Below are 72,089 nucleotides of genomic sequence, written 5' to 3' on the forward strand. Positions count from 1 at the left end.
CTGGGTAGTGTGTAGAAGAAGACTTACTAGATCCTGAGATTCTTGATCTACTAGGATAAAAATGTGAGTCACGAGATGCATAATGTGGATATGCTGGATGAGATCCATATGATTGTGATGATGAACCATCTAAACCGAAGTCGCCAAAACTACGAACCACGCCATATGAATCTTCAGTAGAATCACTAGGGTCACCACGAGCACTCCTTCTCCTGGGTTGTGATGATTGGTTCCCTGGAAGAATACCCAAGTCATAATTTTCAGGTATGTCATGTAGTCCATAAGGATCAGAAGGATGTATATCCCTTGCAAATGATGTCCCTGTGTCATATCCATAATTATATTCTACACCGCCGTCTCCACCACCACCACTGCCACCCCCCCAACCCCAGGTCCAGCACCACTATTACCGTCATCATCACTTGGTGGGCTCAAACCAAGATTGTCATCACTTTGTGCACGTTCAGGGCTTGAACTTGAATCATCATGCTCATTTATTGGTAGTTGATCACCTCCTTCTATAGTACCACCAACTTCTTCATTTAACTAATTTGAATTGTCCTGACCGTCAAGTAGTGGTGTCTCTCTCTCCTCTAACCATTGACTTAAAGGATCATCTTCTTCGAAAATGTAGTCCAAATTGATAGGATTGAAACCCTCTTCAATTTCTCGTTGGCTTCTTCTCATTGTACGTCTTAACTTTAACCTCATGTTGTAATATACGAAAACAAGTTTTTGTAGTCTCATGTACTTTAATCTATTTCTTGTTTTCGTATGGATGAGGCTAAAGGTGCTCCAATTACGCTCACAGTTCGAAACTGATGTGGTCTGGTTAAGAACTCTGATTGCTATTCTTTGGAGCTCAGGAGCACACAAGCCATAATGAATCCACCATTCAGCTGCATGAATAATTAAAAAGAGTTTTATGTTAGTATAGCGTATATTTCAAAAGTCAAATTTGAACATAAAGAGAGAAAATAGAGTCATTCTCCATTATTTAGCTATATAGCCATATTTACCAGGATTTGTTTGTTTCACTGCCCTTTGAGCCAACGGGGTTCCAAAAGTCTCCTGCCTATCTCGATATAGCAACAACTAAAAAAAGATGATTGTGAAATATAATTAATTAATTAGATGTATTAATAATTATTCTTGAAAGTATTACAGAATACTAGAACAATTCATTATTCAATTTAATGGAACCAATACTTACTTGATTAATAGCCCGAATTTGAGTATCTATATCGGGTACCAACTTGGTTATCACTTTTTTAACTCCATCCATGACTTCTCTAGCAACTTTAGGAGAGGGTGGGGCACCATAAAGAAATTGTGGGTTCAAAAAATACCCTACAATTAAATTTAGAAACGTATTAATCAATAGTTTTGTAATGCAACTATGCATAATTTAAAAGTTAAAATAATAAGAAATTGTATTTGATTTACACTTACCAACAGCGTGCAAATCTTGGTGCAACTAAAAACTCCACCGGTTGTCAATAATTTTCCAATAGTCTTTGTAAAACCGGCAATCTTTTTGAATGGCCAACTTTGCCCTATCAATTGCCTCGTATATGAAGCCCATGGTTGGTTTTTTATCACCATCAACCAATTTAAGAACTTTCACTAAGGGTTCTTGCACTTTAATTATATCAGAGGCCTTTTGCCTAAACTCTTTGCCTAGGATAATTTTCTTTGAATCATATGTTGTGCCTGATTTTGCCATCCCAAACCTTGAGTTTTTCCAAGCATCAGATGTAAATATTTTCCTTAGTGCTTGTTTATGCCTGACAATAGTCTCCAAAGCAATGAAATTTGTGGCAAATCGAGTGATGGTAGGGTGAAGTAACTCTCTATTATTTGTGAATTTCTTCATGAAATTCATTGTCCATGTGTGGTTATAAATAAATGAGGTTATTGTTCTTGCATCTTCTAAGACCTTCTTCACGTTACTTTTCTTACCAATATCTTCAAGAATAAGGTCTATGCAATGAGCTGCATATGCTGTCCAATAGAGATTGGGCCTCTTCTGCATTAATAATTTTCCTCCTGCCTTTATTGCAGCTTCATTATCAGTCACTACTTGGACAACATTCTCCTCTCCAATTTCTTCATGCACCTCATCCATTAATCTAAAAAGAAATTATAGATTCAATAATTGCTACTATTTAATTAAAAACATGCATGTTCATAATACTATTTACATATACAATTAAAATTAGAAAATTACCTGAAATAATATTCAACTGTTCTGCTTGGTACATCAGAGGCATCAACTGATTTATGAAACACGGTGCCTCTATCACAATAAACTAAAAAGTTTATAATGTGTTTTCTAGTTGGTCCTGACCAACCATCACACATAAGGGTTACACCTCTTTCCTTCCAAATTCCAGCAAAAGAAGCTATATAATTTTTCATTTCTTGATACTCTTGCTCAAAATAAATTTCAGATGTCTCATAGGATGATGGACCCTTCACCCCCTTTCCAACCTCTGCAGCAATATCAAGCATAGGCTGCATAAATGGAGAGTCAGCTATATTCGCTGGAATCCGATTATAAATTAGGAATTTTCCAACTGCTTTTCCTAATTTACTTCTTAAACCTTTCAGTAACTTTGTGTTGATTTTTGGTTGTTTCGCACTCTTACTTCTTTCTAAAATAGGATCCATTGCCTTTAGTCTAGCTTCAGGGACATCAGGATTGATCTATTGTCATCCACTACCTTCAGCTTCTCGACCACTATAAGATCAAACTCCTGCTCTATTGAAACCACTGGTAGCACCACTGCCAGAGCCACCTCGCTCTTCATAAATATTACCCCCTCTAGATGTTCTTGCTCGAAATCTTTGTCTCTCTTCCCATTGTTGCTGTGATCGTATGCTTTCTTGTCGAGCAAATCTCATACTTTCTTCTTTCAAGTCTTCTTCATCGCTCAAATTCTCAAAATCTCCTCTAATTTGGGCTTCTGCTTCTTCTTGCCTTTTTTGTTTATCTTTTTTCTTCTCAGCATACTGTTGTAGATGTTTCATCATTTGTTCTCTAACTTGTGTGGTCACATTTGAGCATCCAGCTACTTGACCTTTTTTATGTGCCAAGTGTTGTTTCAAACATGTAATGCCTCCTTTAATTACCTATCCCACATAACTTACACATCATAACATGTCTATTTCCGTCCACCGCAGTACCAAAATGCCATCCAATATCCTCACTAGGTAAGTTCTCATTTCCTCTATCACGTGACATATTGATAGACTTAATTTGATGATCTCTACACAAAACATAGAGAAAATACAAAGTTACAACATTTCTAAAAAAAATGACAAGAATAATATTATAATTAGTAATTTAGTAAATATTAAATAATAAGTACTAAATAGTCCTTCTAATTTTAAATACTTATTACGTAAAATAAAATATAATATTTGATTAAAAATAATAAGTAATGTTTAATTTATTTTGATATTTAAATAAGCAAAATTATAAAATATTAGATATTTTATTACAAAAAAATATATTCCTTTATCTTTAAAAAGATATTTTCATTATTTTTTATAATTTTATTTTATTTATAACTATAAGAAATTAACATTGTAATTTTAAAGGTGGAAAAAACTTGCTCTACTTTTATATACATCACAACATCACTAATAGAAATCCATACAGTACAAATTGACTATTTAATTTTTTAAGCATTTTCTCAGTTTATGGATTAAAATAAAATTTTTCTACAAATTCCAGTAGTAAACTAGTAATTAGTAAAAATCTGAATTATTAATATATTAACTATTAGGTTAAAATTTTTTTTATTAAGTTATCAATTTTTACTTTATTTGATAACTAAAAACAAAAAATAGATCATGTAACGATTTATTTTTCCTAATTTTAAATTTAAGGTCAAAATGATGTTTTAAAACTTAAAAAATATTTATAAATAGGAAATATGTGATGAAACTAAATTTTTCTAATTACCTTTCAAAAAATATAAGACAATTAAAATATTTATAAATTAAGAAAATTTTATTTTACATAATTATTACTGTTTTCTAATTTTTTACTCTATTAAATTACTCTTTTTTTAATTCAATTTAACAAACATAATTTACATCAAATTATAATTAAAATATATATATAATAAAAAGTTTAAGATGTGGGAGATTTATGATCTTTGAAAAGAAAAAAAAAAACAAGAGCTGCATCTATGGGCAAGGCATAAGACAAGAAAAGAGTATTTTTTGTACTAATGTTGTATCTTGGAAGTCTGTAACCACAATACTATTACTAACGGTGTCAGCTTTCAAAAAATGTTAATGCAATACTCTATAAATGAAATTGATATTGTATATGAATATAATAATTTACAAGAAAAAAAATGCTGTTAGGGGAAATAATTATGCAAAATGTTGTTTTACTCACAAATATAAAATAGCATAGAAATAGAACATGAGAAATTGTCCACTCCATATTTTTGGAATGCCATGTCATAGTCATTTATTTTAAAATAATATATATTTTATATGCAATCAAACCAAAAGGAAAGAAAGAATACGTAAAGAATGAATAAAAGTATGTTAATCAAAACTGAATATGACATGTTTAAATTGTTTAGGAACCAATTTGCATATTAAATGAATATGAAATTTTAAAGCTTTTTACTCTATTAAATTTCTCTTTTTTTTTTAATTTAATTTAACAAACATAACTTACAATAAATTATAATTAAAAAAAAAAACATATAAAATGTTTAAGATATGGTTGTGGGTGTTGAGTGTTACTGAAATAAAGCTTATCTCATACGCGAGATGAGCAGAGGCCAGAGAGGCAGAGAGTCTGAGACTCTGAGTGAGACCGAGAGAGGGGAGGCGACTCAGAGGATGGAGGAGCCTCGAAGCCTCAAAGCTTCGTGCGACGACTAGCGGAGGGCTGGCTGGTGGCGGCGAGGGCGACGACTGGCAGAGGGTTGGCTGGTGGCGGCGAGTGCGACGACTGGCGGATGAAGCTACCTTCGGCCACTCTCAAGCTTCGAAGAACTTAGTTAGGTTCAGGATTTAGGGAACGAAGGCTGCGAAGATGAGTAGATCAGCTCAGGCTTCGAAGGAGTGAAGGCGTGAAGCCTTCTTATAGCTTCGGCGGCTCAGCCAACAAAACTGCAAGTAAGTTTTTTTGCTCTTTGAATGTTAGATTTAGGTAGATTGAATGTTAGATGGGTGCTTGGTACTCGGGAAAGGGGGAAAGGAACGCTGCGCAGCAGAAAGAGATTCTGCAAGTTGTCGGCATGTAACGGTCCGTAACGGACTGTTACGGAGTGTAACGTAGGGGTAACGGCTGTTAAGGACCGTTACGGAGACGTAACGGCCGTTATGGCTGTGAATTTTTTTCCGAAGAACATTATCGGCTCGTATCAGTTTCGGAGCCCTTGATTTACGTTACGTATCGGCTGTTACGCTACGTAATGGCCGTTATTTAAAACCACGCTATAAACCAAGAACGCTGTAACAACCTAAAAAAAAAAAGTAATTAATTAAAAAATTATTATTAATTAATTAATTATTATTAATAAAATTAATCAAATAAGAAATTTAAGGATTTTGGGTATATATATATATATATATAAATATATAAAAGTATATATATAAGTATATATATATAAGTATATAATAAAGTAAAGTAAAGTAAAGTAAAGTAAAGGATTAAGGAAAGAAAAAAAAAAACTTAATGGCTAAGTGTTCTGGAGCAACCAGAGAAGGAAAGAAAGAAAAAAAAAGGGGGGGAGAGTCACGTATAGACAAAAAGAGAAAAAAGAAAGAAAAAAAAAAAAATTCTCTCAGCTCACGTTCTCCACTCCTCTTCTTTCTACGATTTCGCGGCAGATTCTCACCTAATTGAAAATTCGAAAATACCACTGAACTTCATTCTCCGCCACCGACATATCTACCGAAGTAGATTTATCGTAGGAGTAACGTGGGCATATCTCCTGGAGTAAGCTAAATTCTCATTCTTATCTCAAATTTTCTTAAATTTTAAGCCAAATGGGCAATTGGACACCACCACGAGAATCTAGGGATGATTCTCTACAAATCTAGCGGAGCGAATTTCTCGTGGGATCGTTGTGGAAATAGCCCCAAAACTAGGATAAATGGGTTATTTAGAAATTAATTGATATTTAATTATTGTAAAGTAGGAAATGTTAAAATAATATTTTATTGGGATTGATATGATTGAATCAGGGTTCGGGTGAGTGCCGCGGGTATAAGTTTGGGAGCCCTACAGGCGTGATACAGGGAATCAGGTAAGGGGGAATAAAATTATATCAGTATTTTATTAAAGTGAACCAGTTATTTACGAGCATACGAAATTTATTATTTATCTATATGATTTTCAGAATAGTCTGATTATTGGGAAAATGATGATTTTGGTTTAAGTTTATATTTGGGATAATTGTTTATGATATTAAAGTCATGTGACATGGGAGTAATTTTTCCTAATAAATTGAATATGAATTACTGTGGTATTTGGGTTTGCATGTGGGGGTGTTTGGAATGATTATGGCATGATGAATGAATTGTTATGTTTGACTCCTGTGTGGAAATGTGTTGATCTGTTTGGATACTGTGTGAGAAATGTATTGATCTATTAGATTCTTGTATGGAAATGTATTGATGCGTCTGTGTGAACTAACTGGTGTGGTTATTCGTATGCATCTCAATATAACGTTGGCATGAGGAGGTTGTTATATTGCCTAGATTTAAATCATGATGTAACGTTGGCAGGTCGAGGAGCTCGTCGTATTGTCATTTATATGGGGTAGGACATTGGCAGGTCGAGGAGCTTATTCTACTGATGTACGACGGGTAGGTCTTGGGGATTGGATACTGGTGAATAGTGGTTCCTGTATGGGCCACGTTATATCCTGTGTGGATAATGGCGTCTGTGTGGGCCATGTTATGTACCCTGTGTGGGTAGTGGTGCCTGTGTGGGCCACGTGTAGATAAGAAGTACGTAGGTGCCTGTGTGGGCCACGTACTGACATATATGCAGTTGCTCTGTGTGGGCCACGTACTAAGGACATTGGAAGATGAAGTATGAGATGCATGATTCCTGTGTGGATGTGTTGTGCGCATGTAAATTTAATTATAGCATAAAAATAATGGTATAGCATATTGTGAATGCATCTGTGTGCATGCGACGAGGTAAACATACCACCGGGGGCTTGCTGAGAAAGGCGAGTGCTCTACTAGGTAGTTTCTTGGTATCAGTGCAAAGGGATGCTACTTGTATGGGCGGGTAGACATCCTGATCCTCGGAAACCTTTGCCTTTAAAATAATAAAGATGTGTGTACTGGCGGCGAGGTAATTTTTCACCTGAGGGCTTACTGAGTAAGGTGAGTGCTCTAGTAGGTAGTTTTTTTTTAGTACCAGAGCAGAGGGAAGCTACTTGTATGAGCGGGTAATCTTTCCTATCCTTGGGGATTTTCACCTGCATAAAAATTATGTACTTGTGCATATTGGATGTGTGTATGACATTAGATGTCGGAAACGTTATTAATGGTACATTTTTTCAGTTGTTATTGATATTATGTGAGAAGCAGTTTATTTTGGTATGTAAATATTAAAAATCATTTGTCACACATTGTTATAATTTATTCCACCCTTACTGGGAAGTGTCTCACCCTAGTGGTTTAACAACTTTTTAGGTGCTTCTGGAGATCGGGTTTAAAGGCCTAGGCTGGGACTGTTTTTGTTGGTTTCTTTTTGGGGTATTGTGAGATACTAATATATGTATAGATATATTTGTATGAGATTATGTTTTAAATACTGGTTGTGGATATAGATATCTGGATGTTGTAGTGTTTGTTTTTGGGTTGCTATATAGAACTCTGGTATTTATTTGAGGTTATTTATTTATGTTCTGCTGTGTGCATGTTAATTATGGTATCAGATGCAGGTGATTAGAACACGTGGCACCCGGGCCCAACTTGGCGGGTTTCGGGGTGTCACAAACGCTTTATAAAGGCATGTGACAAGTTGGATGAATCAATTGGTTAAAATTTAGAAAAAATTTAATGCAAGGTGTTAAAATGTTACCCGTATAACAGATAATTTATAACAATAGAGGTAGAAAAGAAAAGAAAAAAAATTTTATATGTTTTTTACCACAAAATAATTGATGTGCCATGAAGGAGTTATAATGATATGTAAGACGAGTTGATAATGCATAAGCAATGAATATAATGTAACATTTGTGAGATACTAATTGTATGTGTTCTCCAATTTAAAATAATTGTACCAAACTAGACACATTTTTTGTACTTTGGGAGGCGCATAGTTTTTGAAACATAATTTTTGAAAAACAACACCTTCTATTTACAAATGCATATATAAATGTATAGACATATATGCATATATACTCATAAGGAGGTAAGGCTCATCTTAGTGGTATAGGTGTTATGCTCAAAATTAAGGGTCATATTGGTTCAAGTGAAAGAAAAAACCTTCCACATGTGGAGATAAGACCATGTACATTTCTTTCCAAGATTCTTAATATGGCATGGGAGCCAAAGCATTAGGTGTCACAAATATGTTGTGCATGTGTGCATGTGGAGGTAAGACTATATATATCATGACACATGACATGGGACTTGGAGCCTTGTGCGATATGTAGAAAATAATATATATATATATATATATATATATAAACACACACACAGACACACACACAAGCTAGGGTTTCAGTTTTCCGAGAACCATTCGCTCGTCACTTTTTATTTAGAGAAAGAAAGAGAGAAAGTGAAGAAGGGGAAGCCGATCATTGAATGTTGGACTTCTTACCAAAGCAGTACAGACCCACATAGCATCTTTTTTATGTTTGATCTTTCACCAACTTCTTTTCTTAAGACTTTTTGGGTAAAACTTCTAAGCTTGAGATTGGAAAAGTAATGTTAGGGTTTTCATAATGCTCAGATCCCTAATTTTATTTCCATGTCTCATGTCCCATCGAAGCATTAAGGCTTTTTTTCATTGATTAAGATGTTAAATGGTGCTCGTATGATGTTTAAATACTTTGTTAATTAATTTGTGATCTATGGGTATATTTCTTTAGATTTCGCAATCTTCCTAATGTACTAGTGTAGATTTTTTTTTGAGTTAGTGATTTGATATCATCATATATGTTGTAATTTTATTTATTTAACTTTTAATTATTGACATATTTACTCTTGTTGTTATATAACATTCATATATTTGTTTCTTTTTATTTTTTAGACATGGATTGTCAATATGCTTATGTTCATGTTGCATCCATTCTTTGTGATCTTGTCGTTCTTTGTATATGTTTGATGCTCTATTATCTGTTTTGAAACAACCATTTGCTCACTTCAAGGTACAATACACATCTTCTGAAAGAAAAAAAAAATGTTACAGACATCACCATTATTGAAGGTATCCTTTTCATGAATCAATCTGTATGAACGTTGATATGTAATTGACTTTTAATTAATTTTAGAACATATTATGAATTTGGTATAATCTTTAGAAAGTTATTTTACTTTGCAAGCTGATGCATATGAACTCTACTCTTAATAACCTAGTATTCTACCTAAAATAAAAGATCTAAAATGACATTGTCTTGATGGCTAAAGGAAGAGTGACGATGTAGGGAAGTGTCTGTGGTTGTAGGATACTTACAAACAATTATTTGTACTTAGAAACTTGTTGATTTGTGTTATTTCTATTTTTGTATTTAGTTTGAGTTTTATTTGATTTGTTTCTTAGTTGGACATATGGAGTAAACTCGTACAACACCACTCATTTTTGGAAACAAATACCATGTGCAATGAAGATTTAGGTGGTAGCTTTTCTTTAAAAATTTAAAAAAATCAAAAATTAAATTATATTTGTTCTATCTAAATGATAATATCATTCTACTTCTATTTAAATTGTGTAATGCGATCTACTTGATATGGTTTAGTGGACAACGAGAGCATTTTTCTTCTTCTTAGCAATCAGGTTAGTGAACTATGAATAGGTGTGTAGTTCTAGAATAAGAGTACTTTTATAGTAAGATTTAGGCACAACAATATTTTGCTACCCACCATTGTCTTACAAAAGAAGGTGAAGACCTAGTGTGATATGTACAAGGAAAAATTGTAATTTAAATTTTCTTAAGTTATTTTGATATCCTTTAAAGAAAGAATGACAATATTAAAGTCATTATGATTTATGTTCCTTTTGTTTTGTGATCTAAACATTTTGGTGAGTTTACTACACATAAATGTATAACTAGCTATTGTCATTGTGTTGTTTTTAATAATTTATCAGTCAACTTAGAAGTGCATTGCTCAAAGCTCGAGCTCATTAGCCTTGGCTAGCACAATCTTTCTTGATTTAATGCAAGATTTTATCTTACTTGTATTCTTTTTAGAGGAAAATATTAAATATCATGAATGCATGTATCTCTAGTTTTATCCTTGACAAATGCAGGAGTGGACCCCACACCTTTGTCAAGGAGACAACTTGGAATAAACTCTTGAGATTTAAAAAAATAAAATAAAAAATAGCTACCAAGCCCTTATTTGTTTTAAGAATCCATTCCTACTTAATTATTACCTTATTATCCTATGCAAAGTTAACTCCATTAGTCTTAGCTAGTGCAATTGTTGGTCTAGTTCTTTGTTACTCGTGCATAAAATGCGTTGAATACTTGTTACCAAATGGTGCTAGATCTAGCTTCTTCCAAAACAATGGTTTTTAATGAGACTCTGTAGTTTTCTTTATACACATCTATCTCAATTTCTTTATTTGACTTATGTTTATCTCTTGAACAATTTTCTTTGTTACTAGTATAGAAATTGTTTGCCACCAAATCTCTACTTGCTATATATAATAATTCATATCATTTTTTTGCCTTTTTTTGCCTTCTTACTATTACTATATGTTTCAATTTCCCAATCGATGTCCTCTCTACCATAGTTATATATGAACAAAGTCACTACAACTACCTATTCCCAAATGATCTATTTTTCTTCTACCATCAATTATTTGTTATTTGATTTAGTGTGTGTTGTCACACTTTAGCCTTATAAGTCAATGACTTAAAAGTAGGCATATGTATTGTTTTAAATTTAAGGATATATCATATAGACCAAAAAGAAACATAATGGTTCAATTTGAGTAATCAATGGTTCATTTGTTCGTTAACTCAATAGTATCATAACATTGACAAACTATTTTTCACATTGATCAAATTACTATTGTTGACCTTTTGTATGAAATCAATTTAGATTCATAAGAAAGCTAATGTCATTTTTTTATTGTAGAGAAAGTTCAAGAAAGCTGCATTAAAATTAATATTTTGTGCAAAATGAGCCAACAGAATGAAGGATCATCCTCACTCTCTCCTGTAATAGAACTCCACGGGAAACGCAAACGCGGGCGTCCATGTAAGGATGGCAATCCCACTCAACTGTACTCTCAAGAAATGCCTAAATCAGATGGCTCCGGGAATAGTCAACAAGTTAATGAAGTAGCTCAGAGTTCTACTAATGAAGATGGCATGGTTGGACAATTTGTTTATGGTGTTGTTGAGGGCACATTTGATGCTGGATACTTACTCTCTGTCAGGGTTGGTAACACTGATACTCTTTTGAGGGGTCTAGTATTCCAAGAGGGACATTTTACTCCTGTATTTGAGGCAAATGATGTTGCTCCACATGCAAAGATGTATAAAAGAAAAAATGTACCTATCCCAATTCTTATCAACCCACAAACTCATGTTAACAGCTCAACCCCCTTAGTAGAACCAAACAGTAAACAACCCATCCACTTTCCTGAACATCCACCTATGATTCTAGGCCAAGTTAAACCCTATGAGCCATCATCATCCCTTGGTGCTAAGGTTTGTTCATCTGGAAACTTGCAAAAGAAGAACAATTTAGGTATTTCCTTGGGTGAGCTTCCATCTGCACAAACTCTTCCAGTTAAGCCACTTCCATCTAGGTTCTCCTCTCAGTTAGAGCATAATAGTTTTTCTGGAAAACAACTCAAGGTGTATGAGGAATTTAAAGCTTCATCTTTCCAGGAAGCACCTATGCTTGATATGGAAGCAACTAAGGATTTCAAAATTTTGGCTCCAGAATCTGCAACAATTATTGATGTTTTTCCAGGCAGTGAAGTTAATAATCGGGAGCCTCAAATTCAACATGAGTTTGTTGGTTCAGAACTTAATCCAAGCCATTTGGTTCAAGTTGAAAAGGTGAAGAGCCCAAATCTTGAACTCCATCTTACTTCTGTAGTTGTAGCTGAAACTAAAGCATTATCATCTCCAGAGCAAGTGACGATCTCCATTGAAAAACAGGATTCTCCAAAGAAAAGTATTCCAGGGGATACGAGAGTAGATCCTACAAACAAGGCTTCAAGTGGAGATGAAACTTCTGACAATGGCAAGCAAGTAAAGGATGCTGTTGAGGCATTTTGAGGAAAAATAAATTTGTTGCTCAGACATTTTGAGTAAAACTATTTTGATTTGTTGCTCAAGAATTTTGATTTATGCTCCATGAAGATCAACAAATACACAAGTGAAAGATCTAATCCTAGAAAATTCTCAAATCCACATCAATTCAGCTTTCCCATAAAGATTTTCAAAATATCAATATTGAAAATATTTATGTTCCATCTAAATGATATGTTTTTGTGAACAATGCAGTGATTTTTTTTTTTTCCTTCTTAAAAATAAAGTTAGTGAATTGTGAATTAGTGTATAGTTCCATAATGCAACTACTATCATAGATGGATTTAGGCATAACAATTTTTTGGTACCTACCACAGTTTAAAAGAAGATGGACATCTAATGTGATATGTACAATGTAAAATATCGTAGTTTTAGGTTTTTAATAAATTATTTTGATATCCATTATAGAAATAATGACAATATAAAGCCGTTATGGTTCATGTTTCTATTATTTTGTGTTGTAAATGTTCAATATTCTCGACATCATTGGTGTAATTATTCCACATAAATATTTAACTAGCTAATGTCCTTGTGTTTTTACAATCCTTCTATCAACTCAAAAGTGTATTCTCTAATTCCACGGCTTACAAGTTTTAATATTCAATGTAACATTTAATGTTACTTGTATTATTTTTATGGAATATATTAAATATCAAGACTGTGTGTATCTTGAGTTGTATCCTTGAAAAATAAAAAAGTAGACCCCACATTATAGATCGATCCCATTATGCAACATATTTAGACTTCTTTATTTATAAGTTGAAACTTAAAAAACATTTTTGAAAGACTTAAAAACCTAACACTCCAACAAAACTCACAAAAGCAAGGAATGAATGAAAAATAAGAGACGAATATGAGTAAGAAGAATATATAAATGTCTCGCATTACTTGTATGATTACAAATGAAATTTTTACCCTTAACTATACTATTTCACCTTGCTAACCAATGGTGAAGATTAATTTGATTGTATGATCTTCATTAAGCATTTAAAATGTTTTATAAAAATATTTATTACCTTCTTAACTCTTTGTTATAATCTTAATTTCTCTAAGTTGGCTATATAAACTATAATACTTAATGTGATAATTACATATTTTAGAAATTTTTTCAAAAAAAAAAAATTATAGATTAATTCACTTAACATTCATTTAGGGTCTACTTGAATTGCTAATTCAAAGGTTTGGATTTAAATTTGGAGGTCCAATTCCAAATTCATTATTTGGAAGCACAACTTGAATTTGGATCATGACCCAAATCCACAAAATTAAATCCAAGCCCTGGGCTGGATTTTAGAAATCCAAATTTGATTTCTTCCGTGCTGCATAATCAGATATACCCGAGCCACAACATCCTCCTCCTCAACGATCTGAGATAGGTCTCTCCTCTAGGGATGACCATAATTCGGTTTTAACTAAATTAATCGATCAAGTTCGATCGGTTCGGTTTAGGTAATTTATAGTTTGGTTCGGTTCGATTTTAGAATGAGGTAATTTTGAGTATTTGGTTTTCGATTTTCAGTTTGGTTATGAGTAATTTGTATTTTGATTAATCGAATTACTTGAATTTTTAATTAATTAATAATTAAATATAAATTATTAAATTATATGATTTATGATTTTAATTTTTAGGCTAGGTTGGGCGCTAGGTTACATTCGTCCTAAATCCCAATTTCCCTATTTGCCTCTTCCAGTCTTCCCTCTTTCTTCTTCGGCTCTTCCCTTCCCAAGTTCGCAGTTCGCAACTTCTCCGGCAGCTGGCACTCCCTCACAGCGTCACTCCCAGTCCCAGTTCCCTTCAGCTTCAGCTTCACCTTCCCTTCCCAGTTCCCTTCCCACTTCGCGGTTCGCACAGAGTCGGCGACGGCGAGTTCAAACCTCCTGTTCCAGATCGGTAGATCCAGTCTTCCCCTTCGGACTTCGGTTTCCACCTTCCCAACTTCGCAGCTCGCACTCTCGCAGACTCGCAGTTCTCCTTCGGACATTCCGTCCTTCAGGTTTTTCGTTTTTCCGTTGTGTTAAAAACCTAAAAGTCTTTGCATTTTGATGTTTATTGAAATTTTACAATACCTTAAGATGAGCACAATGTGTTTGATTAAATGTATGAGAGAATATTTCCTCCAAATTATTATATTTATGTTAATCATTCTCCCTCTTTAAAATGGGCTTCTTTGTGTTCTTTGTTCATATTTGTTTGAATGTTCATTGAATTTGAGTTTTGTTCCATTTTAATTTTTATATTTGTGTTTTCTTACTTTTGTTGCACCCAAAGTCCAGTGCCCTGTTCTCTTCTTCTTCGGTACTTCCCTGCTCTTACCAATAACCCAGATGAAAATTTTTCTCATAATTAATTTTATGTTTTTATTCGGTTAAATTCGGTTAAGTGAATTACCTGACAATTCGGTTGGATCGGGTATGGTTCGGTTAAATGGACCAATTTGGTTGGTTCGGGTATGGGATGGAGTTAACCAAAATAATTCCGTTTGTTCGGTTAATTGACCTATTGCACACCCCTAGTCACCTCCTGGACCCTTGCCCTCTTCCTTCTCCTTGACCTGCCACCACCATGTGAAGACTCTTCCTTGTCTTTGCCGAGTTTGGTTATCAGTAATCTGCAAACATTTATCTTCTTCTTCTTCTTCTTCACCCTCTTCCGCCGTCTTTCTTTTTGCAGAAGTCCTCCAAAGTTTTTGCATCTTCACTGAACAGGTATGGAAAGACGTCCTCCCTGTCTCTCAGATATTCATATTTATCTCTCTCTCTCACTCACTCACTCTCTCTCTCTCTCTCTCTCTCTCTCGGACTTCCCTCTTGATTTGGATGATTTTAAGACCTAATTTATTTTCTTGAGTTTATTCATCTATGATTCGTTGTCTTCTGCGAATGGTGGTTCTTGGGCTGATTTAATTTAATTCATCTTTGATTCTGATGTTTTCCTTACAACTATTTGTCGAGGCAAGTGAACACTAATGTTTTCCTACATTCCAAATGAATTGTGAATATATATATATATTTCAATTTCTCCATGCTTACGAGGTAACATACCCTTTTATTTTTGTTTTGGTGATTGTTTTGCTATCTTCTAGTTAGGCTTCAAAATTCTTGATTGGATAGGAAGCTTCTATGTGTTTGTAGAGAATGTGTTTGTGAAAATGTTGACTTGACCAGATTGGGGTTTAAGAAGCTTCTGTATGTTTGTAGAGAATTTGGTAATATGCTTCTTTGAACAAATTGGGTATTTTGTATATAAAGAGAGTAGTTAAGTCAGATATCATTGTGGTTTTCTTTTCTGCTGAGTGTAAAATATATCCTTTCCTATAGTAGAGTTGGATTCCACAGGCCAATCCAAGGCTTTTCAACTCTTCCTGGCAGCATTCAAGGAGCAGCAAACCGCTGTTACCTAGTCTAGCTCAATCTTGTTTAGCTTCCATATCCCAAGATACGCCATACTCATAATATTATTGCTTTTAATAATTACATTTTGATTTTTGGCTGTTGGATATAATGAATACGAATGGTGGGTTTTATAAGATAATTGGATGATATGATTTTCTTTTTTCATATCAATTGTTTTATAAAAGTCTTTTCGCATTTAAATTTTAAAGATACTGAAAATTGCACCTGTCATTCTGTTCCTTTTTTTTTTCAAAAAAATTTTCAGATTCCCATCAAAGATTAAATTTATGCTTTGGCTGAGTATGAGGCATTCTTTCTCTCTCGCGTTGTATTGCCTTTTAAATGTATAATTATGCATAACTAGGACGCATTTACTAGTTTTTTGGGTGCTGTTTTTTGCTTCTATTTGATGCTGTTTTTTGCTATTATTGTAAAAAAAATTAATTTACTAAAATAGGAATCTTCAACTATCATGAAAATTGCATAATCATCTTTTATGCAGGAATAAATGTTTCATAAAACATACCGGAATCAGTCATAATGAAATCTCCTTCTTGAAGAAAGTTTGTAGAAATTATTTCTCCCACTTAACTCCTTTTCTTTGCTTCACCAGAACTTATGGGCAAATCTGATAAAAAGAAAGATGTGGGTAGAGAGAGGACAATCCTTACGTACAAAATTAAACAGTTATCCTACTCCTCATAAAGGTAGGTAGATAGGAAAATAACTTTTCCTATTATTTCTCACTAATTAAGTAACCGTGCATCTCTTTTCCAAAGTCAATGACCACCTGATTTAGCCGTGGAATGAATGAGCATGTTCTTGAAATGACCAATCCAGCTGCCAGACTCAAATCTATGGGTATGAATGTTGATGAAAGTTTCCTTTTTCAGTTCATTTTGAATTCCTTGCCTACTTAGTATGGGCCATTTTAGATTCACTATAACACTACTAAGGAAAAGTGGGATGTGAATGAATTGACGAGCATGTTAATTCAAGAAGAGGCAAGGCTTAGGCAACAAGGACAACATTCAGTTAATGTTATGAGTCATAGAGTTGGAAGCAAAGGAAAGAAACCGAAAAAGAGTTTCAAGAAAGATCCATTGAAGGTTGCGGGACCTTCTCATGTCAATGGGGCTTGCAAAAGGGAACATAATGGACCGAAATGCTATTTCTGTCATGGCTATGGGCATTTATAGAAAAATTGCCCGAAACGTAGAGCTTAGTTCGAGAAGAAGGGTAAGCTATTAGCTTATGTATGTTTTGAATCAAATATGACACAAGTTCCTTCAAATTTGATCGCATGGACCTTTCATGCAATCCCTGAGGTATGTTTGTAGATCTTTATGTTTTTTGTTCTATAACATCTATAGAGATATAAGCTAATAGCTTACCCTTCTTCTCAAACCAAGCTATACGTTTTGGGCAATTTTTTTGTTAATGCCCATAGCCATGACAGAAATAGCATTTCGGTCCATTATGTTCCCTCTTGCGAGCCCCATTGACATAAGAAGGTCCCGCAACCTTCAATGGATCTTTCTTGAAATTCTTCTTTGGTTTATTTCCTTTGCTTCCAACTCCATAACTCGTATCATTAACTGAATGTTGTCCTTGTTGCCTAAGCCTTGCCTCTTCTTGAATTAACATACTCGTCAATTCACATTCCATTTTTCCTTAATAGTGTTATAGTGAATCTAAAATGGCCCATATTGAGTAGGTAAGGAATTCAGAATGAATTGAACATGAAAACTTTCATCAACATTCATACCCTGAGATTTGAGTCTGACAGTTAGATTGGTCATTTCAAGGACAAGCTCATTCATTCCATGGCTACCATCAAATTTCATGGTGGTAAGTTCAGCCATTAATCTCCCTCCAAGGGACTTGTCTGCTGAATGAAACCGATCTTCCACAGTCTTGAAATATTCCTTTGCATTTTCAATTTGAGGAAGCGTTGACTTAATATTGTTCGCAATACACATTCACATAAACATGATGCTTAATCTGTTTGATCTTTCCCATGACTTAGACAAAACTTGCTGCTCCGAACTACTTGTTTTTGTAATAGCAGTCGTTTATCGATTCGCAATGCTAAGTCAAGGTCCAGAACACCAAGGTGAAACTGGATCTGTTCTTTCTAGTCAGAGAAATTTGTTCCATTAAAGATCGGAACAAAAGAAGCTAGCGAATGAAGCGCAACAAGAATTGACATTGGAATAAAATCATCACAACATTAATGCTTTGAGAAAATCACTTCCATTAGTAATATTGCGTTCAATCTTTGGATTAACTAATGCAATATACTAATATTCAAATTTAATGGTGATTTTCACTCACTTAGGCATAATTGATAACCCTTCAAAGTTTGATTGGTTTGTCACCTTTGGGCATCCATTCCAATCTCACTATCATTCTATCAGTTATCCTAATTAATTTAATGACTACTTGAAAGTTGGTGCACCTTTGGGTCAAACCATAATAATCATTCCATAATAATTTTGCAAAGTCATAATTCAATTCAATATTTTGAACTTTTCCTAGCAAGATCACTTTGGTGACAACATGCTAACCAAAAATCTGTCTACGTTCAAAATAGATAAATAATATCCCAAAATAAAAATTTTATCATGAAAGAGAGTAGCTTAATTGGTAAGCATGCATTGTTTTGAACACTATGTTCTGAGTTCAAAACCCTATATTAGCATTCTCTTTTAATTTTCTCAATTGCATGTGAAATCCGGCCCATAACAGTTCAGCCCATGCATGCATAAATGCAATTATTAATTCAATACAAGTGACCCCATAACATAGCCACCATTACTAATTTACTGTCATAAAACATGTAAGTGGCCCATACGAAATCAAACAATAAAAAATGGTCTGCATGCATTAAACCATATGGCCCAACAAATGCTCACCAAAAAATAATCATTTAAACAAAATAGTGAGCCCAATAAAACAAAGAAGATGGCCAGTGAATGCCAAGACTCAAAACAATTAATGGAACATTTATGCCAATAAATCGACTGTTTGAATTGTGAGTCAATGAAACCATTATGCAGCCAACAAATTCGGAATCAACTCATATGAAATCAAACCGACACATGTTAATAATTATCCACACGGAATCATGATATTCCAATAATGTAAAATCCCAGATTCCCAATAAATCCGGCCACTACAAGATTTCATTAAATCCAGAAAACATCATAGGAATTTTCAGAATCAGTGAATAGTGAGTTCTGAACATTATGAACACAAAACATTGCACATAAAACAATAGCGAGATCAAAAAATATTAATGAAATCGATCTCTATATTAAAAGGAAAATCATGATAGTTTCAACCATGCTTTGATACCACATGTAAAAAATTTAATTTATTGAAATAGGAATCTTCAACTATCATGAAAATCACATAATCATTTTTTATGCGGAAATAAATGTTTCATAAAACATAACAGAATCAGCCATAATAAAATCTCCTTCTTGAAGAAAGCTTGTAGAAATTATTTCTCTTACTTAACCCCTTTTCTTTGCTTCACCAGAACCTATGGGAAAATCTGATAAAAAGAAAGATGTGAGTAGTGAGAGGACAATTCCTACGTACAAAATCAAATAGTTATCCTACTCCCTGTAAAAGTAGGTAGATAGGAAAATAACTTCCCCTATTATTTCTCACTAATTAAGTAATCGTGCATCTCTTTTCCAAAGCCAATAACCACCTGATTTCATTAAGTCCAAATAATGTCCATATTGCCCTTTAATGTGGGACATATTTTAACAATTATTTGTTATGCTGCTGTTTGGTGCTGTATGCAGGTGTTTTTGCTGCTATTTGGTAGCATTTTTGCAATTGTTTGCTGCTGTTTTATGCTTGTGCTGTTTATAAAATTGTAGGAATTGGCTGCAACTAATGAAAATGTTATGCTGATAAGGAGCAACGTGTCCCTCTATTTGGCACCCTTTCTTGATAAAGATCAAAGTTCCTGCTTAAGCCACCTTTTAATGGCACCAGAGCTTCAATAGAGGAAATTTGGTATATCATTGTCATAGAAGTAAGAACAGCTTCCATTTCATTTTCATTGAATAGAAGTATGCAGTGTTGAATATATCCTTTTACCTTAAACCCCATGTCGATTTCTTTTTCTTTGGCAAAAAAAAATTTATTGTGGATAGTAAATTTAAAAGTTGGAGGTAGTAAGTTCTTATGGCAATGCATGTGTCAGATTTTCCTTTATCTGTTTTTTTTTTTTACGTAAATTACTGCGTTGTGTTTTAATTATTGCCCAAGAAAATGTCATGCATTTCCTTTATCTATGACTGAACTTACACTACTGACTGCAGTGGGCATGTGGTCTTCTTTTGGATGTTGATTCCTATATATTCTCTTCTCTTTTTCCTGATGGGTTGAAGTTAGCTTTATAATGACATAGGTAGTGGCTGTTTATTTTTATTAATTAATTAAAGTTAAAATTAATATGCAGTGTAGAAGTGGTTCTTTGGCCTAATGATTCAGCTTCTCTCTTTCGCGTTGTGAGGTTTTATCCCCGTAGCTCTGGTGTTCTGCCTTTCTCTTAGTGATGCAAACACAGGTTGTGTTGCAGCTTTTATTTCTTTGCTCTGGAAAGTGAAAACAGTGGGTACCTAGCCAAGTTTTTTCATCTTTAGAATGGAGTTTCATGGGTTGCCCTGTTCTGTTTTAGTTAACACAATCTACTACCGCAACACATTCTGAGTCCATGAAAGGATTACACATTCTTTGTCACAAATTAATGAAGTTGAGCATCTTTTTCTGGATTGGTTTATAGTCAGTAAGATCCTGTTTTGATTAAAAATTTTATTTCAGAAATGAAAATTTTTCATTTCTTTTCATAAAATGATTCTTAAGTTGGAGTTATTAAAAATTTAAATATTTTTATTTTTAGATAAAGGTCTAATGTAATTTTTCCTCTCTCATTTGGCATTTTAATTGGTCTTTTTATAATCTTGTTAATAAATTAGTTATCTATATTATCCATCATCTTTACAAACCTCAATAGAAATTTACATTTTTAAAATTTGTCGAATACAATTTCAGCTCTTTCATCTTATTAAAAATTTCAAAGACCTCCCCAAGGTTTTGAAACTTTCACAGACCAATCATGTTGTTTTATGAAAAATGAAAACTATCTTTCCTTGGTAACACAAACCCTTAGTTTTTGGTTATAATTTTTTATGATTTTTTTTGCTCTTTATAATTTTCAGCATTTTATTAATGGTAAGAATATTTATGTGTACATTATTACATGAGATGATTAGAAATTAAATTAAAAATGCCCAAATTCATATCCAATACTTAAGGTGATCCAAACAATGATTGATTTGGAATTCCATTTCCATCTTACAATTTAGCCAACCCATGAATTTGGAATTCTATGGAATTTAAATATAAATCCATGTATTTATAATTCCAATCTAATTCCAAATCTATGCATCCAAAGTCCAAACACTATCTTAATGTCCACATAACAATTACGTAATGCCACATTACCCATAAGTTGGCGAATGTGACAATATGACATGAACAATTTGTTCTATGGATGTTATTTTTATTTGACACGCTATTAGATTTTTGAATTAGGAGACTCTCTTTTGTTGTTTATTTTTATTTTTATTACATGTTTGTAATTAGGACTAAGTGTTAGGGTCTTAGAGTTCTACGATCCTAATACATGGTTTTGGTGTATGATTATTAACTTGGAGATATGGTTGTTTAACTTGGATGCGACCATGTTGTTGTCACGAAAATGGTTTTGGTATGTCTTAGTGACATTGTGGTTGGTTCGAATAGTTCTAATTGTGCTATTCCCGAATCTAAGATGTATGATCATTAGACCCCTTGTAGCTCTACTTGTATATGACTGAGAATACTTTGGAGTATGATTCTTAGTGGTGTTGGAAATATAATAAAAGGAAAAATATTTACTAATAAAATTAATATTAAATAAAAATACATATATTTATCAGAAGCTAAGGTGTGGAAGGATCACTATAATTAAAGCTGATTTTGTGCCTATGGGAAACATTTCTCCGTGCATATAGCCATTTCGTGCACGACCTCTAAGATTACTCAGCTGGCTTAGTTTTCTGTGCACTCACAAACACTAAAGCTATAGGAGATGTAGTTTTATTTAGTTACCCAACAAAATATAAATCTTAGGAAAGATTAGAAGATAAAGTCACTTCAAAGAAAAAAAATTGTATCTTAAAATGAAATTGGATCACAGTTTATATAGGCAAAATTAAGTGATAACTTCTAGCATCATAAATACGAAACTGTAAAAGTAGTAGTTAATATTCTAAAAATGTTAACGCTAATTTATTAAATTTAACGTATATTTAATTAAAATAAAATGGATTACTATTAAATTGATATTTTTTTAATTTGAAACATCCAACATTAATACGGTAATACCTATAGGGTACACCAAGTGAATGCCCTACCTCCCCAAGTATCTTGATGATTACTAAGTGAGCAACCATGAGGAGTGCCTAGGGGCATGCTCTAAACAATATTCAAGGATTGTCTTGGATTTTCGTGTGAGATTGGGAGCCCTATGGACGATCCATTTGGGAATGGGATCACATGAATGCTTTCGGTCTGGAGGTTGAATGTATGTCTTTCTTAGCCGTCTGCTATACAATTGGGAGATATCATCTGACACCCCAATTCTGCTTAGGGGATGATAAGTTATCCTTAGTACTAGTGGAATGTGAGTTATTTCCCTTACGATTCGAGTTTGGGTTCCTTAATGATGACCTTAATTGGTTCAAGGGCTATTGAGCCATGAGACTTGACCATTAAGTTAGACACTTGAGTGTTTCCTTGAATAAGGATGTGTATGGCTGGATGGGACTTGGTGTAATCTTGCCATTGCACGGGCGTGACTCCTTTACACTTTTGGAGGATGTTGGTAAGGTTGACTCCTTTTGGCCATCGAGAACTCCATCTCTGTGACACTAAACATTATTCAGTAAGAAATCGAGTTAATTGATTGAATCAACAAAGTTCGATTAAATCAATTTGGTGAATATGTCAAATTTAGTCAGTTCGGTTTTGGTTTCTTTAAAACTTCAGTTTTTTGTGATTGGTTCGATGCAAGAGAAGCGGATTACCTGAATTAATCAACAGAAATTATATATAATATTATAATATATATAATATTTAGTAATTATTTATGCCTTTGACCCTGTACAGGTGGCCGACTCCGTTCATCACCTTCCCCCCATCCCAAAAAGAAAACTCCAAGCCTAATCGCAGATCACCTTCATCAGCATCACCTTCACTTGCACTGCCTGCTTGCCTGCCTTGCCGTGCCATCTCAGATTCTCTTGATTCACGATCCTCCTGGATCCTTCTATCCTTCATTGCCAATTCGCGGCGTTCGCCATCCTTGCGATCCTCCATTCGCTATCCTCGAGTGACCCATTCCTATGAGTAGTGATCCTCCAGTCCACGAATTGACTGATCCTCCTTCCTCCACCACCCCCATCGCCGATTATCCATCCCAAGATTTGAAGCCTGAAGGTAAGGTTTTCTTGTCTTCTTACTTCTACTCTTGCTACTTTTATTCCCAAAGTTTTCTTCTTTTTTATTTAATTCTTCTGCATTGTTAGTTTCTATCAAGTGTGTTCCATTCGCAGAATTGCAAGTTTCTGTTGAGATTCTGAAGCCCCTCTTCTATGTCCTATTCGCAAATTTCTGAATAATTCTGATAGCAAGTCTCCATGTTCTTCACGAACGGCTATTAGCAAGTGTGGACATTTATTTTTTGAATATAATTATAAGTGGCAGCAGGAATCCAGGAATTTTGCAGCAGATGCAGCATGATAAGTGCAGCATAATTTCAGTTAATCGAATTAACCGAAATAAAATTTGGTCAGATGAGGATTTTGTTAAGCCCTTGAATTCGGTTTGGTTTGGTTCGGTTGGTGTCTTTGGTTAACTGAAATTTTTCAATGAATTTGGTTATTTCACCAAATTGATTGTACGACTGATTGCACGGTCCTATTCCTTATGGATGTTATCTATATTTCACTTGCATACCAAACATGACACTAGTGAGGAATAAATGAGATATCAGTGGGTATGGACACGAAGACAAGTACATTTGTTTTTTCATGTTAAATTGACTTTGGATTCAAGCTTTTGGAAATGCGCGCATCATTGAAGAGAAGATTCACATTGCAATGAGTGAGATAATTTTACTTTGATTTGTCCTTTTGGATAAGATAATTTACTCTAGAATTTTTTTGTTAGGATATAATATATTCGTGGGCATCAAAAGAGCACTCCATTCCATCATTATTATAATTGAGCACTCCATTCGATCATTATTATAATTATTCATATCAACATGGGAATGGGAACAAAAATACTATGCCAGTGTCATTCTACGTTTGTTACCAAACACTGGATTGGAAATTCTCATCCCATTCGTGCATCCCCCCTCCTTTCCTGCTGTTTATTTCTCTGTTCATAATGAGGCATCTGCCTGCTCTTTTTTTCCCCCTGTGGGCACTGGGCAGTTGCATTCTCTTTTCGATATAACATAAGTGTGAAACTATTGATTGCATATTGTTGTACATTTGCAATATTATTCAGCGTTGAATATGCCTTGAATTTGGGAATTTAAATTGATTTGAAGGCCTTGCTAATATTAACTTGTGTACTAGTGCTGAACTATACTATGCATTTATGTTCTGGCGTTGAGTATTTTGGTGTTTTTAAACCTAAATGAGTGTTAATGTATTTAGGGAATTTTGTACACAAATTTAATAAATGTGTGTCTTGCCTTCATGATGTGTGCGCCTTCACCTCGTGTCGAGGCTTTAGGTATTATTCTTTGCACCTCAGTGCGCCTTGCACCTTTAACAACAATGATCGGAAACAAAATTATCAATTGGCAGCCTCATAGAACTGTGAAGCATTATGAAGCAGGGTTTATAATTTACATTGCTACCCAACTTTTGTTTCTGCTCTTTGTTCTTCATTTGTTTTCTAGTTCCTGCCCTATATTTCATTATAATTCTGCACCTATTTAACATCTTTGAGAAAATTCCAAACACCAAATTTCTAGACATACAGTAACTGGATTAATATTCATTTGTTGTTTTTGGCTTGTATGTAACAGACTTCAAAGATTTGGGGACAAATTTGCAAGATGGACATAATTTCTCAATTACAGGAACAAATAAATACAATTGCAGCTCTTGCCTTCAACACCTTTGGTACACTGCAAAGGGATGCTCCTCCTGTCCGACTTTCACCAAATTATCCAGAACCACCTCCTAATCCTACAGGTGATTCAGTGAATACTGCAGAGCAAACGAAGACCATGAGTGCTGCTCTGGTCAAGGCTGCTAAGCAGGTGTGGAAAACTTTGTTACACAGATTAACATGCATACACAGGTCGTGACCATTATTCAAACAAGACTTGTTTGAGAATATTATGTGTTCGGAAAATATCCTTTTTTTCTGAACACAAGCAAACGAAGACCATGAGTGCTGCTCTGGTCAAGGCTGCTAGGCAGGTGTGGAAAACTTTGTCACACAGATTAGCATGCATACACAGGTTGATACCATTATTCAAATAAGACTTGTTTGAGAATATTATGTGTTCGGAAAATATCCCTTTTTTCTGAACACAGCCATATTCCCCACACAAAGAATGCAACTGGTGTTGAGAGAATTCATGAGACAGATTTTTTCTCCTGGAGTTCACTTTGATGTGGAGACATGATTATTGAGTGCTGGTTTTAAACTGAATAATTTTTTTTGTGGGTTAACAAGCAATTGATGAAACACGCAAAGGGTTTTGGATGTAAAATTGACTAAAATTTGAAACATTTCTCCATAGTGTGTACTCGTTTGAGCGAGAAAAGGTGTGAAATTGTTTGCAATGACAGTGTAAAATCAATAACTAGTAGATTCTACAATTTTTGCAGCCTTTTGAACTATTAATAAAGTATGCTTCAAAAGAATTAGGTGATATTTTGAATATTTGTCAGGAAAGTAACAAATGATTGCATTTGGAAGAAATTTGGAGATGAACTAGGCAGGCCCATGTGGGCAGGGTGGTTTATTCAACTAGATTTGGTCACGTGGATACAAATACCAGTGAATGCAACAGAATGTTGGAGTAAGTTTGTAACGAAATTGGTTAATCTATTTTGATTTAAGAAAAAAATGAAATTGATTAAGATATTTTGATTTGGGAATAAATTTTTTCTATAAAAATTGGAGAACATTTATTTTTCTAAGACTGTACTTTAAGTGTGTTCTTCACCTGAAGCATTGTATGTTTGCCTAGAAAACTAAACAAAGTCTCACCTCAAATTTCTTGAAATTTTAAGTAACTAGTAGACTGGGTCGAACCTTCTTCAATTTGAAAAGGTTTTAGTTGTTTGTTTCAGCAGTTATTCTAGACATAATTAGGTATTGCTTATAGGATCATATTTACTTTTAAATATATGATATGTGTTTCATGCAATTGTTACTTAATTAGGGATCATTATTTCATATTTTGTTGAAAGGGATTTGGCATTCTGCATGCCACTCTTGATGGAATCATGTTGAAATGGGAACTAGTTAGTGTAGATTACTTGCACTCGGCACACAGCATGAAGCAAGATTAGGTATTTTATATAACATGAATTAGTAGCAACTAGCAAATCAATATTTCTCAAAATGCTACTTCCCCTTCTGTGATGTATTTTGATTGCTTCAAGCTTTTGTACATTCAATCTCTCTAGTAAAATTTATCATTTTTCTTCCCAAACTGGGTATTATTCCTATGATGGACGTTTTCTGAGCCTGCCCTGTTTTGCAAAATTGAAAGCTGTGATGCAAGTGCAACTCACAAGATTTCCAAATGATCAAATGACCTTGGTGGGTAATGAGGATATCTGCAAGAGAGTTATTGATGTTCTGTAGTTACATGCTATTGTAAAGTGGAGTTTTCTATATGAAAAACTAGTCTTAAGTCATCTCAACTCTTGTATATCCCTTAAATGTGTAGCAGCAACTGAGACAATTGAAATGCAGCACACTGAAATGCCGCCACTCTCAATAGCCTTCAAGCAAATATTTGAATTTAGAAAAGTATGTCGTCATAAGTATGCAAATGCATCTTTGACTGTAAATATGTATAGCCCTCCCTGGTTCAAATTTGAATTTAAAACTCTGAAGCTGTTCCTGAAGCCAACCTAATTTTGGTTCTAGCCTACTTTTGTGTAATCATTCTTTTTACTGCATATTTTTGATTACCCAAGGACTATTATTTTTACTTCTTTCAATTGTCAAAACATGCTGTCGAAATAATTCCATCTGGTCTGTGTCAGTTTGACGTGTTGGTTGCGGCACTTCCACTGTCTGAGGGAGGCGAAGAAGCTCAACTGAAAAGGATCGCTGAACTACAGGTAAGAAATTTACTGGGATACAGCTTCCCCATCCACCATTGTTTTTATACTTCCATCTTTCTTCTGCACAATTTTATCCAGGCTGAAAATGATGCTGTGGGCCAAGAGCTGCAGAAGCAATTGGAAGCTGCAGGTTGGCCATTATTCGATGTTTTCCTCTTTTGTCTATTTTTTCATTTTTTTGGCCAGGCCTCTAATATTTCTACTTGTTGAAAGTGCTAATTTACCAGTAGGTTAGCACTTTTGAGGCCATCTCCTTCCTTTGAAGAGCAAAAATTTAGTAACTCTATTGCTTTCAATAGGTCTAAAGGATGGACAATTATTTCCACTATTTAAAATTTAAGAAGTAAACATTAGAACCCTGCTACAGCTTTTCAAATTCCTATGTTTGGAAATTAATCTGATTAGATTTCTAAGTGGCATGTGGACCTCATACGAGGACTGTGAAAATAACCCCAGCCTATGAGGATTAACATGTAGAGGTTTCTGAGTTATGCCTCATTGATATTCTTGAGAGGGAACTGAAGAATTCGAAGTCTTCCATTGAGTACAATGTGATGGGCCTTAGAAAGGATTTTTTTTCGAATTAGCTATCATAATTTGTTTTGGTTTTTGAGCATTTTCCTTTTTATTTGTGAGGACTCATTTTCCTTTCTTAAATTGCACCCCCCTCTCTCTCTCTCTCTCAATATATGCTACAAGAAAAGAAAGATGAGGCCAATGAGTGCCACCCTCGTTTTCCTTCCTTTCTCGACTCCCACCATTTCACATTAAGCGCATCGTGTTAACTATATGAGCAATGAGCATCTGGGCCCTTATTCATCTCTCTCAAAGCTTGCCTGCCTTGCTCTGTTTGTCTTTGTGAAACTTTTTGCCTGTAAAGCATTTTCCTTTTAAGAACTCTGTGTAACACACGGTTACAATTTGTAAGGTAGAATAGATAAGAAATGAAGTCCACTGAAGTGTTCGAACAAATGAATCAGCTGTCTCTTGTGATATTTCTTGGTAGTTGGTGCCAGTACAACATCCTTTTTCGCCTCTTCAAAAATATCTCATTCAGTTTCTGTTAAATGATTCCTATTTTGGCTAATTAAAGTACTTATTTCTGTCAAAAGTAAGTATTACTCCCAAATCTGCTACCAAATGAAGCTATTTACAGATTTTTTTTTTTTCTGAAGATGGATAAAATGAACTTTGAGAATCCATGCCTCCATGTTTAGAAAGTTCTCTAGCCACTTGTGAGAACCTTAAAATTGACTTGCTGTAACCGCTGTATAGTGTACCTGTGTGTCGGTGGTTGGGCACCCATTTGATTTAAAGTTCAGCAGCCTGTCGTGTTCAACAACTAGGCTTTCATAAAAATCATTTGTGGTGAGCTACACGAACCTTCCATCTCCACTGCAACGATAACAAATCCATGGACGTTGCAAACAAATGGGATAACCAAAAGAACTAGGACATCTTGCTATAATTGGACAATTCATGCTGCAATACCACTCTTTTTGTCTCTGTAGTTTTATATATTTTTGTCTTTAAATTACTGATAATTCAGCTAGCGCCACAGCTAATTGTTGCAAAATTATTGTTGTTGCCAGAGAAGGAGTTGAAGCAAGTCCAGGAAATGTTCAGCCAAGTTGCTGATATTTGCTTGAACTTGAAGAAACCAGATTGAAGTTGGGGATGGATGTACCCATTTGTGATCTTATGTTGATACCTCAACATGTATATATGTGGGTATTTGACATTTTGTTTTATACAATACGAGTTCCTGCTAGTTGTGTTCCTTGATTCTTTTAGGGTCAGTTTGGATCAAGGATTTTACTTGGAGAAAGGAAAGGAAAATAAGAAAGAAATTTATCTTCCACTATTTTCTTTCTATATCAAATACCATTAAAAGTAAAAAAATATTCTAATTTAGTTAAAAATTAAGAAAAACTAAATGTTAAGGATGAGTAAAATTAAAATTTTGTTCATTGATTTGGTATATTTTTATTTCTTTTTTTCTCACTTTCCTTGATAGCCCAATGTGAAGATGTGGAATCCTTTTTCATTTTTCTTTTCTTTTTCTAATATTTTTTAAGTTTCAAACTGGCCATCAATGTTTATGGTTCATTTGGCATCCAAGAATGGAATGAAATGTAGTGAAATTGATCTTTATATCTTTGCATATTTGCCATGTGATTTTGCATTCCATTCTACTCCCATTTCATTCTATATTTCGTTTGGGTTTTAGTTCTGGTAGCCCACTGTTTTCTGAGGGCCATTTGTGGATCTAATAAGTAGCAAACAAGATATGAGTTCGAAGTACCATTGCATTTGATTGCAAGAACAAGCCCGAGGATAGGTGGGGCTGGTCAACATGTTGGAAGAAAAAGAAAATTTAATATTAGACTTTCAGGATCTGAACATCAAGGTTGAACTTCAAGAACTTCTGCAATAACATTTTGTGACTAGGAATGAACAGCAGCTTGTATGAATAACTTTGCACTAAATATTGCTCTGGCCCAGAATAAGAATTATATGGTGTCTTTTGATTCATGGATTCGCAAAAATTTAAAAATGTTGAATTGTGGAAAACAATATTTTTTATTTTTCAAAGAATTACAATAATGTTTTCTTATTTGTTGGTTTTTAAGAGTTACAGGAGAAAGTTGAAAAATATACTTTTATTGTGTGTATTTTGAAAATTTTGGCGTATCGAATTTGAATTTGGATTTGTATGGATTATGACAAAATATATTATAAAGCTATATTTAGTGTTTTTAAAATTTAAATAAATTTGAATGTAAGTCTAAAAGTTGAAAAATATGTAGTCCTTTTTGTCTAGTTATCAGGTTATCAAACTGAGAATCTTTTGATGAAGAAATAGATGGTGCTCCCTCCGACGTTGATGGATATCTCAAAACAAATTAATCATATTGTCTCATATCTTTCCAAACTAATATTTATTATATTAAATTTGAAAAATATATTAACTAATTAAATGAACACATTGAGCTTAATCCCAAATATATCTTACACAAAATCTTGTGACCAAACTTCACAATAGCACAATGTTTTGGGTGGGGGTTAACATTCCAAGCAAAAAAAAAATAGAGAGAGAGAGAAACAAAATAAAGAAAAAGTCACCACTCATCCTTCTATCAATTTTCATTATGGTTCAAGGGTTCAAATGCGTAAGAGATTTTAATTAAGAGAAAGGAAGAGTAATGAAAGACAGAGTCACAAAGGGGGTATCAATCTCCTTGCTAGAGAACTTGATGAAAAACTTATCACAATAGATGAAGAACCATTGGAGGACAAGGGAAAAGTAGACTATTAGAGGATTTAAGGATAATTGAGAAAAGAAGACATGCCTTCATTTCTATAGAAAAAAAAAAGGGGGGGGGGGGGGGGGGGGGCGATTTACACAAAAATGGATGAGATTTATAATGTAGATTTACATAAAATAAAAATATAAATAAATTTTGATTAGCCATTGAGATTGGAGATATGTGTATTTTAAAATAAAATTTAAATGCAAAATTATGAAAAATTAATTAAACTGTTAAATGGGCCAATAATAGGAGTAGCTAACTAATTAGAAATTAGTTATATAATTAATAAATTCAAACTTATGAGAATTAAATTGTTAAATGAGTAATAATAGAAGTTAGGAGTTAAAAAAACCAATCAATCATAAATTATATATAATTCAAAATTCAAAATTCTAAGATAATTAAATTCTAGTTTTGGAGTCACACAAGGGCAAAGCAACTTGTTTCAATATTTTAGTGTGCTGTGTATGTGTGAGGAGGGGGGGGGGGGGGGGGAGGGGGGGCGCGTATATATATAGTTGTAGAGACCCAAACCTGAAAAATAAGAAAATGGTAAAAAGGGAATTTTTGCAGGCTTCGTCGAAGAAGTCCGGGTTCTCGTCGACGAAGGCCCTCCTATGCTTTGTCACCGAAATTTAGAGTCTCGTCGATGAAGAGATCCTGACTGACAGGAAAAAAAAATCAAACTAGGGTTCATTAATGAAGGAAGGGGTTCGTTGACGAAGAGTCCTTTGTGGCTCGTCGGCAAAGGCACCAATTCGTCGACGGATTTGACCAGGTCAAGGGACATAAATACCATTTTTCATTGCTTAGGGGGTTAAGAAACCCAAAACTCTCTCTCTTTGTCTCTCCCTATAACCGGCGAGCTCTCTCTCTCTCTTCAATCCTTCACCATTCGTCGACGTTTCGACGATCAGAGGTTACCACAAGGATTAGGGAGCTAAGATCTTCAATCCTAGCAGAGCAGATTCTTGAGTTCACGAAAAAGGTCAAGGGTGAATTTTTGCAGGCTTCGTCGAAGAAGTCCGGGTTCTCGTCGACGAAGGCCCTCCTATGCTTTGTCACCGAAATTCAGAGTCTCATCGATGAAGAGATCCTGACTGACAGGAAAAAAAATCAAACTAGGGTTCATTAATGAAAGAAGGGGTTCGTCGACGAAGAGTCCTTTGTGGCTCGTCGGCAAAGGCACCAATTCGTCGACGGATTTGACCAGGTCAAGGGACATAAATACCATTTTTCATTGCTTAGGGGGTTAAGAAACCCAAAACTCTCTCTCTTTGTCTCTCCCTATAACCGGCGAGCTCTCTCTCTCTCTTCAATCCTTCACCATTCGTCGACGTTTCGATGATCAGAGGTTACCACAAGGAGTAGGGAGCTAAGATCTTCAATCCTAGCAGAGCAGATTCTTGAGTTCACGAAAAAGGTCAAGGGTCGGTTTTTGAGCGTTCAGTCTATTTCAGGAAATAGGTAAGGGGATTTGTTTACATCAATTTTTTTAGGAAACTAAACTACTAGAAAGTTAGCTTATGTTTATATGTATGTTATGACTACTCGTTTGTAAAATTTCACCGGGTAAAAATGCCAATTTTATGATTTTGATAAAAACTAGGGTTTTGGCATATAATTTCCAAACTTTATAACACTTTTTTATTTCTATTAAACTTATCGTAGGAGACGCTTGGAACCCTTATTTTTTTTTTTTTTTTTCTGTTTAAATGATATTTTCGAGTCTTATACTATATATAGCATATTTTGATCAAATGAGTGTGACATATAATATGAAATGGAGTGTGATGAACTGACTAGTATGTATGTGAATTATGAGAACTGAAGTTCCAAATTGTTATTAGAAAATTTGGAAAGCAGGTGCTGGTTAGATACCGAGCTCTATATGTAAAAAAGGTTAAACTAAGAGTGTGTGTGCTGGTTTATACCATAGTATGAATGAATGAGTTGTGAAAAATACTGGATCTACACAGGTGATTTATGAATTGGAAACAAGTTAATTTGCTTTATTGTAAATTGTATATATGATATTGGGACCACAGCTTGTTACTATGAGAGCCTTAAAAAGCTCAATGTTATATGGAAGCCTTAAAAAGCTTAAGCGTGGTATCGTTGCTATAATTCAGGTACAGTGCAACCGCACATTTGTTTTTCAGTGTGGGTATCGAGATAGTCGACTGGAGTGTGGGTATTGAGATAATTGATTGGCACGAAGGGCCACTGGTGAATTAATGGACCAGGTGGAGGAGGTTTAGTTGGACTATGATATGTATAATTCCTGACAGTGCCTGCAACCCGCGCCAAGGGGTAGTGTTGGCATAGTTATGATGTTTCAAAGTTGGATGGTGTTCTAAATATGCATATACATGATATAAAAACAAAAATGGGTAAAGTCACAGGTTTGAGTATCGGGCGGAGGGATTGTATAGTGTATGGGCTTGTACCCTACCCTAACCTCAGGAACTCTCGCTTGTTATGATGCTAAACTATCTATTGCAAGAATTATATATATATATATATATATATATATATATATATATATATATATCCTATATTACATGATTGAGAATGCTTTAAGTATGTCATTGCTTTCTATTGGTTTAAACACATGTTGTCGCACATTGATGTAATATATTCCACCTTACTGAGAAGTGTCTCACCCCAACATACAACCTTTGTTTTAAGCCCTGCAGGACGTCAGTCTTAGTTGCTAGAGGGACTTGGGGCGTAGTATTATGTGTAGTTTACGCAAGTGTCTTGTATATGTAATAGACTTAGTTCAAAATGTCTTTTGGGGGATTGTAAGAACAGATTATGTTTTAAGTACGTATGAATGTATATGAGGATACAATTAGAACTCTGGTATGTTTATTAGATTCCGTATGAATGTTTATGTTTTCCACTGTACATGAGAATACAAATCAGTATGAAACACCCGTATGTCCCTTTTAGGGCGGGTTGCATGTGTATGTTAATAAGAGACATGTGTGTTATACAAGTGTAGTAGCACTTCGGGGCCGTATAAAGAGTCGGGGCGTTACAATAGTGGTGGAGGTAAGACCTTTTTCTAGTGTGCAATAATTTGCACTCAAAAATTTTTATTATAAATGCAATACTCGAGTAATGAAAATAACTAAATAAATGTCATATTAAATATTGTCACTACAAAAATTCCAAAAAAAAAAAACAACAAGTGGATATATCTAAAGTACTTTCAATACAAAATTTTCCAAACAATTAGAAATATCTCACAATTGTCCTATACAAGATTTTATGTTTTGGAGCCATTTCATAAGCAATTCATTTCCTATCCATCAAATATTTCTCTCATTATATGTAGTTAAATGATTATTCATCTAAGTATCTCACATTCGATTGCAAAATCGAATCTTTACCAATTTTATTGTAGAAATGTCCTTTTTACACTTGTCGTGCAACTAGTAATATCAATGTTAGCTTCACAAGTAAGAAAACTATCAGGTAAACAAAATCGTATCTTGTATGAACTAGCTTTTCTGCATGGCTGCCCATCCCCCTAAAATTCAAAAATTCACTACTAGAATGCAAATTGATGATGTAAGTTTCAAGTTGATTATCTAGTTTCATGAAATCAATTGAAGAAAATTCATATGGATAAAACCTAACAAGATAAATCAACTTGTGCTTGTCAAAAGCCAAAAAAGCATTATTTGTATTAAGGAATACCACACAAAGAAGTAACAGTTGTTATCTCCTTGAATCAATAATTGAGCTCCTAAAGTTGCATATTCATAATGATGTAGAATATCTCAATATAATAGCACTACAAGTTTGTAACTTGTTGAGCTTTGCGTCTTGGTCACCCAATGATGATAAATATTTTATCCATGTTGAGAATCTCAACATAATTATTGTTACAAAATAAGAAAATTTCATCCACTAAAGATTCCCCATCCATTATCTCTCTTATTTTGTAATCACTCCTTGGATATTTTGACCAATTTCCCAACATTCATGATATCTTGGTCTTCCCTTTACAATGCTAATGACAATTCATTTGTGATACCTAACATATTTTTCATCAAATGTAAAGTGAATATAAAATAAAATGATTGTACCAAAAGTAGCAGACTTCTAACTTCAGCTCTTTGATCTAAATATGAACCATCCTCCATGAAAATCTCAAGCACATTAATCAATGAAGAAAACGTAAAAAAATTAAACTCATGAGTGCACCATAGCATGTCAGTGAGTATCTCCTTATAATTTGAGATTAAGCTCTTGATTCAAGCTTCATCCACTTAGAACTTCTTCATTTTTTCAATTTATCTTTAAGTATAGCAATTTGTTTTATCTCTAAGCATATGAAATCGCTTGCATAAGCCCTTTAACAACATTTAGCAAACTAGTAATTAAGCTAAAAAGTGAACCAACTTGAGTGTGATTCTTTGCGGTGGCAATAAGTGTGTGTGATAGGGTTGATGAGCAAAGTAATGGACATAAAAAAGAATAAATTTAAATCAATCTTTTGAAACCATTAAACTCACATTGCATGTTACTAGCGCCATCATAACTTTGTCCATGTATTCTTGATGTACTTTATAGAAAACGAAAAATTTATTGGTTTATAATACATTTATAATTTGTGCATTTATGAATTTAATGAACTGATCTTAACAAATAACAATAAATTTTTTTTCCAGTACATTCAAATAAATTTATGAATAAAAAATAGATCATATATTTCCCCTATTATCTAATATGATAAAACTTCAAAGGGCTCCCACATTCCCATCTTCTGGCCAAGTCTCAATTTAAATGTCCATGACTGTCCAAAGGATTCAAAGTGCTCAAAAAGAAATAATTGCCACCATGGATTAGAAGCTCAATGCACATAGAACATACTTAAGGTCCTTGATTATCTAGCTTTTGGGCCTCGGAGCCAAGTTGCTCCCCTATTCGGGGCTAATCAAGTTGTCTCTGTTGACTTTATGAGTTCTATCCCATTTTGATTATAACAAATCCAATGTATCTCACTTGCATATCTAGCGCTTGATCAGAAATTTCTTTTAGAAGGCACGAAGGGTCGAGGTATAATGAAAGCCATGAGGAACGGAAAGCTCATATCACCTTTTTTTTTTTATTTATAATTCTGCACACAAAACTTTTTTTTATTTTAATTCTGTACACAACACTCTGATTTTTTTAATTCTGCACACAAAACATTTTTTCTCAGCACACAGCACTCTAATTTTTTAATTCTGCACACAACACTCTGATTTTTTAATTCTGCACACAGCACTCTGTTTTACTCTGCACGTGACACATTTTTTTTCTGCACACAGCACTCTGATTTATTTTTAATTTTGCACATGGTACACATGCAGCTCCGCTAGTTGTTGTCCTCCACTCTTCCTTATGCGCACAACACACATGCAGCCACACTAATCTACATGAACTAATCTACATGGTTGTCCCTTTTAATATTCTCTTCAGATACAATTGTTGCACAGCCCTCCAATACTCCTTAACGGCCATATTTTCAAAAATCTATAAATACCCTTCTCCAAGCTCAGTGAACTACTTTTGATCATCTCTAAAATTCTCTCAAATTATTTGTGCTTGATTACTCTCATTCTTACATTTTGAAGCAAGCAATTCATATTCTCTTTGTTATTCTTCAGAAAAATTATTTTAACGGAGAGTTTAGATTTTCTTTTACTCCCTTCACTTGCAAAGTAATTGCATTTGAGGGTTGTTGAAAGAATCATTCATTTGAGGCATCTATTCCTATCATCAAAAGTATTTACTCTCATTCATTCTTTAATTTTGAAAATCAATTTTTGAGAGTAAGCTTAAAGTTTTCCCCACATATTTTTCTTGATAAATATTTTCAGAGAAACTCATTCTAGCTAGTGAATCTTTTAGCACATCTATTACATGATTCAAAAGCTCACTTGTTTTTATTTGCAAAATTTTTTTTGAGTAAAAACCCTAACTTCCTTTGAACTTATTATTTTCGAATATCATTTTTTTTGGGAAAATCTCTTGGGTGCTTAAGATTTTTGAAAAACATATATCTCAAATTTTATTATTAAAATTAAAGATCAAATACTTGTATCTTCTCTCATTTATCACTTATATATATTTTTTAGAGAGAAATCCTAAAATACTATATTGAGCATAAATCCCATCATATAAGAGTGCATTGGTTTTTATATTGTACGCATTAGCTTATTTGATAAGCACTTGGTTGTACACAAAAGTTATCTTTCTTCATATCTTGTATCCCTGCAGTTCGGGTAGTGAGTTGTGTTCCAGGCGTGGGATATTGCCTAAGGAGGGATACTCCGCTTTGTAAGGAGAGTTTGTAAATGGCGTAGCTTTGCCCACTTAAATGAGCAAGGTAGTGAAAATCCTCAAACGGGTTTGCTTGGTGTGAGAACGTAGGCCGGTGTGCCGAACCTCGTAAAAACCCTGTGTCTCTTTCCCTACACTTTTTACATTTCTGTACTTGCATGTTTATATTTACTTGTTGATATTATTGCTTGTGAGTTTGAAAGAATATGCCACATTTGACCTAAAAGTTTTAAAATCTCTAATTCACCCCTCCTCTTGAGATTACACCAAAAATGACAGTCTCTTGTAGATTCATTGTTTTACCAAACAAATCTTAATCTAATTGAAGAAATTAAAATTTGAGACAAAATAAAAGGAAACAGATTTTACATATTGATGGTCAACTAACCAATGATGGATGGTTGACTAGTTTCCTTCTTTCTTGCTTTTTTGCACATGTGCAAAGGAGTTTTGGCAGTAACCTACAGACGATCGACCAATCTCCTAGGGTGAACGATCAATCTAGTGCAAATTTGAATTTTAAATTCCTTTCTTTTCATTGTTGGTCATTATTGTTGTGCCAAGTACCTTAATTGTTGTCACATGTTAAGTTGATAGTTTTTTCAGTTTAAATATTGAATTTTCAAAATTCAAATTCAAAGTTGTTTCTCTCCACTTTGTATAGCTTATAAATAGACACTGTAGGGGTCATTTTTGTTGCACGCTTATTGAGAGGAAATGGAGGAGAATTGTAAAGACTTGGAGAATTTTCTTGTATGCTTGGAGGAGGTCTCTCATTCTTAAGCTTCCTTCATTTTTTTTTCAATTTTTTTTTTCCATTTTTTCCAGACTTCCATTCATTCCATTTTTCTATTTCTCAAGTGAGAGTTCTCCCCTTTGACCCAATCCCCTTTGATCTACATTGGAAAACAAATCCTCTCAAAGTGATCAACCCTATTTTCTCTTTCTATTTCCAATTCTTTTAATTTTTCCAATTTCTCTATGATAAAACCATAGGGTCTTATCAAATATAAAGAAGGTCTCTTATAATAAAAGGACTTCCCAGGAAAGGTAAGACATCTCACAACACATCTTTTACACTGTTGCCTATCCATATTTAGACACTATTGCTCTCAATTATTTTCAATTAATTAAGGTTTGAATTTGAATTTATGATTACTAAAAAAATTTAGGATATTTATTTAATCAAGTATTTTTAGTAGGTTTTTGAGTTGAAAATATAATTATTCTTCATATATTAGTTACACACATGTCCAAAGTATAATGGTCATTTTCTTTGAATGTCAAACAAGGTTTCTCTGTTAAACCAAATGTTGACATGAGAAATCTTATGTACATTATTGGAAATCATACAAGCCGAACAAAAATACATTTATAAGATAGACATCTCATTCCTCAAACTGAGATTCTCAACAATGTCGTTAAATGGGAATAATTTTTAAATGAAAAAAAGTTGGATGATGCAGGCTCGTGATGATACGAGTCTGTATCATATAACATGATTATTTTTTATGCTGTAAAATAAATGCCTCCTAAGGAATAGTGAAGGTGAAGATATGTTTTGTTAGTTCGAAGTATGTGCGAACTTCTAAACTTTTGATAAGTTATGAATAAAATGCGTAACTAAAAAAAAGTGAAAGAAAAGTGAAATACCAATTTACTCATTGGCTCATCAATCAAAATTTTATTTTAACTATGTCTCCATCCATATAAAGAAGAACGAATATGAAAATGAAAAAGATAAATTAAAAAAGGACTTTCCAGAGACATTCTATTGCTAGCTATTCTGACAATTGCAAATCCAACTGTGTAAGACCCAGTCTCCTTTGAGTATTAAGATAGTATTTTCATTTTATTTTCAATTTAAGCTTTGATGGTTAGAAAATATATAAACTATTCAAAATTGAATTAATGTAAATTTTTTTAAGAGAAAGGGGACTAGTATTTGCATGCTTGAAATTGTTTAGATTGGGATTGGTATGCTTGCCACCAAGTGAGTGTCTTTAATAGGGTATTCATATTAAAAGACAGATTTTTAATTGTATTCATATTTTGGGAAATAGGTTATCTTCCATATTTAATATTTCTCAAGGGTTAAAGAGTCTTATCTTTCTCGAGATTTGATAAAAAGATAAAGAGATCCCATAAGATTTTAAAAATATTATAAATCTCTCATAAATTTTAAAAATGTCATAAACCTCCATTGAGGTTTATAAAAAAGATACAAACCTCTGTTAAAAAAACTTGTCTTTTTGCAAAAAATAAGGATATGTTTGTATTTTTTTGACAAACTTTAAGGTAGGTCTTGTAATGCCCCAACCTTTATACACAAATATATCCATTTACACATAACTACAACCCATAAAATTAAACAAAAATAAAATCTCTATCTACACACTACCAACATAAAATTAACACCACTAGCCCAGCTCCTCTAGCTTGGTAGACCTGATTTCTAGGATTCCCTGAAAAGACAGTTTGTAAAGTAGGGGTGAGACACAGCTCAGTAAGGGAAAGACTAAGTTAATATCAGTGGGTGGCCAACATGCATTTAGTGTACAAAAAATAACTAGTTCACTAAATAGATAAACATATTTACGAAAACATTCTTATTTTACACTCACACACACAATTAGACGAGGATAGGGAAGATTACCTGCCCATACAAGTAGCTTCCCTCTGCTTTGATACCACTTGTAACGACCCCGAACCGCCACGTGGGCCCGAAGTGTTACTTTAGTGACATCAATGTACCCGATATCTTATTCACCAAATATAAAACACATATACGCAGCGGAAATAAAATACAAGATTCTCAAATTACATTATCAGAGTTCTAACTATCTTTATACACAAATATATCCATTTACACAAAACTACAACCCATAAAACTAAACAAAAATAAAATTTCTATCTACACACTACCTACATAAAATTAACACCACTAGCTCGGCTCCTCTAGCTTGTTAGACCCAATCTTTAGGATTCCCTGAAAAGACAGTTTGTAAAGTAGGGGTGAGGCACAACTCAATAAGGGAAAGACTAAGTTAATGTCAGTGGGTGGTCAGCATGCATTTAGTGTACAAAAAATAACCAGTTCACTAAATAGATAAACACATTTACGAAAACATTCTTATTTTACACTCACACACTTTCTGAGAAAACTTCCCAGGTGATCACCCATCTCAAGATTGCTCCAAGCCAAGTACGCCTAACTATGGAGTTTTTATAGGAAGACTCCCGAAAAGGAAGGTGCACCTTGTTGATATGGGTAGTAACATCTAATCTTTTAAGCCTTTCATCCATGGGGTATCACATTCTCCCCTACTTATAGAACGCAACATCCTCGTTGCGAACCCACATTTCCAAACCCAGGCGATGTGAATCTCATCACACTTCCGGCTGGGTGTTGGCTCTGATACCATTTGTAATGCCCCAACCTGGGTCTGTCAGAGAGCACTGCATCTCTCCTCCTTCACCTGGACCAGACAACAAGGGGGCGCGGCCTTATCAGACTAATGACTGGCCCCAAAAACCAACACGTGTTCTTTTCAGTGTGTTTTGTCTCACTCACACACTTCTTGAGAAAACTTCCTAGGTGGTCACTCATCCAAAGATTGTTCCAAGCCAAGCACGCTTAACTATAAAGTTCTTAGAGGAAGACTCCCGAAAAGGAAGGTGCATCTTGTTGATATAGGTAGTAAAATCTAATCTTTTAAGCCTTTCATCTATGGGGTATCACATTCTCCCCCACTTATAGAACGCAACGTCCTCGTTGCGAACCCACATTTCCAAACCCAGGTGATGTGAATCTCATCACACTTCTGGCTAGGTGTTGACTCTGATACCATTTGTAACGCCCCAACTTGGGTCTGTTAGGGAGTACTACGTCTCTCCTCCTTCACCTGGACCAAACAATAGGGGAAGCGGGCCTTATCGGACTAATGACTAACCCCACAGACCAACACATGTCATTTTCAGTATGTTTTGTTCTCACTCACACACTTCTTGAGAAAACTTCCTAGGAGGTCACCCATCCCAAGATTACTTCAAGCTAAGCATGCTTAACTATGAAATTCTTATGGGAAGGCTCCCGAAAAGGAAGGTGCACCTTGTTGATATGAGTAGTAACATCTAGTCTTTTAAGCCTTTCATCCATGGGGTATTAGGTCTTTTGAATTTTTGAAATCTTAGTAGAGTTCTTCGAAAATTTTGAAACCTTAGGAAATATTACTGTTTTTTTACCATATCTCAGGAGATGTTAGTGTGTTTTACCCTTTTCTAACCTTTTTTTTTTTTTTTTTTATGCAAATGTAGAAAGTTTATCAAGGTTCCAATTATCAAAACTAATATTATTTAAATTTTTATTTTAAAAATTCCTAGTGAGCTTTGTTTCATCTTTTTCTCAAACTTGAGGTGATGTTTGTTTAATTTTTCAAATCATGAGAGGACCTTGTCTTTTTTCTAAAATTGATTATTTATGCAATCTATTATGAAATGTAGACAAAGTAAAGTTGTAACAATAATCAAAACAATATTTTTATTTAAATTAATATTTTTCTATTATTTCCGTAAGCTAATATATTAATTAGATTTTTTTTATTATTTTTGAAAATAATTGATTTATTGTATTATATTGTATTCATAAATAATAAATTTTTATTATTCAAAAGTCACGAAGTACGTGCATCTAAGTGTGTTTGTAGCTAGTTCCTAATTGAAAATTATAAAATCATTTTCATATACAATATATATATATATATATATATACATATATATGTATGTATATATATATATTTCATTCTCATATTTTTTTTTTAATAATGTGGGAATTATAGTCATCGACGAGTCCTTTAGACCTCTCGGTATGGCATTGAACTCACAGGGGTGGAAATGTTGTCGCCCGTCCTTTGATAGACCCCTGATGATTCATCGGACATGGAATCGAACTCGAAACCTTGAAGTTATTAAAGTCATAAGTTCGCCCTTATCACTTTAGTTACTCTAACTGGACTTCATTCTCATATTGCCCTTTTCAAAAGTTGTACAATGAAAAATACTCACAAAAAAAAGTGTAAAACTTGAATTTCATCAAGTATAAAAAAGTTAACTTAAATTTACGCTCCAAATTTTATGGTTTCAAAGCTGTGTGAATAAATTTAAAATTCGTTCAAGATAAAATTCTAGATTAATCTAGATATCATAAAAATATGCCTCTAATTTAAACTGATCTAACAGTTGAAAAATTAATTAATTTTTTTTTAATTATTGGAGAATTCTTAATTGGGAATAACCGCCGCTAATAAAAGTTTCGAATGAAATATTGAGAAGGAATAGTTTGCATTCGGATTCTTATATTTGGGTGAACTTTTGAATACTGCGAATGTTTATTCCGAGGGAAAGCCATTCCCGCGAGAAGTGAGAAATGGACATTCCACTCTAGGTGGGATTCCGTTGAGAAATAACAACAAATCGTTCCTCGACTGTCGTCATCTTCGTGCCTGCATCTTCGCCCTAGATCCAGTCTTGGTACGCCATTTTTATTTTCTTCTTCTGGTTGTAGCTCTTCTTCGTATTCTTCTTTTCAGATTTCTGTCACTCTCTTTTCTCCAATCTTTGATATTTATCCCCGACTATCTTCTTTTTCTTTTCAGGAATTCTAAGTCAGCATCATCATCATCATCATCATCATTTTCTCGTTTTGTGATTTCCATTACTGCGTTTTCATCAATCGTTGAGTTTCATCACGAACAGGTAAGAAATTCAACTTCGTCTCTTCAGAACCTGAGTTGGGCGACATGGAGTACTCATGTTTTGTTTTTATTCAATTATCCAATCCACCAATATTTAATTGGAAGAGCATTATAAGGGATTAGCTGAAAGCAAGAAGCCTGATAGCAGTATCAGTTTTTGTTGAAATGCCACGGGTCAGGATCTCACCCCACCATTTTGCATGCCCTTTCCTTGTTACAGAATCTGCCCAATTGTTGGCGTTTTAGCTTGCAATGGCTCTTTGCTCTTGTCACAGGGTCTAAGCTCTCTCAGCACACCTCAACACTCTTATGGCCCCAAGTCGCACTTGATTAAGCCAATGACACACACAATCAAATTGGTTGCCTGCAAGTGTAGCAAGTGAATGACATGCATAATGCAACAATTTGAGATTTCATTGTTTGGTGTTAGTTTCAAAGGTGTATTAAATTATTTTTATTTTTCTTCATTAATTAAAGAGACAACAATTTAAGATTTCATTGTTTGGTGTTAGTTTCAAAGGTGTATTAAATTATTTTTATTTTTCTTCATTGATTAAAGAGACATTCTGTTGATTTGTATGTCAAATACAGGGATCATAAGGAGCCATTAGCTGTTTTGGTTAATGAGGCAAATACGGTGAGCAAGGGCGAGGGATGAAAACACAATGATTAGAAGAAACAGTAAAGTAATGTATCTCCAAGAGACTGTGAGTAGGGGAGAAAGCTTGAGAAATCAGAAAATCATGATTTAAAATTTGGCACACGGGAAAAAAAAAAAAAACATAAAATGGGGTGGGAATCATCATAGACAAAGGCCTAAAAGATAATGTGGTAGATGTTAAAACAATAGGGGATAGGATCATAAAAATCAAGATAGTTATAAGCCAAGAGATAATAAATGTCATTAGTGTGTATGTATGCTCTCCATATAGGATTAACAAAAACCTTAAAAGACAATTTTGGTAGGATATTGATGGTATTATACAAGGGATATTAGGGTTTGAAAAAACATTCATAGGAGTGGATTTGTAAGGATTGTAGAGTTATCCCAAGGGAAGCTTGACTTCTCAACATAAGGTTTTAGTATTTGATATTTGTTCAAAGAAATGGAAGAAAAAGAGCAACATTAATCACTACAAGAGGATTTGATGGTGGATTTTGAAGTGAGAAAATATGATAAAATTTGAAATAAAATTAACAAAGAGGTTCGTTTCCTGATAGGGGATAAAGTAGATGTGAACACTCTGTAGAATAGAACTTTATTAGAAAGATAGCAAAAGAGAGTTTAGGTGAATCTAAAAGAAGAGTCTCGAACAGCAAAAACTCTGATGGTGGGATCAAGATTTCGAAAAAGCAGTAAAGACAAAAAGAATTTGGTATAAAACATGGCAAAAGTGTGGAAATATAGAAAACTTTGAAAATTATAAAGAGGTAAGAAAAGAGGCAAAAAAGGTCATTAGTGAATCTAAACATAGAGCGTTTGATAATTAATATGCTAAACTATATACACAATGTTGAAATGTGGAAGAGAAAATTGAATATTCCACTCACTTATGAAAAAATTACATCCCCTTTAAATAGATGATAATTCTCATCCAATTACTAGGGATATTTTCAACCTACTGAAAATAGAATATCCTATTTAAAATGGAAAGCAATACAATAGGGAAGACTATCTATAGAATTAGGTAACATGCTATCCAAATCCCTTAGGCTTGTAGTACCAAAAATAGCTAACAAATCAACTGATTTGTTAGTTGTAAATCTCCTAAAGATCAGCCTCTAATAAAGGCTGTCAAATATTTAATAACTCTACACTCCCCCTCAAGCTGGGCTATAAATATAGATTAGGCCAAGCTTGGAACTCAGATCATCAAAATTATTTCTTGGCAAAGCCTTGGTAAGGATATTGGTTGTTTGGAGACATGTAGGCACATACAACATCTTGATTATTCCTTCCTCTATTTTTTCTTTTATGAAGTGTCGATCAATCTCCACGTGTTTTGTTGTATCATGATGCACTGGGTTCTTTGCAATGCTGATGGCTGACTGATTGTCACAGAACATCTTTATGGGTTCTTCACCTGAAATTTTTAATTCCTTTAGATGCCTTCTTAGCCATATTACTTCACAGATGCCGTGTGCCATTGCCTTGAATTCAGCTTCTGCATTGCTTCTTGACACAACTAATTGCTTTTTACTTCGCCATGTAACTAGGTTTCCCCACACGTATGTGCAATACCCAGAAGTTTACCTTCAATCATGTATTGATCTTGCCCAATCTGCATCACTAAATACTTCAATATCTCTTCTTTGATTCTTCTCAAAAAATAATCCTTTACTTGGTGTTAGCTTCAGATATCGTAGGATTCTCTAAACTGCCTCCATATGTTCTTCATTGGGATTGTTCATGAATTGACTCACCATACTGACAGAGAAGCTAATATCAGGTCAGGTGTGAGACAAATATATAAGTTTTCCAACTAGTCTTTGAAATTTGCCTTTATCCGCTAGTGCACTGTCTTCCTTGGCTCCTAGTTTGGTTGTTGAATCCATAGGAGTATCTGCTGGCTTGCATCCAAGCATCCCAGTCTCTTTCAAAAAATCTAGAACATATTTCCTTTGGGAGACAAAGATTTTCTTCCTTGACCGTGCCACTTCCATGCCTAGGAAGTATTTGAGATTCCCAAGGTCCTTGATTTCAAATTCTTTAGCTAGAAGACTTTTGAGACTACTCATTTCCTCCTCATAATTTCCCGTTAGAATGATGTCGTCCACATATACAATGAGGATAGAAATTTTTCCTTCAAGAGAGAATTTAACAAATAGTGTATGATCTGATTGACACTGAGAATAGCCATAACTCCTTACTACCTTTGTGAATCTCTCGAACCAGGCTCTTGGGAATTGCTTGAGCCCATATAAAGATCTTCTGAGTTTGCAGACTTTGTTGTGTGTATCTTGTGTCTCGAATCCAAGAGGAATTTCCTTGTAGACTTATTCAACTAGGTCTCCATTGAGGAAGGCATTCTTGACATCTAGTTGGCGAAGAGGCCAGTCTAAATTTTCTGCCAAAGATAAGAGGACCCGCACTGTATTTAACTTGGCTGCAGAGGCAAATGTCTTTTCGTAGTCGATTCCTTATGATTGAGTGAATCCCTTTGCTACCAGCTGAGCTTTGAATCGGTTAACACTTCCATATTCATTGTATTTCATAGTGAATATCCCTTTGCAACCTACTGGACGTTTTCCAGTTGGTAATTCTGTGATCTCCCTTGTTCCATTCTTTTCTAGTGCACTGATTTCTTCCCAAACAAGCAGACTTCCATTCACTATCATCATTAGTTAACTCATTATGGGAAGTCTCGAGATTAGAGTTACTTGGTGGATTTTCACTTGATCTAGGGCTCGGATCAAACTTTTGGATTTGTTCAAGGGATGCTTGTTGTTTTATCTCCTTTTGGTTCCTTCTCCTTCGTGAATAAGTAATCAACTCATCTCTTTTTGTTGGTTGAATAGTGTCCAGATGCTGATGTTTCATGGGAGATTCTAAGAAGGGATGTGAAGGAGAAATGGAGTCAGTAGTTGGAATAGATTCAGAAATTTGTGATAGGTGAGAAGGGCTAGAATCAGAAGAAGCGTGAGATAACTCTTCAATATCTCAAAGCTGGAATTCCTGTGTAATCTCCCCCTGAATTTCAGATTTGGAGTAATATGGTTGTTGCTAAAACAAGGTGACATCCATGGAGTGATAATATCTTTTAGTAGCTAGTGAATAGCATTTATAACCCTTTTGGTTTGGAGAGTACTCGAGAAAAATGCACTTAAGGGTTGACTATGAACATAAACAAAAGCTGAGCACCCGAATAATTGGAAGGAAATAATGGAGATGAGTCGAGTGTTGGAGTAAAGTTTGACAGGGAGTTTGGAATTTGAGAACGCGAGAGGGCATCCTGTTTATGAGGTAGGCTGCAGTGAGAATGACTTCACCCTAAAAGTGTTTTGGTTCATGTGTAGAGAACATGAGGGAGCAGGCAACATTTAGTAGGTGCCGGTTTTTTCTTTCGGCAATTCAATTTTGTTGAGGAGTGTCGACACAGGAACTATGGTGTATTGTACCTTAAGAGATAATCATCAAGAATGGATTTGAAATATTCTTTGGCATTATCAGTTTTCAAAATTTGTATTTTTTGCTTGGGATTGTGTTTGGATCATGGTGTTAAAAGTTTTGAAAATTTGACCTGCCTCTGACTTTTCTTTCGTGAGGAATATCCAGGTAAGTCTAGTGTGATCATCTATAAAAGATATAAACCACCAAGTTCTAGTAATATTCTTGATCCTAGATGGCCCCCACACATCACTATGAATCATTGAAAAGGGTTGGGATGCTCTGTAGGGTTGGTTGGGATAAGAGTTGCGAACTTGTTTTGAAAATTAACACATATCACATTGAAAATCATTTGGATTTTTATTATTGAATAATGAAGGAAAGTGTTTCTCGAGATACAAGAAATTTGGATGTCCTAACCTATAGTGCCGCAACATAATTGCACTATCATTATCAGAACGAATGACAAAAAAATAACTTTTACTTCTAGACACTAAACAGTCGTATTTGTGAGTTGTTCCTTGAGGAGGATCATTAACCTCGAGAAGATGGAGCCCTGAACACATCTTAGCACTGCCAATCGTCTTCCCCTAATCCAAGACCTAAAATTCACACATATTTGGAAAAAATTTAGTAACACAATTGAGATCCCGAGTGAGTTTACTAGTAGATAGTAAATTGCAATCCAAATTTGGCACTAATAGAACTGAGTTGAGTGTTAGGTTCTCTAAAATTTTAACAGAACCTGTACCTGCCACCTTTGAGATTGAACCATTCGCTATCCTGACTGTTAAATTTTCATAATAGGGACTATAAGTAGAAAAAAATTTTCTATCTTCGGTCATATGGTCCGATGCTCCTGAGTCTATAATCCATGGACCTAGCTTCTCCTTTTTAACATTAAGAGCACTTAAGAAATTACCTTTGTGTGCCAAAGAATTGGAACCGACCACAGTAGTAGGGGCTGCTAAAGATTGGCTAAACATTTTCTGCAATAATTCTTGTTGCTCCTTGCTTGATTGGGCAGCAACTCCTGAGAGATAATCATCCTTTCCCTTTTCGTATATAAACATTATCACGGAATGGGACCATTGGAGATAGTTATTCCCATTAAGTTTGTGTTTTGTAATGGGCATGAGGCTGCTATCTGAACTGCTGCTATTGCCTGAGGCCATGGCTTCCTGATTGGTGGTGACGTCTGAGACCAACGAGGTGGAGTCGCGTCTCCCGGTGGCCATACCGTATTTGGTCATATGGGAAGATTAGGGTTCAGAGGATGCTCCGATACCATGTTGAAATGAGGAAGAGAAAATTGAATATTTCACTCACTTATGAAAAAGATTACATCCCCTTTAAATAAATGATAATTCTCATTTAATTATTAGGGATATTTACAACCTACTAAAAATAGAATATCCTATTTAAAATGGAAAGCAATACAATAGGAAAGACTATCTACAGAATTGGGTAAATGCTATCCAAATCCCCTAGGATCATGGAACCAAAAATAGCTAACAAATCAACTGATTTGTTAATTGTAAATCTCCTAAAGATCAGCCTCTAATAAAGGCTGACAGATATCTAATAATTTTACACAAAATAAGGGGAAAGAGACATATATAAACTAGCTAGAGCTAGAGAAAGAAACTGTAAAGATTTAGAAAATGTAAAATATATATAAGGATGAGAATGATAACGTTAAAATAAGAAGACATAAAATAGAGGTTACAATGACAATTTAATAAGCTATATAATGAAAACCAAATTGAAAGCATAAATCTAGAAATGACAAATGAGGGAAAGACTAAAAATCTTAGATTTGTTCTCAAAATTAGAGCCATTGAAGCTAAGATGGCTTTAAAAGAAGATGAAAAGTGGGAAATCTATAGGACCAAAGGATATCATAGTTGAAGTTTGGAAATTTCTAGGGGATAAAGGAATTATACAATGAACTAGTGTATTCAACACTATTATAAAAGCGAAGAAATGTCGAAGGAATGGTGGAAAAGCATGTTAACACCGATTTACAAAAAAAGAAGGTGATATTTAAAATTGTAATAACTATTGCGGAATTAAACTTGTGAGTCATATGATGAAACTATGGGAAATGACAGTTGAACAAATAATAAGAATAAAAATGTGGGTCTCAGAGAATCAATTTGGTTTAATGCATGAGAGATTGAAAGCAGAAGTTATTTACTTACTAAAAAGATTAATGAAAAAGCTCAAAGAAAACAAGGGGGACTTGCATATGGTTTTTATTGACTTAGAGAAAGCATATGATAGAGTACGTAGGAAGTTCTATGGTGGGTTTAGAAAAAAACGAGTATGCAACAGATATACTGATGTCATTAAGGATATGTATGATAGAGTAACAGCTAGATTTAGGACTACAAAAGGAGAGTCTAGAGAATTTTAATCACAATAGGTGTAAATCAAGGTTCTATTTTGAGCTTCTATTTGTTTGCTTTAGTAATTTATGAATTTACTAAGAATAACCCAAAAATATCCCATGGTGTATGTTGTTTGTAGATGATATTCTTTTTCTTGATGAAAGTAAGAGTGAGGTAGAATCTAAATTAAATTTTTGGAGAACAACTTTAGAGTCTAGGGCTTTTAGGATAAGTAGGAGTAAGATAGAATATATGAAATGTAATTTAAGCCATATAAGGAGGAATATTGAAGACAAGATTAAACTTGATAATCAAGAAATCAACCGCACTAACAGATTTCGTTATCTTGGATCTTTTAAGCAATCAAAGGGAGAAATTGAAGAGGATGTAATACATAAAGTTAAAGTAGAATACATAAGATGGAGGAGTGTGTTGGGTGTGTTGTGCGATCGTAGAATACCATTAAAATTAAAAGAAATTTTAATAGGACGACTATAAGACCTGACCATGCTTTATAAATTAGAATTTTGGGTAGCTGAGAAACGATACATTCAAAAAATAGAAGTGGCTGAAATGCACATGCTAAGGTTGATGAGTGGTATAATATTAAAGGATAAAGTAAAGAATAAACATGTTCACAATAAGTTAAGCATAGTATCAGTGTAAGGTAAGATAAGGGTGGGGCGGCTTAAATGGTTTGGACATTTGAAACATACTGAGTAGTGCACCAATGAGTAGGCGAGCTAGTCATTATAAATGGTACTCTAGAAGAGGAAGGGGTAGACCTAAAATAATTTGGAATGAGGTGTGAGTAAGGATTTAATAGGTCTTAAGTTAGTTGAAGAAAATACCCTTGATTGTGTGAACTGGCAGAAAAGTATTCATAACGACCCCACATAGTGGAACTTAAGAGTTGTTATTGTTGTTGATGTTGTTGTTATATCTAAATAAAAGTAAGCTCTTCTCAAAAAAATAAAAAAGAAAAAAAAAACTTAAATTAAGGTTGGAAATTCCTTTTAGTTACAAAAATCATGTGCAAGGGAATTTTTACTATTCTCAACAATTTTTTTTAATAAAAATAAGGCTATTGGGATAGATGTTATGCTCTGAAATTATTTTGCAGGACTGATCTTGACTAGACTGTATTAATTAGAATTGGACTAGACAGGCTATAGTACTTAAGTGGTTGGTGTTGTGATGGTTAGTTGGAAGGAGGGAGGCACCATCTACCAAGGCCCCCTCCTAGCTTCATCCATGATGGTGTGTGTCTTGTGTGCTTGTGCCCCCCTAGGTGCACTTGAGCATGTCAGAATGATTCCAAATGTGGGGCTATAGAGGAGGCTCTGGTTGTGCTTGATTGATTAGTTAATTTGGAATGTGATAATTAGAGGATATGAGTCATGGTTTGGTTAAAGAGTCACTTGAATTGTTTGCAGAAATGCCAGTGCATGGGGTCATTCTGGATGAAATCACATCCTTATGCTTGTTAAGTGCCTGTGCCCATGGGGGACTGGTAAAAAAGGCTATTTTTTTCCATTTTTCTTTTTAACCTCTCAGTAAGCATGGCATGACTCCTAACAGTGAGCATTATTGCTTGATCATGGATGTGTTCTGTCAGATGCGGATCAGTTAGCAGAGGCATACCAATTCTTGTCTCAACTATCATTAGAACCAAATGCTTCTATGTTAGGTGCTTTATTGCGGAGATGTCTGAACCAAGGAAGATTCGATTTTGCAGCTATAGTTAGAAAGAGTTGGCGCTGGATCATGATGGTAGACACATCGGTTTATCAAATGTTTTAAGTTGCTTTTAATTGCTGGGATGATGCAAAACAATGAGAGAAGCCATGGAAAGTAAAGGGATGAAAAAGTCTTCTAAGTGTAGTTTTGGGGAGATTGCTACTGCTCTTCGTAGGTTCATAGCTCATGATAAAGCAGGTCCTCTGTCAGAACAAGTCTATACTATGCTAAGTTTTATTCATAAACAAATGAAATAGGATACTTAGTCTGAAATTTAAGAATGTGATTCGCATATGATAGGAAATATTGGGGTCTGTTCCTCTGGTTTAAATTCAAATAAGTTTAATTTTTTTACAAAAAACATTTATTTAGTAAGATTTAATTCTATGTGTTGCAAGATGTTAGGAGGATTTTGCCCTTATCTTCTTTTTTTATTCATGATTTGTTTTGCAGTTGAATTGATTTAGGTAGCTGATCCTTTAGTAAAAAGCATGTTCCTTATAGATTCCCAAAAATAGAATCGTATTTTAGATTCAGCAGGGAAGACTGGTGAATGGGGCTGGAGGATTTTTTTATAAAACCTGCAGGATGGAAAATGAGTACATATATGTTAACTATGTAGGGTGTGCATATATTGTGTCTCTGTATACAAAATTCTGATAATTTTTTTACCTTTTGGCCTTTTAACAGTCTTGAACTCTCTGATCTCTAAGTTGCAGTACTCCCATTGCTTAAATTGATGATCCAAGTGCATTTTAATTGTCATTGTAAAAATAAACCACACCATCTAACAACTAGCATCTACTCACTGATATAGTAGCAAATGCTAGCGTGGTTCCATAGAGGATGGGATGAGAAGAATCCATTAAATCGTTAATGTTGGAAAATTGCAGTACTCCCATTGTGTTCTTGAAAATGCCAGTTTAATATATTTTGATCTGTTCCTTAAATGTACGGAAACATTCATTAACTTCTCTTCTAGTCGATTCTTATGACAAACAGACACACACTCCACAATACTTTATAAAGATCATGGTTGGTGTTTCTGTTTATAAGTTAACAATAAAATTTGCATTGGTATGATTCTGTGAGATGACAAGTAATTGGAGTTGGTGACTAGAAAAAAAAGAACTGGAATTGGTTATTAGTTTTTTTTTTTCAATCATTCTGCCCCATCAAAATTTTTGGCACGGTATCATTAAGTAACATATGCATATGTCTTTCAATTGCAAGCTGGTAGTGCTCCTAAATATTTGGTATAGAAAGTTCACTTTAATATTCAAATAAAATGTTATTTTGAGGCCCAATGTGCAGGGCTTAAATGGAGAGTTAATAAAGAACCTAGTGGGAACAAGGCCCCAATATGGGGTTTTGAATAGCCAAACTTGTATTGCTGGAGAAAACTGCTGGGTGTTTAAATCAGCCTCACTACTCTAACTGGGCAAGGACGAGGTGAATGCTGCAGAGCAGAAGTTAGTTCAGAATAGCAAGGGCAGATGAGTGTGGAGGGAGCTAATGTTTCTTTCTCACTAACCTCACTTGCAAAAGCTCCTCGAAGATCTTGGCCTGAAATTAGTAGACCCTTTAGTAGATCCTCTCAGCATTGTTTAGTAGACATCATTTTGATTCAGGAAACTAAAATGGACATGATTGATCAAGGGATTATTAGGAGCATTTGGTGTGGCCGATGCAGGGGATGGGACTTTTTACCCTCTCAAGGCATCTCTAGTGGTGTTCTTGTCATGTGGGATTCTTGAACTATCCCAAAAGTGGATAATTTAATGGGATTCTTTTCCCTTTCTGTTCTTGTCGAAGTGAATGGGAGGGGTCAATGGTGGGTATCTTCTATGTACGGTCCTCCTAGACCTACTTTTAGGAGTGCTTTCGAGGATAAGCTCTATTATATTTTCAGGTTTTGCTCTCCTAGGTGGGTTGTGAGAGGGAATTTTTTTTAATGTGGTTAGGTTTGTGGGGAAGAAGAAAAGAAGAGTGGTGGGGGGGGGGGGGGGAACTTCATGACAATATGCAACAATTTGATCTACTTATTAAGGAGTGTGGCTTGAGAGATCTCCCTTTGAGACACTACCTTTGCTTGGTCCAGAGGGGGGGGGGGGGTGCTAGAGCGATGGATAGTAGATTGGATAGATTTCTGTTTTGTAGTGATTGGGAGGATGAATTCCCTAACCTTTCTCGAAATGTTCCCCCTTGACCTACTTCAGATTACTTCCCCATTATACTAGAATCTAGTAGGGTTACATGCGGCCCCACTCCTCTTAGGTATGAAAGAATATATGTGGTTGGGTCATGCTTGTTAAGCCATTAGTGAAGAGCTTGTGGGTTGAAGATATAGGGGGGTGGGGGGGTGGGGTTGGGAAGGGTTTAAGTTTATGAGGAAGTTGAAACGTTTGAAGGAGAATTTGAAAATTTGGAATAAAGAGGTGTTTGAGGATGTTAGAATTAGAAAAGCCGACATCTTTAGTAAGTTGGATTTTTGGATGGGAAGGAAGAGGAGACTAATCTCTCAGAGAGTGAGGAGTTTAGAAGGATCTCTTTAAGAATGATTTGGAAGAGGAGATTTTCAAGGAAATGAGGAGTTGGAGGCGAGACCAAATTTAAATGGATTAGAGAAGGAGATTGCAATACTGGCTTCTTCCATAGGCTATCTAATGGAAATATGGGGAAAATATGATCAGGGATCTAGAGGTACGAGGAGGGAGAATTATTAATGATCCTAATAAAATCGCCTTGGAGATCTCTACTTTTTTTTTTTTTGTTAATCTCTATTGTGAAGAAGAGGTTTGTAGACCAATGGCTGAGGATTTAGAATGGACCCCGTCTTGAAGGATCAAATGCTTTGGTTACAGAGACCTTTTGAGGTCAAGGAGGTGAGTGGGGTAGTGTTGGGAATGAATAGGGATAAGGCTTCGAGACCTGATGATTTTAATTAAGTTTTTTTCCAAAACTATTGGGATATTGGTAAGGATGATTTGCTCAAAGTTCTTGATGAACTTTATGCAAATGGGATTTTGAGTAAGAGCATTAACTCCACTTTTATTACCCTTGTACCTAAGAAATCTAGATCCATTAAGATAGAGGACTTCATACCTATTAGTCTAGTCTTTAGTGTTTATAAGATTATCATCAAAGTTCTAGCTAATAGACTGAGTGCGGTGCTCAACAAGACCATTTCTATAGCTCAGAGTGCTTTTGTAAGGAGCAAACAGATAGTAAATTCCATTTTGGTGGCAAATGAGGTAGCGGTGGGTATCCGAAGGAGGAGGAAAAGGGGTTTCATTTTCGAATTGGATTTTGAAGAGGCTTATGATGAAGTTAGCTAGAGTTGTTTGGACAATTTTTGTAAGAAAGGGTTTTGGTGAGTGTTGGCGATGATGGTAGAGGGGTTGTTTACTTGTTTTATCTAATGTATGGTTCTCAATGGTTGTGAATTGGGAACCTAAGTCTTGGTTTAGGGTTTCCAGAGGCATTAGACAAGGAGGTCCACTTTCCCTTTTTTTGTTTGTCCTAAAATATCTGATGTGTTGAGTAGAATGGTGGATAGGGTTTTGGATCGGGTTTTGGGAAAGGTTTGGATGCGAGGAGAGAGCGTGTGGTGGTATCTCATCTTCAGTTTGCAAATGATACTATTTTCTTTCTAGATCATTGGCCTATTTTTATGCATTTTGGGTATCCTCCATAAAGTTGGGGAAGAGTGGTCTAGCTAATATAAAATGTGCCTTTTGAGGGTGTTAAAGAGCGGGGTTCTGAGGTGGGTTATGGTCTTTCAAGGTGGCCTTTGACTTACTTAGGGGTCCCTTTAGGGGGTAAACCTAGATCCATGGATTTTTGGAATCCGGTGGTGGAAAGAGTGGCCAAGAGGTTGGATGGTTGGAAGGGGGCACTCTTTTCCCTCGAGGGTAGACTCACCCTTATTTAGACTTGCTTATCTAGTATGCCCTTATATTGTTTGTCAATCTTTAAAATTTCAGTGAGGATTGCAAAAAAGATTGAGAAAATTATGAGAGAATTCTTATGGTCTCGAATTGGGGTTTCCTGGGATCACTTAGTAAGGTGGGAGGAGGTCCGTAGATCTAGAATGGAGGGAGGGCTGGGTATTGGAAATTTAATGCCTAAAAGCATCTCTCTCCTAGCTAAATGGTTATGACTTTTTCCTTTGGAAGATCATTCCCTTTTGGCATAAAGTGATTAGAAGTAAGCAAGGGTTGGGGATGAATGGGTGGGATACTGCTGTTAGTTTGCGATGTTCTTCGGAGAGTAGATGGAGATTTATTTCTCAGATTTATCCTTTATTCACTCCTTGCATTAATTTTATGATGGAGAGGGGTTCTCAGATTTGTTTTTGGAGAGATCTGTGGTTGGGGAATGATGTTTTATCTACATCTTACCCTTATCTCTTTTGATTGAGCTCAGGAAAAGATAGTATAGTTTCTTTCTTTGTGGTTGACCCGGTTAGCCCTCTAGCTTCTTGGAACTTTCGTTTAAGAAAATCTCTAAATGGTAGAGAGTTGATGGAACTCTCCTCCTTGTTTTCGTTATTGAATAATTGTCATCTTTCTTCAAATAGGGATAGGGTTTATACTTGTAAATATTTCTTTGAGTTTTTGACACGTTCCAACTCTTTATTTCCTCTATTCTCATGTATTTGGAAGACCAAAGCTCCCAAAAGATTAAGGCCTTCATTTGGATGTTGTGCTTAATAGAATCAACACTAATAATCTATTGCAAATCAAGAGACCTTTGAAGGCCTTATCTCCATATGTTTGTGTGCTTTGTTACTTGAATTCTTTGGCATCTCATTTGTTTTTACATTGTGATTTTTCTTGGAGCATCTAACATAAATTATTTGGTGTGTTGGGAGAAGCTTGGGTTTGTCCAGCATTGGTGGAAGGAAAAATAGGCTGCTTTTTGGAAATGTGGAATATTTGCAGTGTGGTGGGGTTTATGATTGGAGCGCAACGCATGAATTTTTTCAGGGAAAAAATTGAATAGGCAGTTGGTTTGGGAAAAGATTCATTACCTGGCCTCTTTATGGTACTTTGGCTTTGGATGCTTAAGGGAGCAAGCTTTTCAGATATTCAGCAAGACAAGAGGAATTTTTGCTTTGATACTTTTAATGGTTTTTTTTTTTGTGTGCTTTTAGTTTTTTTCTCTGGAATTATATCAGAGTTTTGATTGGAGATATCTCATTCTCCTCTTTGTAAATTCTTTTATTTATGATGAAATCTCTTCTCCTGCGATAAAAAAATAAATGTTTGGATGGGTTTTGGGTGGAGCTTGATTAAGGATGAGGAAGGGTGTGGGGAGGAATTTCAGGGCAAAGGTGATGATATGAGGGATATGACGATGGTAAGGGAAGCTCTTGTGAAAATGATACTGTAATAAGCTTTACATTCGTCTGAGGGTCAGGCAGGAAGGTGAGGATTTGGAAAAAGGCTTGGAGTCCGAGTGAGGTTATTTTGATGAGAGATTGAAAAAAAAAATTAAGCAGAATGCTGAGGCAGCTTGAGTGTTGTAGTCTCTGAGTGGTGAAAAGGGGGATACAGATGAGAGGGACAGCAAAGGAATGGAGAAGAAAAAATGGGGTGATCTGTCAGATGATGAGTTACAACACTAGTCAGTTTAATCGTGATGGTGGTCTGCTTATGGATGAATTTGGGGAACGATATGGCTGTTATCTGATTCATCTTTTTTAAGCGGTTTATCGTATATTGTTCATACACCTCAAATGGAAGGTTTGGAGGGTGCTCCTATATTTGAGGATGATGGAATGGATAAAGAGCAGCGGTGTAAACTTGGGATTCTACCTACTGCTGTGGAGGAGAATAATGAGGAGGACTTAGAAGCTCAACAAGTGCTGGATAAGATGGGTTTGTCGTTGTCTGATACTGGAGGTAATGAAGTTTGTTTGGAGTTAAAGTAAAAGAAAGGTGGAAAAGGTACAGCAGGATTTGGCTAACCTATGCATTTAGGAGGGGCTTTGATGTCTAGTTCTCTCAATTAGTTCTCTCATCCTTTTCTTTTTCTTTTTCTGTTTTCATTTCTTCTTGAAAATTCTTGTACTCTCTTTCAGACTGTAATTTATTCCCCCATCTTAATAAAATTTCTTTTTTATACAAAAAACAAAAATGGTATTATTTTGATGGCATGTTTGATCCTCGTACAAAAATTTTTTATTTGTCCAGTCTTCCTCACTCTTTATTTGGTATAGAAATTCTCATAATCTTTTTAATTGTGGGTGTTAAACCAACAATTTCATAAGGTCTGAATGTTATGAAAATATTGAGAAGGAAAATTAATTATAAATAGAAATTAGTGATACAAGTATAGTTAAAACCACTCACCATTTGTAACCATGTTTCTATTTTAATAAATAAAATTTTAACGAGAAGCCGTGGGCATTACTAACTCACAAAATTGTTAGTAGAATACGAGGAAAGAATGAAATTGTGAAATTAAAATTTTTTTATAGAATCTAGTTTTGCCTTCTACATACAAATCTGGACTGAGTCATTGGATATTACATGAGGTTCATCATGAGCTAAACTGTTTGACACCAAGTCTTTGCTTGCTTACATGACTAGGAAAAATAGGGAGATAGGGAAAATAGGGCAAGCATCAATTTAGGGCTTGATTCTCAATGTTCAGATCTACTCCAACTTGTAAACAACCGAGCCTTTATATGGGCTTTCTCCTAAACTAAAAAAGGAAAATAACTTTGGATATAATAGAAAATCCATAAATAAGGAGGCATAATTTGGTGAATCATAGAAAATCCCTAATTAAACAAACATAATTGCAAATCCCTAAATGTTGAAATTACGAAATACAACAACAACAACAACAAAACCAAGCCTTAGTCCCACTAGGTGGGGTCGGCTATATGAATCTTTTTTCGCCAATTTATGCGATCATGGACTATTTCTTTTAATAGATTTAAGGATATTAAATTCTTACTATCTCTTCCCAAGTTATTTTAGGTCTACCCCTGCCCCTTCTATTGCCCCCCACAGTAACTAACTCACTCTTCCTCACAGGTGCACTATGTGGCCTACGTTGCAAGTGTCCATACCATTTGAGTCGTCCCTCCCTTATCTTATCTTTTATAGGAGCTACACTTAACTTACCGTGAATATGTTCATTCCTTAATTTATCTTTCAATGTTATACCACTCATCCATCTAAGCATTCTCATCTCGGCAACTTTTACTTTTTGGATATTATGTTTCTTCGTCGCCCAACATTCTGATCCATATAGCATAACTGGTCTTATAGCTGTCCTATAAAACTTCCCTTTCAATTTTAAGGGTATTTTACGATCACAAAGCACACTTGAAGCACTTTTCCTTTTTACCCAACCTGCTTTAACTCTATGCATTACATCATCTTCAATTTCTCCTTCAGCTTGCATAATAGATCCAAGGTATTGAAATCTACAAGTTCTATTTATTTATTCATCATCAAGTTTAACTTTCTCTCCAATATTCCTTCTATCATTACTAAAATTACATTTCATATATTCTGTCTTATTTCTACTTATCCTAAAGCCTCTAAATTCCAAAGCTTTTCTCTATAATTCTAACTCAACCTCCACTCTGCCCCTAGTTTCATCAATTAATGCAATATCATCTGCAAACAACATACACCATGGAACCTCCTTTTGAATACTCTTAGTTAATTGGTCCATCACTAAAGCAAAAAGATAAGGAATCAAAGCAGATCCTTGATGTACGCCTATGGTGATTGGAAATTCTCTAGTTTCTTCATCTATTGTCCTTACACTAGTCATTACTCCATCGTACATATCCTTAATGACATCGGTATACCTACTACATACACCATTTTTTTCTAAAACCCACCATAGAACTTCCCTAGGTATCCTATCATATGCTTTCTCAAGGTCAATAAATATGATTTGCAAGTCCCTATTCTTTTCCCTAAACTTTTCTATTAATTTTCGTAAAAGATAAATAGCTTCTGTGGTAGATCTCCTAGGCATAAGACCAAATTGATTTTCTGAGACCTTTGTTTCTAACCTTAATCTTTGTTCAACTACCCTTTCCCATAGTTTCATCGTCTGACTCATAAGTTTAATTCCACGATAGTTATTACAATTTTAAATATCTCCTTTATTTTTGTATATAGGTATTAAAGTGTTTTTCTTTCATTTATCTGACATTTTATTAGTTTTTATAATTGTATTAAATAAATTCGTTAACCATATAATTCCGTTATCACCTAAGCATTTCCAAACTTCAATTGGGATATTATCTGATCCCATAGCTTTCTCATTTTTCATCTTTTTTAGTGCAAACTTAATTTCGTTAACTCTAATGTTGTGAATAAATCTCATATTTTTAGTCTTTTCCTAACTTGACAATTCTAAGTTTAAGCCTTCTATTTGGTTTTCATTAAACAACTTGTTAAAGTAATTTCACTGTCTTTGTTTAATGTCTTCGTCCTTAACCAAGACAATATCATTCTCACTTTTTATACGTTTTACATTTCCTAAATCCTTACTCTTCCTTTCTTTAGCTTTAGCAAGTTTAAATATATCTCTTTCCAATTCTTTTGTACCTAATCTATCATACAAATTATTAAATGATCTATATTTAGTTTCACTAACGGTCTTTTTTGCATTTTTCTTGCCTCATACTTTTCAAAGTTATCCCTATTTCTACATTTTTGCCACGTTTTATACCAAATTCTTTGTCTTTATGGTCTTTTGTCAATCTTTATCCCACCACCAACTTTTTTTGTTATTTTGAAAATCTTCCCTTTGATTCACCTAAAATATCTTTTGTTATCTTTTTAATAAAACTAGCTAATCTACTCCAAAGAGTATTTGTATCTATCCCATCCTCTATAATCCAATCCCCATCTTTGATCATTTTATCTCTAAATTTTATTATATTTTCTCCTTTTAGGTTTCACCATCTAGTTCTCTTACACTAGTTTATTTTATCATTTTTCTTCCATTTTTTAATACATATATCTAACACTAACACTATGCTGTGTGGTTAGGCTTTCACCTGGAATAACTTTACAATCCTTGCATGATAAACGATCTACCCTCCTAGTTAAAAAAAAATCTTTTTGACTTCTATTTTGTCCACTTTTAAAGGTTATTAAGTGTTCTTCTCTCTTCTTAAAGCAAGTATTCATTATACTAAAATCATATGACATAGCAAAGTCTAAGATCATCTCCCCAGGCTCATTTTTGTCTCCATATCCATATCTTCTATGTATCCTCTTATAATTTTTATTATCCTTTCCAACGTGTCTATTCAAATCTCCTCCTATAAATATTTTCTCAGTCCCTGTTATGCCTTGTATAATACTATCCATATCTTCCCAAAATTGCTTCTTAAGATTTTCTGCTGAGCCGACTTAAGGAGCATAAGCACTAATGATATTTATTATCTCTTGTTCTAATACCATCTTGATTTTTATAATTCTATCCCCTACTCTAGTTACATCCACAACGTTATCTTTTAAGTTTTTGTCTATAATAATGCCTATTGTTTTTCTTTTCCAATGTACCAAAGTTTAAATCTTGATTTATCAATTTCTCTAGCTTTCTCCCCCATCCACTTAGTTTTTTGAAGGCAAATTATATTAATTCTTCTTCTGATCATTGTATCCAAAATTTCTATGCTTTTACCCGTAAGTATTTCTATATTCCAAGTTGCTAATCTAATCCTAGTTTCTTGAACTAACGCCTTTACTTGCCCATGTCTAGAATAATGCAGGAACTCTCACATATTTGACACCATACCTGAGCGCCGACACAGCGCGTCGCTTTGGGGCGACGACCTCACCCACCCTCGCCTACTTTCGCTACACCTGGGTGGTTCAGGTGCAACGTGTCACTCGTAGATGTCACGGTCCGACTATTTTCACACCATTGTGAAAGGGCCATGCGGCGCTAGCTAAAGTACTCTTGCTTAACAAGCCAGCCTATCGTTTACCAACATTCATCCATGAAACACTTTCATTAGCATTTAATCAAATGATAGCGGAAACAATAAGCAATCATGAAAGTAGTGGCAAGCAAGCAGTAAACATTGAATCTACGCAATTCATTAACAACACCTCCATTGACAATGCATGTTTAGTGAGGGAGGCAAATAGGCTAAACACGTTGACAATAGCTAGTGAGTTTTACAATAACTGATGTTACCTTCCCCTAAAGAGGTTTTTATGTAATTATCATCTTGGTACTAGGAAACATCAAAGTCACCGAGGAGTCATACTGCCTTATTTGGCATATAAAGACACTGCTAGCAGAAAATAACTCTACACTAGTATTTACATGATGGGAACCAATCCCAAGCACACGAGACAAGCGATCACAGACAAACATAATGCCCTGAACAAGCTTTACTCGTGACACTCCCCCACTTATGCGGTCAACGTCCTCGTAAACTTTGACGTTAGATACACTTCAACTTTGTCCACAAACGGTTGCATATCTTCCGCAGAAATCCAGCTGATTTTTTGTCATCAAGGCATTTTCACTTCACTAGGAATTTCTGCCGCTTCTTCCTTGAGGATATGAACTCTATGTCTGCAAGGATCTCTTCAATTTCACGTCTATCAGGTTGCACTGTCTTCGACTCTACTCTGTTGCACTGACTTCTGCTTAGATCATCGGTGTCGGCATTGAACGGCTTAAGGTAGCTGACATGAAACTGCGGTCTTCTCCCCTGATCTGCCCACTTCTTCATCTTCTTTGAAGCTTTCTCCAGATAGGCTCGGGTAAACTCTGCATGTCTCCATTCTCTGGTGAAGATGTATGCCCTGGGACTCATTCGTCTGTAAGACTCGCCCACTGTGTGAGGTAACTGCGGCTACTAGCCTATAACAAGCTCAAAAGGGCTCTTGTTGGTTGTTGAGCTCCTTTGGGCATTGCCACAAAACGAAGCCACATCAAGTAGTTGCACGCCATTCTTCTGGTTGTCGTTGACAAAATGGCGCAAGTACTCTTCTAGTAGCTCTCTGAATCTCTCCATCTGTCCGTCTGGCTGTTGGTGAGAACTTGAAGAGATGTCAAGATGTGACCTGAATATCCTGAAAAATTTTGTCAAGAAGTTGTCAGTGAACATTAAGTCTTGGTCACAAACAATAATTTGGGGAACACCCCAATATTTCACAATAATCACAAGGAACAACTGTGTCATCTCCTTTACCGAACAGTACTTTGGGACGGCCACGAATGTTCCAAACTTCCTTCGCTCCTCCTTGTCTTGTTGGCAAGCGAGACAAGTCTGGGTATAATCAACCACATCATCATGCATGTGCAACCAATAATACCTTTGCTCTAGTAGTCCTATCATTGGAGTCATTCTCCGCGAATACCCCTCAACGAACTTACTGTAATAGCTGGCAAGGCCAAGAAAGGAACGCAACTCCTTCATTGTCATGGGGATCTTCCATTCTTGAATCCTCCTTACCTTCTCCATATCCCTCCGAATATGACCTTGTTCAACCATATGACCAAGGAATTTTTTGCTCTATTGAGCAAAAGAGCACTTCTCTTTCTTCACGTATAGATTGTTTCCTCTCAGCCTGTCGAACACCTTCCGTAGATGCTCTTCATGTTTCCTCTGAAACAAAATTGATGCTCCCAACGGTGTTTTGGAAGGGCGAACACATCCCGCTTCCAATTTATCAAGTTGTTTCCCCAACTCTACTATCTTTGGAGGTGCCATCCGACATGGCCCTTTAGCCGGTGGTTTCACTCTTGGCAACAACTTGATCTCATGCTCCATAGTCCGCCGTGAAGGCAAATTGTGAGGCAGCTTATTCGACAACACCTCCTTATACTCATCCAACACCGCTTGGATGGTTGTAGTCACCAACTCTTGGCCTACTTCTTTGGCTAGACGTGTTTGCTTACCCTTTCTCAATGCCTCATTGAGTTGTATGGTTGAAAGGGACTTCCCGTCGTCTCCTTTCGTCGCAACGACTTGCGCCATGCACGAGTGATCTCCCATCAGGCATTGGGAACCAGCCGAAGGCATCAACACTGCCTTCGTCCCCTTTAGGAACTCCATTCCCATAATGACTAGAAAGACATCCAATGGCACTGCTGTGAAATTCACTTGACCTTCCCACTGTCCAAGATTTACAGTCACTTGCTTGGCTACTCTCAGAGTAGGCTGGGCTACAGAATTAACTACTTTCATTTGTCCTGTTCTGTATCCTTCTCTAAGGATAAGTTGAGTCTCCATGCTTCCAGTTGCGAAACAAAATTATCAGTAGCCCCCGTATCCACCATAGCGCGCGTACTCTTCCCATTGATTCTCAAGTTCATAAACATTAACCCTCTTGCTTGTGTTACTTTTGGTGCTTTCGCTTGCTTTTCCAATGCGTTCACCTGCCGCATTGCACCTACCCTCGGGGCATTATCTTCTTCCTCCTCGCTTTCAACCACTTGTGCCGAAGTGGAAGTTTGTAAGGCATTGAGTAATCCCTTGTGTTGACACTCACTCACTCTACGAGGTCCTCCACACAAGTAGCACTAAATTTTACTCTTCCCCTTTCTATTGGGTGTGTTGATTCTTTGAGACGACGAAGCTTTCTTTGAGGTTGACGATTTAGAGTCGGCTCCCCCACTCTTGGGTTTGCTTTTCTTGAAAAACTTTCCATTATTTCTCTCTTCGCCAAACCGTTTGGACAAAGCGGTATCATCACCAACGTAGTCAATCAAGCGTTCCGCAGCAACTTGTGCAGTAGACAAGTCTTTAACTCTCTGCCTATGAAGTTCAGTTCTTGCCCATGGTTTCATCCCCTCTAAAAAATAGAACAACTTGTCCTTCTCCTACATATCCCGAATATCCAACATCAAAGCAGAAAATTGTTTCACATATTCCCTGATTGACCTACTCTGCTTGAGGTTTCTCAGCTTTCTCCTAGCATTATGCTTAACATTTTCATGAAAAAATTGGGCCTTGAGCTCTCTCTTCAAGTCTACCCAACTATCGATTACACAGTTTTCATTTTCAATTTCTTTGTACTTGGTACAACACCACAGTTTGGTGTCATCAACCAAGTACATGGTTGCAGTATCCACCTTCACCTGTTTTGAGGTCATCCTCATAGCGCGAAAATACTGCTCCACATAAAATAAGAAGTTCTCTAACTCCTTGGCATCCCGGGCACCCCCATTCGTTCTGGGTTCTGGTACCTTGGTCTTGCTAACTTCCGGAGTATTGGAGTTCCCCATAGCAAGAACCATCAGATTCATCTTTGCATATAGATCAAACATCCGAGAGTGCAAAGTTTTCACTGTATGGCGAAAGTCCTCTGACATCTCACCTAAAAAACTTGCTTGATGCTTTTGTGATCCCATCACTTCATCAACAAGTTCCCTCATTTAGGCCACCTCCGCGGCCACTGTGTTAGCTGTTGCCTCAACCTGTGCTTCCAGCACGCTGATCCTCTCAACATTGTTTGGTCCATGGTCACTTACCAAAGCTTTCCAAATCCCCCAACGAAGGTAATTGAATTCTTGTAGCAATTGAACCTTTGCTCTGATACCAAGTGTCACGGTCCGACTATTTTCACACCGTTGTGAAAGCGCCGTGTGGCACTAGTTAAAGCACTCTTGCTTAACTAGCCAGCCTATCGTTCATCAACATTCATCCACGAAACACTTTCATCAGCATTCAATCAAATGGCAGCGGAAACAGGAAACAATCATGAAAGCAATGGCAAGCAAGCAGTAAACATTGAATCTACACAATTCATTAACAACTCTTCTGTTGACAATGTGTGTTTAGCAAAAGGGGCAAGTAGGCTAAACACGTTGACAATAGCTAGTGAGTTTTACAATGACTGATGAACACTCACCCTCCCCTAAAGAGTTTTTATGTAATTATCATTCTAACACTAGGAAACATCAAAGTGACCGAGAAGTCATACTGCCTATTTGACATACAAAAACACTACTAGTAGAAAATAACTCTACCCTTGTATTTACATGATGGAAACCCATCCCAAGCACACGAGACAAGTGGTCACAGGCAAGCATGCCCTGAACAAGCTTAGCTCGTGACAGTAGGGGACGCTTGAGCAAATATTTGGTAAGGATTCATATCATAATGATCTAACAAATTTTACGCTGGCTGTCAGCTACCTAACGCAACCCTCCTCCTTTACCTGGGCTTGGGACTGGTTGTTTGTGAAAAAATTAGGAGATTAAGTGCATCACATGCAGAGTTGAAAATTACGAAGTAAATCCAATTATTCTAAATTATGCCTACACATATAGAAACAAGATGATCTCCAAATGTCTTAATCTTGCTTAAATATGACCTCTTGATGTTCCCCATCACTCTTCCTTGGTTGGAAAAAATTAGAGCTTAAACTCAAAACATTTGAAGGATGACAAATTGGCGAATCACACAAGATTGGAAATGAATGATATCATTTGCAAGTTTAAAAAATTAGTATTGTGTGCAAGTGGACAAACTCATTGAAGACAAACTTATTGGGAATGATAAATTACACATATGAAGCCTCAAACTCAAGACCTACCCTCCTTGGATGGATAAATATATGCAATTTCCACCTCCTCAAGTTCCTCCGTGGTCTCTTTGAGCTTCTATGTCAATTTTGGAACCGCCTCCATGCTGTCGGATCCTATTGCTAATACAACTAGTTGCCGTGCTGGTTTTGACATGGGCTTACTAAGCATCTTCACAGACCTCTCCTCTTCAACAATATTCTTTTCAGTCTACCACATCATGTGATTCATGTGCTTTAACAACATCAAGCTGATTGCTAAGCTCAATAATTGTTGGAATAGTTTTCCTGGTCATAACTATGGCCTCTTTAATCCATGTACCTGAACGGGCCATTACTACTGTTTCATCTTGCTGAATGAGCTCAAATTGGTCCTTGATCGCCAGGTTAATTGGCAAGGATTGGGTCTGGGTGATGACAATAGAGATGCAAGAGTGATGATGGGTTGATGATGACAGCAGCGAGGATTGAATGGAGGCTGTGGGTTGGGGACTTGAGAACTTATCATGTTCAAAAGCATGTGTAGATGAGTCTGCAATGTTGGAGATGCACAACAGGCAGCTTAGAGGTGCTTCGGCCACTGCTGGGTGGGGTTTAACAACAATGGTGTTCTAGTTGTGGTCCACGATTGAAGGGAAAGGAGATTCCGTGTATGATCCAGGAGTTGTTCAGCAAGGAAGATCTGCTGGTTGGGCATCTTTCTCAATGACAAAGACACTGTTGATGTGGTGTTACTTGTGAGGCAGCATTAGCCAAAACAATTCCTATTAACGAGGTTTCTCGTTCTTTTACTGTTGGGGAGTGGGTTCCTTGGCAAGGCTATTCTAGGGTTTTGGTGTTGTGGGTGGTGACTACAGGTGTGATGAATACAATATGCTAGGGTTTCGGCTGTGGCCAGCACAACCGGATTGATGATCATCTGGAGGCTAGGCTGACAGTGACGGATGGTTGTTTGATGATGGTAGTGAGGAAGGATCAGGATTGGGCTTGAATGCCAAATTGAGGCAGGGCCAATTGGCAACAGGGAATCAGCAAGGAAATGATAGAAAATTAAGAGAGGACCAAAAGGGTGTAAAAAAAATAATTATAAATGGGAAAAATAAAGAGAAAGGGAAAAGCAAAGCAACACTCAATTTACTGAATTTAGAGCTTTGGTCTTCATATTCAAACGCTATCCAAAGTTGTGCATATCGAGCCTTCTCCTAAAACCAAATAAGGAAAATAATAGAAATTCCTAAATATGATATCCTCAATTATGCCTAAATATGATAAACACAATGATTTCCAAATGTCAATCTTTCTCAAAAATCACCTCTTGATGTTTCCCAATCACTACCATAACCCATAACATATTTTATTTTTTGTCATTATCATGTGTTTAAACCATCCCTTTTTTCCATGATTTCACTGCAATGTGTTTAGCAGGATAGTGGGTGATGAAAAGCAAAACATTTCCCCTTCATCCTTTTATTGTTGCATTTGGTTTGCAAGGGGAACATAGGATTCCTATGTTTGAAGAATATTATGTATGGATTCACAAGACTTGTTCGGTTTAATGATAAAATAATTATGTTTTCCCAAAATATCCTCCTTATGATCAAGTAACGCTTTGCGAAAACACACACATGCACACACAGAAATGCCCGTACGTTATATTTTAGCACAAAATTCAACAAATAAAATAAAATAGTCACAAATTACCCAACACATTAAAAACACAATATCAATAACAACAACTGAAGTAAGAGGTAGACGATGAGTGATAAGAAGTTGAGGAGGAGGGAGAGGGAGATGCATGAGTTTGGGAATGAGAAGGGCATAAACATGTAAGGTGTTTTTGAATTTTTAAAATTTAACTGGGTATATTTTGTTAGTTCATGCTTTTTTGTGATTCCCTTAAGCCATGAATCCAGATACCCATCTAATTAAATGGGAATGGAATGCCAGCACATAAAGAGCACTGTAGGAATATACCCCATTCTTGGGGATGGGATTACTGGTTTTAAGATGTCAACCAAACATGGGAATACCCCTGGAACAATGATAAGAATTCCCAGGAATTGTTAGTTGATTCTGCAAATCAAACGCCACATAAATAATCTTGGTTTAAATATTGTAAAATTAACGCATGATGTTGAGCACATGGAAAAATTGAAGTTGTTGACATATGAGTTGAAGCTTACTCAAAGAAGTAATTCTTATGTAGTATAGACAATAATTACTTATGTTGTTTGTTTGAACTTGGTATTATTGGTTGTCATTTCATATTGAATTCAGTAGTATTCAGGATATTGACCGACTATTATTTGCAGTGATCAAACTATTATTGCTGCGCTTCCATCACAGTACTTTGATTTAAGGAAAAATGATTACAGTTTTTATTGCAGGTGAAAATTCTAGAAATCTACCAGAAAAGAAGATATTTTGCAAGATTTTGTGCTAAATGAACCCACAGAATCAAGGATCCTCAGTCCCGCCTGCAGTAGAACTTTTAGGGAAGCGGAAACGTGGTCGTCCCCGTAAGGATGAGAATCAGGCTCAGGGGAACTCCCCTGCAATGCCTAAATCTGATGGCACAATGAGCAATCAACATGTTGAAGTTGCTCCAAGTGCTACTAATGATGATGACATGGTGGGGCAGGTGGTTTCTGGTGTTGTTGAGGGTACATTTGACGCTGGATACTTTCTCTCTGTCAAGGTAGGTAACACTGACACTCTTCTGAGGGGTGTTGTATTTCAACAAGGACGTTTTACTCCTATATCTGAGGCAAATGATGTTGCTCCACAAGCTAAGATGTACAAAAGGAAAAATATTCCTATCCCAGTTCTCAATCGACAAACTCAGATTAACAGCTCAACCCCCCGACCTAAACAAAATAATGAGCAACCCATCCAGTTCGCTAAACAGGCACCTGTTGTTCCTGGCCTAGTTACACCCTCAAAGCTTCCACCTAACATCCCACATGCACCTCATAAGCAATGTGTCTCTGTTGTGGTTAATTCAACTGGAAACTTTCCAATGAACTCAGGTCTTTCTGTGGGGAAAAATGTTATGCCGCCAAAGATTTCAGACTCGATGCTTCCATCTGCTCAACTTCTACCATTTAAGCACCCATCTGGGCCATCATTTTCACCTGTTAAGCAACCTGTCCCTGTTGGCTTGCCAAAGAATGATTCAAGTGTTCCTTTAGGGAGAAACATTATCTCACCAAAAACTTCAGAGTCAGAGCTTCCATCTACCCAAGTTTTAGCCCCTGAACTTACATCTGACCCCTCATTTGCATTTGATAAGCAATCTGCTCCTCATATAGTTACTGTGCCAAAGAATGACTCGACTCTTTCCTTGGGGATAAATGCTATCCCAACCTCAGAGCCTGAGCTTCCAGCTCCTCAACTTTTAGCCTCTGTGCATATGTCTGACCCCTTATCTACACTTGTTAAACAATCTGCCCCTGATCTGGTTACTGTGACTGATGGCTGTCCAAAGAATGACTTGGGTCTTCCCTTGGAGAAAAGTTTTATCCCATCAAAAGCTTCAGAGTCTGAGCATCCATCTGCCCAAGGTTTAGCTTCTGAACTTGCATCTGAACCCTCATTTGCACTTGAAAAGCAATCTGCCCCGGATGCAGTTACTGTGATTGATAGCTGTCAAAAGAATGACTTAGATCTTTCCTTGGGGGAAGCTGTTATCCCACCAAAGACTCAAGCTCTACATGACGCCGTTGGTTCTGGACTTAATCCAGGTCTATTGATTGAAGCCGAAGTGAAGAGCCCAAATCTCGAACTCCACCTCACTTCTATGACTGCTGGACCTAAAACTTTGCCTCCTGAGCAAATGGACACCCCCTTGGTAAAACAGGATTCTCCAAAGAATATTATTCCACAGGCTGTGGAGGGGGAACTTGCAGATAAGATTTTAGAGGGTGATGAAACTTCTGAAAATGGAAAGCCAGTAAGAAATGCTGCTGATAACATTGAAGGGGACTTACAGTCATCACCAAAGACCACCCAGCCGGAAATGATATTACAGACCGAATCAGTTCTCCCTGGGATGCTCAACTCTCAAGTTTCTAGCTTGGCGGATCCCACCAAAGATGTAGATCACAATGTTCTCCAAGATGCTGTCCCACCACCAGAGTCTTGTAGTGATCCTGTGGTGTCCAACTCTTCAGTTGAAAATGGGGACTCTGTCCAGAACTGAAGTGGGCTAACTACTACAACATATGGTGCATGTGGAATAAAGCAGGATGGCAAAACAGTGACAGTGAATGATTTAGTATTTGCACTGGACACGATAATTAAATGTATGTAGGAATTAGTTCGCAGCCTTTTACAATTCTTTAATGGTTTCCATCTTCTGAATACTGCAACCTGGCTTCAGTTTATGTTTAAAATTATCCACTTCCATATGTGGAAAATCCTTGGTTCTTGTCATAATGAATTCTCCACAATCACTCAAGGTGTTTTTTGTTGCTAAATCTTCAGTCATATGCTGCTGATATTGTTGTTCTTTTTTCTCCTATAGAATGAACTAAGCTGCATATATTACCAAAACTGGGTTCAGTCGAAGGCTTTATAGCCTAACAATAATTGGTCAATCTGTTCTGCTCATGATCAACCTATGTTACATTTGATTTACTAAAATTCAGAACTTCTAATCCTGGCGCACCTGGGTTTTACATTCATTACAAGTCATTGTGCAGCTTCTTCTTTGTATTAGCAGCATTTGTCATTCTCCAAGCATGGTAGATAGCAGATGTCCAGATCAAACTTAGTCACCTCACTCACTCCTTCCAATTTAGTATTCCCTAGTCCAGTTAGCCATCTCAGATTAGGCTCCCAGCCTGTTGATGCTCCCTGAATTCTAAATTCTGAATTAGTTTTAGAATAGATTTGCTTTGTACCCAAACAACTGAAAAACAAATGATCTCTTGTTTCAGCATTAGCTTTACATAGGTTGCTGGACAGATCAGTAGCTTGACCTCAGGAAACTAATTTATTTATAGTTAGCCTATATTGCAAATAAACCATACAATGAACAATGCCTAGGGCAGATAGTTTATACCATGCCTAGTACTGATAGTTTTAGCCCATGAAGAGGATCTTTCCTTATTCTTATGCAGTCCCAGGCTGAAGATAATGAAAATTTACCTTATGGAGTCATATTCTAGTCGATACCAAGTTAGGAAGCTAGTTTGACATCACTAAAAACACCAAACTTGAGCATAAATTTGTTATTACTCTGAAGAAACCAATCACAAGCATGGAACCTTTCCTCTTCTCTTCATTCTTCTGTTACGCTATGTTCATCAAAAACCTCTTTTTCATTCAACTTTTTAGGCTTTGATTTCACATACTCCTAAAGAGAGGATTGTTATCCATAATTTTCTCATTTCACAATCAAAGAAGATATAACTCCACATGCTTGTACATGAAACCAAATACGCAAAGAAAGCATTTCAGTAGCAGTTTAGGATTTCATTTGCATATAATCACTAGCAAAATGAGGGTGACGTTTCAGCAAGTAGTAGAGACTAATATTCATTCAGTTCGAAGACATCAAAAAGCAAACCACAAACTGGCAGCTTCATAGAATTATGAAGCATTATTAAGTAGGGTTTTCAATATAAGTTGCTACCTGACTTTATTTTATGCTCTTTTCTTTTATTTTCTAGTTTTTGCTCTATTTTCTAATTTTTATCATAGTTCTGTACCCATTTAACTTATTTTAGAAAATTCCCGATACCAAATGTCAAGATATACAGTAGTTGGGTTACTATTCATTTGGGGTTTCTGGCATGTAAGACTTCCAAAAAAATAAAAAATAAAAAAAAAAATGAAGGGAAAGTTTGCGAGGTGGACAGAGTTTCTACAGTTTCAGCTATTGCATTCAACGCCTTCGGTACACTGCAAAGGGATCCTCGTATTGTCCAAGTTTTGCCAAATTATCCAGAACCACCTCCTAATCTTACAGGTGGTGCAGTGAACTCTGTGGAGCAAACCAAGATCGTGTAGGCTGCTCTGGTGAAGGCTGCTAAGCAGTTGTGGAGAATATTTTTTTACCGAGTCTTGTGCATACACATCAGTTACAGGTTATTCTCTAATTGGTGAACCATTATCCCACAAGACTGGTTTGAGAATATTCTGTGTCAACTGGCTGCTGGGAGAATTCTTGAGGCAGTTTAATTTTTGGCCCTGGAATTCACTTTTAGGCAAGTTCATTTGAGTCCAAATGGTTCGTTTATTGTGGGTTAGCAAGCAATCAATAGAATGTGCAGAGTATTGATTGTAAATCATTAGAACTTGAAAATGTGTATTCATGAGTGAGAAAATGAAGATGTGAAATTGTTCACAAAGACACTGAAATTAATCACCTGTTAATTTTACAAGTATGCAACATTTTGAACTATTAACCAAATATGCTCCAAAAGAATTTATGTGATTTTAGAAATATTTGTCAGGAAAATTTGGGGGAAAAAAAAAATTGCATTTGGTAGAAATCTAGAGTTGGGCAAGGTGGCCCACG

General features: G+C 35.5%; 3 protein-coding genes across 8 annotated transcripts; all 3 read left to right on the forward strand.

The window, feature by feature from the left end:
* Positions 1 to 8,699: 8,699 nt before the first annotated feature.
* LOC131153610 (uncharacterized) lies at positions 8,700 to 12,532 on the forward strand. 3 transcript variants are annotated; one of them, XM_058106033.1, is made up of 3 exons: positions 8,702 to 8,905; positions 11,317 to 12,251; positions 12,354 to 12,532. In XM_058106033.1, exons 2-3 carry the CDS (start codon positions 11,361 to 11,363, stop codon positions 12,471 to 12,473), a joined length of 1,011 nt encoding a protein of 336 aa, XP_057962016.1. In that variant the 5' UTR covers positions 8,702 to 8,905; positions 11,317 to 11,360; the 3' UTR covers positions 12,474 to 12,532. The 3 variants fall into 3 exon arrangements, with proteins under 3 accessions (XP_057962014.1, XP_057962016.1, XP_057962015.1); XM_058106031.1 differs by having other exon boundaries at positions 8,700 to 8,905; positions 11,317 to 12,532; XM_058106032.1 differs by having other exon boundaries at positions 8,708 to 8,837; positions 11,317 to 12,532.
* Positions 12,533 to 14,133: 1,601 nt separating this feature from the next.
* On the forward strand, positions 14,134 to 29,228 carry LOC131153611 (mediator of RNA polymerase II transcription subunit 21). 4 transcript variants are annotated; one of them, XM_058106035.1, is made up of 7 exons: positions 14,134 to 14,500; positions 19,799 to 19,956; positions 23,139 to 23,468; positions 25,075 to 25,311; positions 27,284 to 27,361; positions 27,443 to 27,494; positions 28,957 to 29,228. In XM_058106035.1, the coding sequence occupies exons 4-7, from the start codon at positions 25,105 to 25,107 to the stop codon at positions 29,031 to 29,033; spliced, it is 414 nt and encodes a 137-aa protein (XP_057962018.1). In that variant the 5' UTR covers positions 14,134 to 14,500; positions 19,799 to 19,956; positions 23,139 to 23,468; positions 25,075 to 25,104; the 3' UTR covers positions 29,034 to 29,228. The 4 variants fall into 4 exon arrangements, with proteins under 4 accessions (XP_057962018.1, XP_057962019.1, XP_057962020.1 ...); XM_058106036.1 differs by lacking the exon at positions 23,139 to 23,468; XM_058106037.1 differs by lacking the exons at positions 19,799 to 19,956; positions 23,139 to 23,468 and having other exon boundaries at positions 14,148 to 14,500.
* A 13,103-nt stretch (positions 29,229 to 42,331) lies between these two features.
* On the forward strand, positions 42,332 to 70,041 carry LOC131153612 (uncharacterized). The gene is made up of 3 exons (XM_058106038.1): positions 42,332 to 42,552; positions 42,678 to 42,777; positions 67,951 to 70,041. The coding sequence occupies exon 3, from the start codon at positions 68,007 to 68,009 to the stop codon at positions 69,762 to 69,764; it is 1,758 nt and encodes a 585-aa protein (XP_057962021.1). The 5' UTR covers positions 42,332 to 42,552; positions 42,678 to 42,777; positions 67,951 to 68,006; the 3' UTR covers positions 69,765 to 70,041.
* The last annotated feature ends 2,048 nt before the right edge of the window (positions 70,042 to 72,089 follow it).

Source organism: Malania oleifera, chromosome 4 (genome assembly GCF_029873635.1).
Source record: "Malania oleifera isolate guangnan ecotype guangnan chromosome 4, ASM2987363v1, whole genome shotgun sequence".
NCBI lineage: Eukaryota > Viridiplantae > Streptophyta > Magnoliopsida > Santalales > Ximeniaceae > Malania > Malania oleifera.

Coding starts and splice junctions, on each gene's coding strand:
- LOC131153610 (XM_058106031.1), top strand. CDS start 11,361: ATGAGCCAACAGAATGAAGGATCATCCTCACTCTCTCCTGTAATAGAA.
- LOC131153611 (XM_058106034.1), top strand. CDS start 25,105: ATGGACATAATTTCTCAATTACAGGAACAAATAAATACAATTGCAGCT. Junction 25,312..27,283: donor TGGTCAAGGCTGCTAAGCAG/GTGTGGAAAACT, acceptor GGTCTGTGTCAG/TTTGACGTGTTGGTTGCGGC.
- LOC131153612 (XM_058106038.1), top strand. CDS start 68,007: ATGAACCCACAGAATCAAGGATCCTCAGTCCCGCCTGCAGTAGAACTT.